At 49.5% G+C, this 70,341-nt stretch overlaps 1 protein-coding gene across 1 annotated transcript; it reads left to right on the top strand.

Moving 5' to 3' along the window:
• Positions 1-519: 519 nt before the first annotated feature.
• MN1 (MN1 proto-oncogene, transcriptional regulator) lies at positions 520-31,588 on the top strand. The gene is made up of 2 exons (XM_054288933.1): positions 520-4,014; positions 29,648-31,588. Exons 1-2 carry the CDS (start codon positions 582-584, stop codon positions 29,827-29,829), a joined length of 3,615 nt encoding a protein of 1,204 aa, XP_054144908.1. The 5' UTR covers positions 520-581; the 3' UTR covers positions 29,830-31,588.
• Positions 31,589-70,341: the final 38,753 nt, after the last annotated feature.

The following is a 70,341-nucleotide window of genomic DNA, read 5'->3' on the forward strand; positions in this document are numbered from 1 at the left end:
CGGTACCGTGCACCTCCCGGTCCGCCCGCGCTCCGTGCGCCGCGGGAGCAGCAGCGGCGCCGCCGGGCACGGGGGGCGGTGCGGGGCGCGGTGCGGGCGGGGCACGGGGCCGGCGGCGGAGCCACCTTAACGGCAGCCCCGCCCCGGACCGCGGCGCTCATTGGCGCAGCCCCGATGGCTGAAATTCATCGCTGAAATGCAAAACTTGTTGCTGCTCCGCCAGCGCTGGGTGAGAGCGCGGCAGCGCGCGGGGAGCGCGGCGCAGCCCTCGCCCGGCCCCGCGCCCCGGCCCCGCCGCCGCCGGAGCGCTGCGAGCCGCGGGAGCTCACGGCCGGCCGGCGATGCGGCGCGCAGCTCCCGGGCGCCGGAGCCTGTGAGCGGCGGCGCGCCGCCCCGTCGGCTCTCGGGCAGCAGCGAGCGGCGAGCGGCGGGGTGAGCGCGGGCGAGCGGCCGGTGCCGGCGGCGCGGCAGGATGTGAGCGGGGGCGACCGAGTGGCGCGGAGCGGAGCAGCGGGGAGCGGCGGGCAGCGGGACGGCGGAGCGGCGCGGAGCAGCCATGCCCTGCTGAGGAGCCGCGCAGGATGTTCGGGCTGGAGCAGTTCGAGCCGCAGAACAGCGGCCGGAGCGGCGGGCAGGCGGAGCGGGGCTTCGGCCAGCCCGGACTGAGCATGAGCGCGCACTTCAAGGCGCCGGCCTTCCCCGGCGGCGGCCCGGCACCGGCGGACCCGGCCCTGGGAGCGCTGGGCGAGCCGCCCCTCCTGGGCATGAACATGAGCCTGGCCGCGGACGGCTACGGCTTCCCGGGCCGCGGCCCCGGCGAGCTGCACGGCGGCGGCATGCAGCCGCCCGTGCACGGTTTCTTCGGCGGACAGCAGCCGCACGGCGGCCCCGGCGGCGCCCCCCACCCGCACCAGCACCCCCCGCACTTCGGCGGCGGCTTCGGGCCCGACCCCGGCGCCTCCTGCGTGCACGGCGGGCGCCTTCTGGGCTACAGCGGTGCGCTGGGCGGGCAGACGGCGTTCGCCGACGGCTACGAGCACATGGCCGAGGGCCAGAGCGGCGAGGGCTTCGGGCAGCAGCGCCCCGGGACCTTGCCCGATTTCCAGCACCACGGCGCCGGCGCCGCCAGCCACGCCGTGCCGGCGCCCTGCCTGCCCCTCGACCAGTCCCCCAACCGCGCTGCCTCCTTCCACGGACTGCCGGCGGCCGGCTCCTCCGAGCCCCACGGCCTGGAGCCGCGGCGGCTGCCGGCGCAGGGCGGCGTGGACTCGCTGGAATACAATTACCCTGGCGACGGCCCTGCCAGCCACTTCGAGCTGCCCGTCTTCTCCCCGTCGGAGCCGGAGGGGCAGCTGCCGCACTACGGCGGCGGGCGGCAGGTGCCGGGGGGCAGCAGCTTCGCGGGGGCGCCCGCCCTGCCCCGGGCGCCGGGCATGGCCGTGGCCAAGGCGCACCCGCCGCAGCAGCACGGCGTCTTCTTCGAGCGCTTCGGGGGGGCGCGGAAGATGTCGGCCAGTCTGGAGCCGGGGGCCAATGCCAGGCACCCGCTGATGCAGCAGCAGCAGCAGCCGCCACCACCACCGCAAGCACCGCAGCAGCCGCCGGGCTTGCTGGCCAGACAGAACTCCTGCCCGCCAGCCATCCCTAGGCAACAGCAAACAGAAGCCAACGCTCCCAACTCCAACCTGCAGGACAATGGGCCCATAATGCAGAACCAGCATGCACAGTTTGAATACCCTATTCACAGACTGGAGAACAGGAATATGCATCCCTACACCGACCCCGTGTTTAATATGCAGCACCCTCCTCCGCAACAGCCACCAAATCAAAGACTGCAGCACTTCGATGCCCCCTACGTGAGCGTCGCCAAGAGGCCGCGGTTTGACTTCCCCAACACTCCTGGCGTCGAGCGCTGTGCCTCCTGGGGCGGCGGCATGCACGGCCCGGCCATGGAGAGTCACCTTTCCCCGACGGCCTACCCTGGCCTGCCGGGCGAGTTCACCCCGCCGGCACCTGAGGCCTTTGGGGGCCCGTTGCCACACGGCGGCCCTGAGCACCCGGCACTGGCGCAGCGCCAGAACGCGGCCCTGGTGATGAAGCAGATGGCCTCGCGAAGCCAGCAGCGCCTGCGGCCGCCCAGTCTGCAGCAGCTGGGGCACCATGGTGAGGTGGGCGCACCCGGCAGCCTGCCCCCGCCAGCCTTCGAGCGGGAGGCTGGTGGCGGCCGCAGCTTCGATGCGCCGGCGCCGCACCTGGCCCCCGACAGCGCCTGGTTCGCAGGGCCGCCGCCGCCCGGGGAGCTGCTGCCGAGGCGCTTGGCAGCGCCCGGGCTACCGGCCGAGGCAGCCCCCCACGAGCTGGGCCTGCAGCCGGGTGGCCCTGCCGTGCTCTTCCGGCCGGGTGCCAGTGGGCTGGGGCTGCAGGAGCCCTTGCGGATGGCAGGCGAGGGGCCAGCGCAGGCCCTGCCGTCGCCCGGCGTCCACCCGCCCTTCACACCCACGATGGGTGGCCTCTCGCAGCTGCAGTCACCAGGCAGCGGTGTGGCACTGCCCAGTGCGCCTGCCGAGCGCCGTGGCCCCGCCGACTTCGCCGCTCAGCCTGGCTTCCCCTTTGGAGCGGCAGCGCGGCAGCCGGCGGCCCACGGGGCTGCACCTGCCCTCAGCGCCTCGCCAGGTGCCTACCCACCGCCCCCGCCCGAGTTTCCCCCGCCACCCCCACCGCGGCCCGCTGCCAGCAAGCTGGGTGCCCTCTCGCTGGGCTCCTTCAGCAAGGCGGCCAGCAAGGACAATGTCTTCGGGCAGAGCTGCCTGGCTGCCCTCTCCACTGCCTGCCAAAACATGATCGCGAGTCTGGGCGCTCCCAACCTCAACGTCACCTTCAACAAGAAGAGCCCGGCCGAGGCCAAGCGCAAGCTCAGCCAGGCCGAGCCTGACCCGCCACCTGCTGCCCCGGACTACTTCCCAGCGGGGCCGCCAGTAGGTGGGGGAGGCACGGGCAAAGCAGCGGGCGCTGCCCCGCTGCTGCCTGCGGAGAGCAGCCTCTCGCCCGGCTACGCGCTGGAGCCGGTGCCCGGTGGCGAGGGGAAGGCGGGTGGCGGGCGGGGTCGGGGTCGCCGGAAACGGGACAGCGGGCACGTCAGCCCCGGCACGTTTTTTGAGAAGTTCTCAGCTGCCGAGGGCGGGGGAGCCGGTGTCAGCCCAGGGCAGCCGGCAGTGCCGGTGGCGGCGGGGCCCCCGCCGGGGGCTGCGGGCGCTGAGCGCGGCGGAGGCACCCCTCATGACAAGCCCCTGACCTCCCCATCCTGGGGCAAGGGCAGCGAACTGTTGCTGGCGGAGCAGCCCGACCTGATGTCCTCCCTGGACAGCGGCATCCAGAGCGTGACCAAGTCAGACGGCAGCTCCCCGCACGTGGACTTTCCCGACGAGGTCAGCACCAGCTACGGCAACGAGGACGAGGTGTCCTCCAGCTCCGACAACGCCACCTCCAAGCCCACCCGTAGCCCGCTGCTGGGTGGCTCACCCAAGCTGCCCCGTGGGGAGCACGCACTTCTCAACGGACAGAAGCCCCTGGCCCTTGGCCTTCTCAGTACATCTACCTCGACCCCCGACAGCTATGGGCTCAGCACCACGGCGGGCGCTCACCCTGGCACGCCAAGCATGGAGCAGGTGCGGACCCCCACGAGCACCTCGGCCCAGGATGAGATCCACCCCCTGGAGATCCTGCAGGCACAGATCCAGCTCCAGCGGCAGCAGTTCAGCATCTCGGAAGACCAGCCCTTGGGGTTGAAGAGCAAGAAGGGGGAGTGTGCGGGGCAGAATGGGGACAGTGACCTGGGCAGCTGCTGCTCGGAGGGTGTCAAGGGCACCATGAGCACCATCGACCTGGACTCCCTGATGGCAGAGCACAACTCCACCTGGTACCTGCCTGGAGAGAAGGCCCTGATGGAGGGGCAGGAGGAGGACAAGCCCATGGCGCCCTGGGAGAAGCCCAAGCCCCCGAACCCCAGCAAAGAAGGTATCAGATGTCCCACAGGGGTGCTGGCACAGGGGTAGGGGTGGTTGTGGGCTGCTCAGGGAAGGGGACATGGTGAGGCTGCAGCTCTGTTACTCTGGGCATACACATCCTGGGCTGGAGCTGCAGGATGCTAGGATGCTTGGTGGATCTAATGGGGGGGGCAGTGTCAGGGACAAAGTGCCTGGTGCCTGACTGGCCCAGGTGACAACTGCCCCATGGCATCGCTGCTGCCAGCCCTGTCCCCATCATGCCTCCTAGAACACAGGCAGGTGGGAGTGCTGAGCAGAGGGGCTTCCAGTGAGCCTCACCTGAGCTCCTGGGCCTGGGATGCTGCAGAAGGGAACTGCAGCCTGAGGTTCTGAGGAGGGGGCTCCTGCAGGGTCCCACCAGGCATGGGGTGCTGAGGAGGGCGCTCCCACAGAACCTGGTGCCAGCTTAACCTTCCAGCCACTTTCCCAAAACTGTGACTGAGGTTTTCCCTAACCACAAAAACATGAATTTGGTGGTAGTTCTGCCCCTTCAGGTCCAGGTGCCCCCTGCTTGCATTTGGAGCCCACAGCAGTGTGATACTGAACTGAACGGCTTGTAACAAATTATTTTTGATTTAACTGAAAGGCAGTTTAAAATAAGGCTCTGGGTCTGTTAGTGTAAAACTTGCTTAGTTGACAGATGTTTAATTTTGGCATTAGTTGTCATTTTTGATCCTTCCTTGTGTCCAGAGGGCATCATAATTCCCCAGGCTTAGGAAAAAATATTTTAATGGAAAACCCTCTATTATAAAAGCTGTTTAAGATAAGGATGATTATAGATTCAATTGCTTTCTATTTTATCTTATCAAATCCCTGTTTTGCAACCTGCCTAGCTGTGTGTGTGATTGTTACAATGGGTGCACATGCTGTACCTGCTATCTGAGGGCAGGCGGGTGGGTTTTGGTGTGCTAGAAATACATGTGTGCAGTTTACACAATATAAACTCATTATTTGTGTCTAGGAAAGGTGATATTTTGGTACTGCAGCATAGTTTGAAATTGTTTTCATTATCTCTGCTAGTAGAAACTGACTTTTTGCAGCCCTCCACGTTTAGTAATTTTGCTAAGAAAGTTGTTGGTGAAATTAGAAGGGAGCTGGTTAGGAAACTGGGCTGTTTCCTAACCTGGTTCTGGTTGGCTTTGCAGCTTTGGCTTTCTGAAGCGTGAATCCTAGCCCCCACGGTTTGTCTCTTTGTTCATGTTTAATGCCCAGCGCAGGAGACTCTCATTTCGAGCAGAGTGTTTAGCATGCACAGCAGACCCGAGGAAGCCCATCAGCATTCTCCATGCTTCACCCAGGCAAGGACATAAATTGGTTTGTTTGGGGCCCTTCTTTTCCATTTTTAAATGGAGTTGCACACAGCATCCTTCCTGGCCCCTTCTCTTTTATTGTTTCTTGTACACAACATCTAGATCTGACTGGATCAATAGCTAGTTAGCACAAATCACAGTTCCTGTTACTTCTGCCTTGGCAGGCTCAAGCACATCCATACGTTCTCTCATACCACATGCACCCTGTTACGTGTGCACTTTCACACACACACAGATACACACATCTCACACCGTGCTGTGTTTAGAAATAGATTTTGAAATAATAACTTCTATAGATCTTCACTTCCTGGGTGGAAAAAAAGAAATCCTGAGCAGTGATTTAAAAGAAATCCTGAGCAGATATTTAATTCTGAACAGCACATTTATTAAAAGTGTAATTTGCTTAGAAATGATCTATATTTTGTGTGTGTGTGTGTCATATGGAGCGATTCTTCTGCAGCGTCTTTTAACAGCACTCCTCCAGTCACTTTGATCACAGCTATTCTTAGTAACAGCTAGTGAAAGAAGTAATTGCTTTCTGGTCGCGATAACCACAATGTTGGTGTTAAAACAGTTCATCACTTGGAAGGAAAACCATTTAATCAGTGTTCCTATATAAGGATATGTTTTAGTATTTCAGAGGCTTAACATAAAATAGCAAACCAGTTCCACAACAATGCAGAGGCGCTCGGGTTGGTTCATGCTTTAGTCACTTGAGGGATTTGAATGGGCTGGTTCCTCGGATGAGGAAATTTATACAGACTCACAGAGAATTTACTTTAACTGTTGTTAGAGATGATAAAGATACAATGGGTGAGACAAAACAGGCTGTTCACCTCGGTCAGTAGAAATAATTAAACTTAACATTGCCATACCCCTGAGTGTGTGAAACTGTGTTAAGAAAAGGCTTCGTTTAGTCATGGGCTGAGATTTAAAACCTTCTCTGTGGGCTGGGATTTGCACTGTGGTGTTTGTTCCAGCAGAAACCCAGTGTCCGGGTGGATGCGCAGGCTCCAGACAGCGCTCCTCCGAATTCAGGCAGCTCCTCTGCATTCCGTGCCGGAAGGTGGGCACCGTTTTGGGGCTGGGCAGTGTTAGTGAGAGCAGCATTAGACCCAGGGTTCTCCCCAGTGCAGGCTTGTTGGGGCTTCTGATTTACACCTGCTGTGAGAGCGGCTGGGGATTTATTCCCACTGTGGCACTGCTGGGGTTGGCACCGGCGGCTCCCCAGGTGCGGGGAGGTGGAGGAAGGGGAGGTGGGTGTTGGGGGGCAGCTTCCCCTCCGTGCAGTGCTGGGCACTTTGTCCACTGCCTGCCACTCTCCAGGACCAGAGGGTCGGAATTCAGTGCTGGCCATGAAGGAGAGATCAGGCTCCCCAAAATACAGCAGGATGAGGAACTTCTCAAATACTCTGTTAATGCGCAGGTTATGGGGGAAACAAACTTGAGTTGTTTTAATGGCTGCTCAGATTCCTCAGAGCTCACCTTTTTTCCAATAATGGCATTGAAATGATTTGCTGGTCTCTGGCAGCTGTGTGAGCTGTGGGTCTGGGGGTTGCTGGGAGCAGACCCCGGTGCTGTGAGGTGTGACACCTCCGGCGCTGGCCTGCCGCGAGCTCTGTGCGTGCGTTCGCGTTCCATTCCGGCATGTAGTGTTAGTAATGCTGCCTGGACGTGGCTCTGCCCTCAAATGTGTTTTCTGTAAGTTTTCTCTGATGCATCGTTTCTTGTACCAACATGTTTTATGTGAGGTAGCTGGTAGGTTTGGGGTTTTTTCCCCTGAAAATGCTTTCTAGAATTTCGTGTTTTCCTCTGCCTAGCAGCTTGAGCTGGGAGTGAGAGATAAATAACACTGAGTCTAGAGGGGTTGTCTTGACTTCCAACACCACAGCTTTAGCTGACAAAGAATAACCAGTTCAAATTCACTTAAAAATTTGGGGTCAGTTTAATGGGGTTTTGCTTTTCCTGCTTTGACTGAACCAGAACAATTTTCCCCTCAGTGAAATGTGTATTACTATTCTTTAGAAACCCACTAAATAATTGCTGGTGGGGTTTTGCTTTTTAGTTTTAATTGAAATTTTGAAAGTCCTGTACTGCAAGTGTCAGGTGAAGACATCAGTATGTACCTAGAACTGTGCAGGTGGGAAGGATGGGAGTGTGTTTTGCTGCTCTGTGGCTGTTGGGCTCGTCAGTCCGGGCTGACGGGCACGTGCCACGCGGCACCGTTAGCCTTCACCTCTGAGTTTTTGTTCATATTTCATTGTTACACCGAACCTGTCACTGGAATGAGCCCACAGGCCAGCCCTCTTGCTGGAGCAGTGTGTAACATCTGTGAATTACTCGAAATACATTAACAAAGGTCAAATTTGGTCCAGATGCGGCCGGGAGCCTTTGTTTTCTTTCCCTTTCCAGTGCATTCTGCTGCCTGCTTTATTTTAAATACTGCTTAGTTCTTTGAGAGGCTTTACCAAGGGACTGTGTTTGTTTACTGGGACTGAGTTTGTCAGACCTCTGGTGAGGTTTTTCAGGCACTGAACCCTCACTGCAAGCACTGTGCTGTGAGCGGCTGTGTTGGAGTGAGCGCTGTGGAAGCGAGTTCAGCAGCAAAGCTCAGCGCCTTTTCCAGCGAGGGGGCTGCGATTCCCGATGCTGCTTTGTCTCACTGGGCTGCTGAAACTTACACAATTTTAGCAATTTAGTGAAAAAAGAAGCTATTGCCTTTGTCTTGAAGTTACACAATAAACTCCACATATATCAAATCTACATCTTTATTAAATCATCTGGATCAGCAATCAGAGTGATGAGGGAAGAACGCTCCCGCTGCTTATCCTGGGAGAGAGTTTGGTGTGCATTAGATTTGGATTTAATATGATGCTTTAAACTTTTCTAACCTGTTAAAAAAAATAATTGGAAGGATTGCCCCTGCTTGGCTTCATGTGAATGATAGAAATTCTCCATTGTTTACCTTGACTGACTATAATTTTTAATACTTTTTACTAGAAAATGGTTCTGTTTAGAAATATTTTCCTTTGTTTTATAAACATTATGTAGCAGTGTGCTTGTTGACCTTTATGGCATATATTAGAAAAAGCAAGGGACAGAATTTTCAGTAGTATTTCCTCTTGCTGTAACATACTAAAATATTTAGTGCAGGAAATGTGTAAATTTATTGGCATTTCAGTAACAACTGTGGCCACTGTTTGCCTTTGCATCCACCGTCTGTCTGGCTGTTAATTTCTAGTCTCTAGATTTACCTGTTCTCATTTCAGTGGATAATGTAGCTGTGTTTGAATGAATGCAGATTCCCTGTCTGGTTTGCATCCTGGTGCTTCCTTGCCCCAAAGTGTGTTATTTTCTGATGCCCACTCAGTTGCAAGGCGAATTTTAATGGGGTTGTTTTGCACACACTTGGTGTGAGGATCTGCATGAGACCGACTTTGAGGGAAATGTTTCTTGAAATTGGTGTGTGAATGTGCTTCAGATCTTTATGTATGATGTAAAAGGAAATGAATTAGACTTAGTATTTATATATGAGCTTGGATGACAGCATAGATTTATTTTGATCCGTGATGTATTACACACAGTCTCCTCTTACTTTTTATGCTACAATACCTGTTTTTTTACCAATCACCTAGTGGAATGCTCGACCATAGAACTGCAAATAATATTTTGATAAAAAGTGTAATTAATTAGCAATGTCTATAGATACAATTTGTTGTTACTTATGTAGAACAAAGAATAAGGCATCAAACAAAAGTCTAACCTGAAACTAAATAGGCTGCTTTTATTTGAACCAGCTGACTCCCAGCCTCGGTAGTATTCTATACCAGGGAAAGGTTTTGGTACAGTAAAATGTCTTTATGTGGCCATATAAAATTTTAGTACTAGACAAATTACTGTACATTTTCAGTCAATGGTTTCTCATGTATTTCTGTAAAATCTGAGTGTGAGGGGAGTCTCCTCAGAAAGTGCACAGCCAGTTCTAAAATGAATCTTCAGGTGGCCTAACGCGTATGCTTTGTTAACGCTAAATTTACCGAAATACCAGAAACCGTTTCGTGCCGTAATTTCTCAAGCGCATTGAGAGTACTGAGAGAGACCTGTCAAACTGGAGGCAGAGGCTCATTCCCTGTTTTATCCCTGGTACAGAATAGGTTGTCCCTGTGTGTGTTTCGGGCTGGAGCGTGTTGGATGCAGGCAGCGCGGGCGGTGGGCGTCAGGCGCCTGTAGAGCCACCTCGCGCCGCGGCTCCGGCCGGCATCGCCTCCCTGCCCAGCTGGTCCAGCTTTTCCACTGAAAAATCTACACCCCTGAAAAGAACCATCTTTGCACCTGTAAACTCATGATTAAGGTTTGCTGGACAAGGTGTGTTGTTTATTTTTAAATATGAAGTAGTTTTGTTTTTTAAAAGGCATTTTTAAATGAGAGCTTCTGTTAGTGAGGGCTGTTCAGAACATGGCTGGCTGTGCACCAGATCTTGGGTAAGGGACGTGGGGAACCTTATGGAAATCAAATAGGTGAAGCTGTGGAATCACCCAGGAAATTCAAGGTCTGCCCTCACCTTCCTGGTCTTGGTTAGATTTCTCAGTTTTTAAAATGTGATTCCGAATTTCTGCTGTTCTGTAGATAGACCCAGTTTACACACAGTGATTAGATGACTGGCTTATATAAAAATACTGTGATTCTTTGTAGTTTGCTGCTTTTCCTTTGCCAGATGCTTTTGTGTCAGTGCAGTTAAACATTCTGAGTTATTAGTGGCCTTTTAATACAAAGGATTTTGAGTTTTTTTGTAAATTTTTTACAAATTTAAATATATTTTATGGATTATGTGCCAATGTTCCAAAGTCAAATACCTTCTAAATTTAAAGCTGAGAATTGAACAGCTGGAGGTCTAATCCATTAATTTTTACAAGCTGACTTTCTTAATACTTCAAAGAGAACATCTTAGATGATACTGCTTTACTGTTCCCCTCTTCAGCACCCCTTCTTCTCCTCTCCCTGCCAGTGCCCTCTCCTCTAAGGCTTCATGTTCTGCTCATCTCCTGGCAAATGACAAAAGCATCTGGATGGGGTGAATGCATTTTCCTTAGTTGATGTAAGAAGTTTTAAGACTCATTGGTCTAGAAATGTGCCTTAGTGTTGCATTGGCTATCCACACTAGTGCAAAAATACGTGGTCACCACTGTTCTGTGTTTCTTTCCTGTACTTGGGTTATTTTTTGTAGCAGCGCAGGCATTGCCATAGGAGTATTTTTGCTCTGTGCTTGTGCCCTTTTGGGATGCTTGACTCACACATAGGGCTCATCCCTCTCTGTAGGACTGGGTCTGATCCATTTGGAAATAACATTTTCCCAAGTTTTGCCTTGCCCACCGCCGGTGCCGCTCCCTGCGATGCACACGTGCACATCCATCAGGGGCAGCTCCCGAGCAGGAGCTGAGTCCTGGCTGCAGGCTGAGGTGCTGCCCAGACCCTGCAGAGGGGCACTTTGTGTCTGTTTGTTTTCAATTCCAGCAAATCTGTTTGTGCCTGTTCAGTGTTTTAACGTAACACCACCGAGCATGACGCTGGGCGGTCTACATTTTTTTATTAGCTTTTAACATTTGTCAAAAAAAAGCTTTTTTTGGTTTGGTAAGCAGAAATCTGGTTATGTTTAAGTGCTGCTTTGATAGATTTTTTTACATCGAAATAACTATAGTTTATTTGAGTTTAAACACGGACAACACGTGTGGGAGCTCGAAGGGCTCTGCTAGCTGTGACTGTGAGGGATGGGAGAGACGTGCCACAGTCCTGCTCCTGTGGCCACTTTGTGTGAACTTTGGGATATTTATCTTTTTTTTATCCCCCTCTGTGTTTGGAGCATTTAAAATACAAAAGGAAGAACTTTGGTTTTTTTTCCTTTTAACCCTCCTACCTTCAGTTCTGACTGCTGGGCCTTTAGGACTTGATCCCTTTGATCCCAGCAAAGCCTGTGATCGGTCAGTAGTTGGAAGACAGCAGGGTTTTTTGGTGGTAAAATATATGTTTTCAGAGTTAAGTCTGCATTTAATTAATTTTGTGAATTAGTATTCACAAAATACTCGAAAGCATTCTGTTGCTAATAGAAAGATCATCCTGAGGCTGGGGAAGCACAGTTAATTGAAAAAGCAGCCATTTGTAAAGTGAAGAAAATTTTAAAACATTTCATACCCTAATTAAGAATGTACTCCTGAGTTAAAATTGAGAATATTAATTTGCTGTGCGAAGCAAATACATTACAAAGCCCTGGAAAGAGTCATATCCTTCCTTCCTCCTTAATCCTCTCCCAAAATGCAGTTTCAGAAGAAAGGCATGACTTTTTTTTAGGATCTCTTTCCTAGAAAAATCTTCCACTTTTTTTTTTTTTTTTTTTTTTTTTTTTTTTTGGAGGGAGGGATGGGTGGGTATAATATTCCTCCATAATGGCATTTAAAAGTCTTTTGGTCTCAGGTGAGAGCAGTCAGAAGAGGCAGAGGATGCTGTGGCACAGCTGTGCATCATTGCAAGCAGTGCTGCTCCCTGGGGAATGGGGCTGAGCCTTCCCTCCCTGCCCTGTTGGAGGTGAGGCTGCGAGTGGGAACGGGCAGGGATGGAATGTCTGCCGAGCTTTCCTGCTCCTCCTGGATGGCTCAGGCAGGGAGGGAATGCCTGCACAGTGTTCCTGCTCCTCCTGGATGGCTCAGGCAGGGAGGGAATGTCTGCTGAGCTTTCCTGCTCCTCCTGGATGGCTCAGGCAGGGAGGGAATGCCTGCACAGCGTTCCTGCTCCTGGCTGGATGGTTTGGGCAGTCCAGGCATCGCCGTCGTACTGACCGACATTGGGGTCTCCGTGTGATTTAGAGTGCAGCAGAGTCCATATTCAGGTCCCACTTTAGGATTATTTTTTATTTAAGATCATATTTATTGCACCATAAATTGCCACGGTGCTTTAGAAACCTGAGAGATGTTCCCACTGCTAAAGATTTACTGTCCAAATGAGATGAAAGAGGCGTTGTTGGGCTGGGCAGCTGCCGGTTCAGTGCTGGAACACGGGGTGGTGCCACCAGGGCTTGGGCAGAGGGTGCACAGTGGAACTGGAGGGCGCAAGGGTACCCAGCAAAGGCTGGCACACTGGTGCTGAATGCTGCTGGAGCGTGTGTGAGCAGCGAATGAAGGGCTGAGAGCATCTCATCCCACCTGGTGATCTCATTTCTGAGTGGATTCCTTGTTTGTTGAGGATGGCACGGCTGTACTGCCCTCTCCGGGGCAGCATTTCTCCTCTCGTGAAAAAAATAAACCCAAATTCCAGTTATGGCACTTCTGATCTGTGTGTGAGTGAATTTCTAAATAGGTTTGTCAGTCTTAGCAACAGGAAAAGAGACTTAAACGTTGGAGAAGTAGTTTGGTGCAAGGTTTTCACCTCTTCCAGGTGCCTGGGGTTGGAAGCATCACCAAAGGAGGGCTTCTCCTCCCTGCTCCCCTGGGTGATGGGAGAGGAGCACCCAGACCTCAGGTCTGAGCTGCCCAGTAGATCACAGCCACCTGGTGTGACTCATTCCTGGAGTGGTACTGAGCTGATAATTAGAAAAAAGATGTCTCTTAGACCTGCCAGGCAGCCTGGTAACTGTTTGCATCTAATAATACTGATATTTTTTATCTGACTCATTTGTTTTAATTTTTGTTGGTGCTAAATATTAGGCTGAAAAATGTTTTTTGCCTAGTCTGAAAAGTAACCCAAAATTTCAGACCAAATACAGTTTTAAAAGAAGATGATAATAAATGGGCCTATTGATTGTATTCTACAAAAGAAAAAAAGGAGTTCCCCAGTAATTGTAATAAAAGCTACCACAATCTATGAGACAATAATTCTGAAACCCTTTAAAAATAGTATTATTATTCAAAGTGCAAAGCAGCTGGTATTTTATGATAGAACAGATTTTATTGTTGCTGGATATAGGGTCAAACACTTGCAGCACATTTTTGATTTAACCAAACGAAAAACACAAATGCTTTTTTGAAGATAAAATCGGTAAGATTTATTTCTTTTTTTCCTGGATGCTATAGCTCCCTTCTCTACCTCTAAATATAGGCACATACTTTTCTTTTTGTGTTGGGAGGAACCACACACAGCCCAGCTCCCTGTGCTCTCCCTGCCATGCCATAGTTCTGGAGGCAGAGGGAAAAAAGGGCTGTCCCAAGTAAAATTCAAATCTCACATGAGCTGCTTTGAAAGAGGCAGATCACAAAAAAGGGAGAATAGCAAAACATTTCTTCATTCTGGATTATTATTGAAGTTTCATCCCATCATTTGCCAGTTCTTTGTGCTGTTGGCAGGGTGGGTGTGAGGGTGATGGCTGGAAAATGTGCAGGGGAACAGGGGAAAGCTCAAGGGCAGCCCTGGTGATTTAGGTGAGCTTTGCTATTAAACTCCTTGCATCAAAGTTGTGTTGCATGTTACATGACAAAGTGGCGTGTCCTGTAGATAAATCCAGTTCATGTTCTGTGTCCTGATGTTCCTTATTTTAGCTGAGGTGAGAATGGGAAAGGCAGAAGGGAATTTGCTGCTCCCAGTGCCCCAGGGCAGGTGACCACGGTCCTGACTCTGCCAGGGCTCCTGTTGGTCCTGTGGACCAACAAACACCACTTAGGAAATGTGAGGTTTTAACAACACAGTGAAGTCTTACTCCAGACAATTTTCCAGATCCTCTAGTGTTTTGTGTAGTTTTCCTTGAGTGGCTGATGCCAATTGTGCTGCAGTGTTTCTCTTAAGGAAAAAGAACAGATAAAATCTCTCTTTTTTTGAGCCAGACACGTGTGAGCCTCAGAGCTGGGAACGTGCTTTGGGAGATTGTGATGCAATTACGTTTTATGTCTACCTATTAAGCATAATGAAGGGTTGGTTGCTGGCCTTAAATTTGGAAAGAGCTTACTGTAGAGCTTAAACCAGAAGTAGATTCCTGTAATTACTGCTTTGCCGTGCGGAGTGTGGCGAGGTAGAGGGAATAAAAACTGTTCATTGTCCAATTGTATTTCCATAACTGCTGCACTTTTAAATGTCTGTTTTGAAAGATAAAATTTTTGTTATACTAATTTTCTGAAGTAAGCTAATAAAAGGCAATGCAGGAAAAAAAAAATAATAGAGGTGAAGAATGTCAAATGAACAATGCTTAGAAAGCACGGAGCTTCAGCTTCTTCAGTGAGCCCTGCTGCGGTGCTTGAAAAGTCAGTGGCTTTGTTTGTTAAATACAGGGCCACTGTGCTGTTGTGGTTTAGATTCACTTGAATACAAGATCCTTGATGATGAAATGAAGAATTTTTAAAACTTTCAATTTTATGGTTGCTTTTCTTTGTGCTAGATTAGGCAAATGGGGTAAAACTCGAAGCAGTCAGTTCCAAATCTGCTTTTGCTTTTACTTGACGTTGTTCTTGCTGTGTGATGGCAGTATGTCAGGGAAACTTGGATCCCAGCATCAGCTGTTTGGAATTATTGTTTGGATTATATTCAGTTTCAAATGGTATAAAACTGTAGTGAGAAATGAGCATTTGTTTATGCTGATAAAATGAGTCTTTCATAGCATACACTTGTTTTGGTTGTACATACTAGTGCATGTTATAGCTCAGAATGTCCATTTTTTCAGAATGATAACATGGCCCCATTCTGCTCTTTGTGTGCATTTGGGACTGGGAACTGCATCAAAGTGGAGGTGTTTCTGCTTCAAGTGAGGAAGAAGAGAGGGAAGACCGAAACTCTTCTTGGCCCTTAGGAAAAAAAAAAAAACAAAACCCAAAACCACATCCTTTTTCCTCTCCCCCTCAAAAATTTGGCTTACATCCTTAAGAGAGAGGTTTTTTCCTTTTATTTTCCAGCTATCCTTTAAGGTGTGCTCTTCTGGCCTCTCTCCAGTTTGTGGAGCTTCTCTTGGCATAAGTTTTAAGGGGTTGTATTTGACACGTTACTGAAGGCTGCCTTCCACAGTGGTCTGGCTCAAATAGAAATGTGAAAAGTTCCCACTACTGAGCTGTAAATTTAGATAAAAATGCAATTTTCCCTTCCACATACACTGCTAAGAGTTAATAGCACATTCTTCTTAAATGGGTAGTTCTGTATTATATTTTCACCTTAATTAAATTCTTTCCAAAACAGGAGAGTTTCATTTAAAAATGTAGGGCAAAAATGATCTGTCTTTATCTGCAGTGCTTTAAAATATGGGATTGAGTTCCATGGGCTGGGCACTCCATGGAAAGCAGATGTTGGGTTCCAAGGTGGGTGTCCCATCTCAGGGTGTGCTGCTTACCCTGCTGTCACAGCTGGGTTTGGGCTGTCACTGTGCTGGTGTGTGCTGTGCATGCCAGCTGTGCTTTCACAGCTCCACTGCTTGGCCAGCAGCCACCACACAGTGGGGACATGAACGTGGCACTTACCAGGGCATTTCTGCCAGAAATAGCCCAAAAGGGAGAAGGGCCAAGCCCACTGTGGCCTTAACCTGTTCATTGTTGCACACCTGGGGCACAGGTGGTGAGCACAAGTGTGCCATGGCCTGGAACAGCATCAGCAGAAACACACAGACAGTGTTTGAATCACTTCCAATATGTTCCTTTTCTGCAGAAGATACATAAATGTCTAATGAAAGAAAGAAGGGGGAATCCTCTGTGGTAGCTGTGAAACTGAAGTGGAGATGCCCCCAGGAAGATTTGCCAGTTCCAGCTAAGAGAAAACCAAAACATATATTCGTGCTTTTTAATGGTTCCATTTTTGGTGGAAGGTTTTTAATGTAATGGTGAGAACAGAAGTGTGTGGAAGAAGCGGGGCTGATAAATTCTGCTTTAAACAGCTTTTCACTGCTGAGTTACAGTGGAGAAAATGCTTTTATTAAATAAATTTAGTGTTATCATGGTTTTAATAAAATGGTTCCCACATATAAGCAATGCTCATAATGATGGAGAAATGGACAGGATTGATATAACTCAAAGTTTCCATGTTAAAAATATGAGTTTTGGTGGTAGTGATGCTGCACAGCTTTTGAATAATTTTTGTGACAAATTACCCTTCAGGGGGACTGTGCTTGGGCTTTCTCCTAAAAGGTGAGATGCAGGAGAGGTGTGAGGCAGTCTGACTGAGTCTTGCACCCAGCTAACACTGAGCTTAATCCAGATTCTGTTTTTGAAATGGGTATTTATAGTCATCTTCCGATAGTCTCCTAATCAAACAACAGCAAATCTGATACTGCTCATTAGGTGCATTACAGAACAGCTGTTTTTTTAGTCGCCAAACTTGCCTTTTGTGATTCATTTTCTGTGAATCACCGTAGTTCAGCAAAGAGTGCAGATCACGACTTTTACAGCCAAATATGCAACTTCCTGGAAGCAAATGTCAAAAATTTAAATATTTTAGTGCAGTGCCTTGTAACTTGCAAACATTTGTATTAATGGGACACTGGCTCTTCTGTAAAACTTCACTCCCTGGGACAAGCATGGCCATCAGTAGGAGTGTGTGCTCCCTGGTGTGAGTGTTGCCTGGTTCCACTTTAGGTGAGACTTTCTTAGTTGTCACTATTTAATTTTTCTTGGTTTTTTATGTTGGTGCTTGGTGTATCTGCAGGCACTCAGCATGCTGAGTGATGCATTTAAACATTGGCTGCTACAGTAAAAATCTTGATGGCCATTGTTTCAATCAAAAAATTTCTTCTCATCTTCAAAGTCACTGTTGTTACAATAATTTTCTCTTTGAACATGTCAGGATTCTGTCTTTGATTATAGACTGGATTGTCTCTTGTCATTGCATAATGTTTTTTTTTTTTTGGTAGGCAGAGACCTTTTTCAGTTCCTCACAGTTCATCCCCCATCCCAATACTACTTTAAAAAAGAGATTATGTTGAAACCAGGTATTTAAGAATATAGATCCTCAAGAAAATAACTGGTTTTGACTTTGTATTTTCCTGGGAATTTTATAAAACTGATATGAATTACAGATTTATTTTACAATTTGAACTTAGACTTTTAAATTTTCCCTTTCCCCCCACCCCTTCTTTTGCTTCCTATTGGACCAGAAGTCGTTATTACAGAGATTTTCTGCTACTTTTTAATTTTTCTCTTTCTCCAGGAACACAAAAAGAATTGATCTCTGTAATCCTGCCATCACTTGGATGGTTGCATGGATGGATGGATGGATGGATGGATGGGTGAATGGTGGTTAAGGTGGCTGACCTGGGGGCCTGAGCAGTGCTGCCAGACCCTCCCTGCCCTGCTCCCTGTCCAGGACTGATGTTGAGCTTTGGGAAGTGCTTGCTGAGGCCTTTTCTGTTGGAAGCTGTTTTAGGGTTTGGTGGTCTCTCCACTCTATAGGATCCAGAGTTTCCATTGCTGTTACAACCCTGAGAAACCTTACAGCTCTCTGAGCATTGTGGTGGGGTGAAGGCTCCCTGAAAGCAGAGCTCCTCTCTTATTGCTGCTGAGGTGTGGAGTGACTTTCCAGCTTTGTGTACAAAAATGGGTGACACTAGAACTGCATCAGGCACTGAGGAGACTTAGCCCTTGGGAAAGGGTACTGGGAAATGCATATTATGTAAAAATGGCAGAAGAGTCCAGGTGAGATCTGCAGATCCATGCCTGGTTGTGATCACGTGTGTGCAGGCTTCCAGCTGGTCACTCTAAAGCTGTCACATGATGGTTGTATTGCCTCAGAGGTATGACTGAATCCAAGATGATCCCTCAGTGGGGTTTGCCTGCATGTGTCCATGCAATGGAAGCCTTTGCCACAGAATTACTAAATCCTGACTGTGGTTTTGCCCTTGCGTTTTCCAAGGAAAGAGCTAAAAAGGATTCACTGTGTCTTTAAATGTGCAGATCCTCAAAACCTCCCTGGGAAGTAGAAGGGGGAAGGGACCCTTTCAGGATTAATTAAACAGAGATGTCTTGCTGTAGACTTCAGGGTTTACTGATAAATGCCAGCCCCTCACCCATGTCTGATGGTGCTGCTGTTATTTAATCAGGGCCTTGACGAGGAATCTGAGCAATCTTCCCTTTCTCCTCCTCTGTTCCATTTATCTGTCCTCCCAACCTGTTTGTTTGTGTATGGTTAAGTTTTCCATGCCAGGGAGAAGCAGAGTGGAAATGTCAGGGGTCAGGCTGCAGGCAGGGCAGGCAGGAGCAGGCAGGGAGCAGAAAGCCCAGCTCTGCAGCCTTGGAGTTTCTGAGAAACCGGAGATAGGTTGTTCCAGGCACGATTAACTCCTTCAGCACAGCTGCCTTCTGCTTAAGAAGGAAGGGAGGCAGGGAAGGGAGGTACATTAAGACACTGAGCTCAGACTCCATCCCTCTATCCCTGCAGTCCTGTGGGTAATGGGTGCTCCTGCTGCCATTTTGCTCACCCTCTTGTTGAAGCCTTGCTGGCCCATCTGCCTTGGCAGCTCTGCTGCTGGGGGATGAGGCTGTGTGGATTCAGACCTGAGCAGGATGGCAGATAGCAGAATTTACTGCAGTACTGTTATGGATACCTGAGTTATTTGGCACATTTCCCAGTGGACAAAATGTTCATCCCTGGAGGGCATGATGCTGCTGCTCAGAGACATGGTTTGAGTAGACACATGACTTGGGTTTGTCACTCAGAAATTAGCTAAAGACCAGTCTGGACACCCTTGGCTTCGGAAAAACTAATTTTGATGTTGTATCAGTAGACTTGGTATGTCACAGGCTCTGTGATGGTTCACAGGTGCATCAGCCCCAGCTGGTGCTGCCATGGTGGCTGGGGTTGGGTGAAGTTTTGGCTGTATGAGTCAAGCTGTTGAACTTGCACTTCACCCCACCTGTGTGAGGGAAAAGCCTCATTCAGGGTGGGGTGGAGGATTTTGTTTGTTAGTTGGGTGATGCCGTTGCATTTGTGTTGTGGCAGTGATCAGGTGCTGCAGAGCTGAATCCTGCCTGGTTTGGCAGTGTTTGCCTTGCAGGCAGTGCCCTGCCTGGCACAGCTGCAGGTCTTTACACCCTGCTAGTGGGATGGTCTGTGCTTCTGCACTGACCGGATCTAGACCGGGATAACAGCCGTAGTTACAGATGGGATAGGAATGAATCACAGAGGAGAATCAAGAATTGGGTTGGAAGGGTCATCTCATTGCAGCAGTGGGCCGGGACACCTCTCACTAGACCAGGTTGCTCCAAGCTCCATCCGGCCTTGCCTTGAACACTTGCAGGGGTAGGGCAGGCACAACTTCTCTGTGGAACCTGTGCCAGTGCTTCAGTACTCACTGAGTAAATAATTTCTTCTCAATATCCAATCTAATCCTGCCCTCTCTCAGATTGGGGGATATTCCCCCTTGTCTTGTCACTCCAGGCCATGGTTAGAAGTCCTTCTGCATCTCTCCTGGAGTTCCTGTGGGCTGCTCCATGCGGTGCAATCTTGGGGATGTGCTGTGCTCCCTGTGCCAGTGCTCGGGTGCTGCTCAGCCCTGTGTCCCTCCCCTGCCCTTGACAGGAGCAACTGGGGCTGCTGGCCCTCACTCCCTGGGGAGGTGCCGCAGGGCAGAGCCCACACAATCCCCAGCAGAGTGGGATGAACTAATTGTCTGCTGTTCTTTCATTTTCCAGGAGTATTGAAGTTGCTGTGGGTCATAAATCACGTGAGCATATGGCCGGAAGGAGAACACAGGCCCATATTTCAGCTTTGGGCTGGAAGATGAGACTGTTTGTCCTGTGTTGTACAGGCCCATTTTGTTGATTTACTGGCCTGTGAAACTTTGGAGTTAATTTTTTGTTGAAGCAAGGAAAGTCTGTCTACCTGTGACTTTCCTGCTTGAACAGCTGTTTGCTCCTGATTCGTTGCTATTCTGAGAATTTCATGAAAATTCTCCACAGCGATGTGACAATTGGAAGTAAAAGATGAGCTTATATTTCTCTTATCCTAATAGTGGCACTTACAGCTGTACAAGAATGCCAGGTCTCTTTGTGTGGTTTTTTTTTTTTAATGCTGAATTTCCCTCACTGCCATTGCTCCTCATTTGGTCGTTCATTTCTTCTAATAATTTTTTTTTTCTTTTTCTTTCCCTTCAGATAGATTTAATTTTTAAATATGCTGTTCAGTCAAACTCTATTCCTCCATTCAGACTTCTGGGCCCCAGCTCAATCACCACACCTTATTGCTGCTTTAGGGGATCTTTCTGAATATGCCAAATCCATTATATGACAACATTTCTATATCTTTCTGTAGTCAAAATTTAGGATATACCAGAATTTGGGACTTTTTTTAGAAGAGATCTAGCAAGAATTTGCCCAGGAAGTGCTGGGTTGATAGTATCAGCTCTCAGTCTGATTTGCCAGCACTTAAATGTTTTCCAGCAGAGATTTTGACCCTTCTTTAATAAGCTGAGTCCTCCTGACAATTCTGCTTTTTATAGTTATTTCGTGCAGATTCTTTAGAATTTGCCTGTGAATTATTTGCAAGAGACTTGCAAGCAGTGATTTGGAACCCCCTGCTTTTGAGGTGTCAAGTGTCAAGCTGCTGGTGCTGCTGAGCACAGATCAGGGAGTGCCCCATAGCATCACAAAATGGTTTGGGCAGGAAGAGACCTTAAAACTCATCTTGTTCCACACCCCTGCCATGGGCAGGGCCACCTTCCACTAGGCCAGGTGCTTAGAGCCCTGTTCAGCCTGTTCTGTCCATCTCTGAGCTGTCTCTGCAGGTGCCAGCTTTGACCTGAGGTCTCTGGTCTTCCTTTTCTCTTGAAAGTATAAGTGGTAAAATTCTTGATTCTTCTTTCCTGATGTGTGAGTGGTAAAATTGCTTGCACACCTTTTGTTTTCATGAACACTGTTTCCCAAAGTCTCCTCATTCACCCCTGAGACACCAAACTTCAGCTGGAGGTGTCCTAAAGAGAAATGGGATGTTTCAAGGTAGGTTATAAATAAATGGCATAAAAGAGCTAATGATCCTTGGTGCTGGTTCTTCTCACTAATGTTAGCCTTTGGTAAACTCCCACTGTGTTTTCAGGGATATCCTTGAACTTGTGTGGTTTAACCCCAAGCATTACTGCACATGATCACCGTTTCTTGGTGTGCAGGAGCCTCAGATGTGTGAGGCCCCTGGGAGAGATTGACTTTGCCTGTGGCAGTTTTGTGTTATGGGCTCTCGTAATTGTGAGTTATAGATGGGGCAGAGCCAGGGAGGAGACAGAGGGACCAAGCAGATCCCTGGCCCAGCCCTGGCAGCCAGGCTGGGTGCAGATCTGGCTTTGGGATGTGAGAACATAGGGGAGCTCTTGGGGAACAATGTGACAAAACACCTAAAAGTCTTTGGCTGAGAGACTGAAAATATTTCAGAGCTAATTCCCTTCTTTTGCTTGGCTAACAAGCGCTCATTTAATTTGCATCCTGAAACTAAATGACTACAAACAAAGTTCTTTAAAGGGAATCTTCATCTTTAATTCCCTTTTTACTCAAGGAAAATAGTTTTCCGTGTATGTTCTGCAAAGCTTAAATATCCTACCTATTACTGTAATGTCTATTTTCCCCCCCACAGTTGTATCAAAGCACAAATCTGATAGAGCACTGGAATTTACGTGTTTCTCTTTCTGTTTGCTCTGTGCATCATGAACTATTCACTGCCTTTAGAAATCCATTGGTACACCCCTTCCCTTGCTAGTGGAAGTTGGCATTTCACCTTATTTTTGGAATGTCCAGGTGGTGATTTAATGCAGAACATTTAAGTAGCTCTTTTTTCTATTTTGGCCTGTGCTGAAATAATACTAGACAGTGTCCAGAACTGATTTTATTTAAGTGAGAACTTACTGAATGGTTTCATGTGACTTCTGTGCAATCAGAAAATTCCACTTTGGATTTTATTGAAAATCTTTTGTTTGCTTGTGTGTTCTGGCAGTCAAGAGATGGCTTTTGAATGGGCTGGAGCTGTGTGTAAAACTGTCATGTGACAGTTTGCGTACATATGAAATAAATTTGAAAGCAAAACCCAGCATTTCCTTACTCATCACGGATGTGTCATTTGTCATTCTTGGTGAAAATAGGCTCAGAGCATTTAGTTAGTGCAAGCAGGTGATGTATGCCAGCAGCATGGAAACACACATCTGTCAGCCAATATTCTTTCCTGCCATGGAGGTGCTCTTCTCACGCTGGGGGCTGGATTCAGAGGCAGGGCCATGTCTGAGACAGGAACAACCGTTCAGAAGGAGGGGTTATGCGAGAGGAGCTGATTGTTGTAGCCTCTTCCAGTGCCAGGTTTGAGTGTCAGGGTGATGGAGCTGGTGGCTGGGGCTTAGACAGTTCACTCCTTTCAGAGATGAGCAGAAGTGTTCAGGTTTTTTGAGGGGGAACAACATCAGACCCTGGAAAATAACTTGGATCTCCCTGAGGCTTCACTGGTGTTGGATGGCAGCACATGGATGTTGTGAGTGTTGGGTCAGCTGTGCTGGAAGGGGCTGCAGTTGCTGGACTCACGTTTATTTTCTGTTGGAAGTGTCCGGACATTATCTGACTGTTTTGGCAGTTGGTTTGATTTTTAATGCCAGTTTTCCTCGTCACAGTTCTCACACTGTGCAGAGCTGAGGAGAGCACAGTGTGGGTGATGGCATCAGAGCTGACTAGCAGTTTGGAGCTGTGTGGTTGGGTTAGGCCCTGGTTGGAGACTCAGCTTTCCATGGCTGTCACAATGGTTCACCTGCATGGGGTAGGCAGAACCAGCTCGGCAAACAGCAGCTGGGGTGGGACCTGGTTTGCCAGAGTGGTTTTTTGTTCTGTGAGAACCAAACCCCAACATCAGCCACTTCACCAGGGGGGTAGGCAGGACCCCCCTCTGTGGTTTGTGTTTTGCAGGGAAGCCAGCCTGAGAGCCAGTGTGTTAAAGTGAAAAGAGGAACTGAAGGTAGCCAAAAGAGAGGAAGGATATGAGTTAGAAACAGTCCGTTGTCCCTGTGGCCACCTAGCAAGGTACAGGAGCTGGTGCTGTCCCAAGGCCCGGAGCTTCTGGCTTCTCCAGGGATGCAGAGCTTGCCTTTCTTCTTGGAGAGTCACAGAGCTGGAAAGCAGTGATTTAACAGTAGCCTCCAGAGAAATAAATAGGTGTAGGCAGTTTCACACTTGCCTGTGGAGCCATGGTGGTGTGTTGCTCTCCTGCAGGGCAGTGGCAGCAAGGTGGGGAGCAATGAGTTCCCCATCTCTTGCCTCTGCCTGGCACAGTGGATTTTACAACAGCAATGTCATTGTCCTCATCCACACATCCTTCATTCTGTGTCTTCAAGGTCATGCTACATGTAAGATGAGTGCTGCCTTTTCCATTGATAGGGTTAGCATTTTTCCTACTTCACGGGATTTTTTTTCACCAGTTTCTTCTGTTTCTTTGTGTGAGCATGTGGCTCGCAGTCTGACTGTAATCCTACAGCCTGACAGCAAACTCTTAACGCTGCCGTGGGTTTGGGCAGCCTCCCTGTCGTGGCGTGCACATCCTTCCATTGCTCCTGGTGAAAACAGGAGCAGGAAAAGAGGTCAAGGGAGAAAAAAGAAAAATATGTATTTGCAGCAAGCACTATGTGTCTCCTGTTATCTGAATTCTGTGCAAGCAGCGAGCTCTGATGGAGCCCCATGCCAGCTTGGAGACCACTGAAAACAAAATAAACATCTCTGTAGCACGGGCTGATACACGCTCCCTTTAGAGCCTCAGGCACCTCCAATTAATCAAGCTGTCTGTGGAGGAAGGGCCTGTGAGGACCAGAGGATGCTGCCAGAGCTGATGGGCTGATGAAGGGGTGGGCAGCAAGCAGCATTAAGGGTGAACAGACTGTGTGTTAGCCTGGGTGTGCCATGCCTTTGGGTGAGTCTTGTCTGTGTTGCAGCAAAGTCAGAGCTTTAATCCTGGTTTGCAGGATATACGAGTGCTGTGGGAGGGTGCTCAGCTCTGTGCACGCATGTTTGATGGAGAGCCCTTCCTCCTTCCGTGAGAAAGGCTCTCAGAGAGCGCTCAGCTGGCTGGGCCTTGACAATAAATTGAGGGGCTGACCAAGCCAAATGGCTTCTTGAAATGTCATGGAGTGAAATGTGGCCCATACCCTGGAGCTGGGGTGTCTCTGCTGAGTGCTTCTGGTCAGCAGTGTGAGGAGTCACCTGTCCCCATTTCCGCTGAGTGAGTCCTTGGCATCAGCTGCTCACCTTAACCACCAGCATGAATTCTGTGCATGCAGAGCAGGGAGCAGCAGGGGAGAGCAGCACCTTTAAGTGTCTTACAGGCAGGGATTACACAGAATAAATGAAGAAGTAAAATCAAATTAAGAGGAATGTTCTAGTAATGGGTAGCTGGGGCTTTTCCTTGAGTGGCAGCAGAGCTGGGTGCTGCCAGTCCGGGCTCAGAGGGAGTCTGTGCCCTGCAAGCATTGGGAACAGCAGAGACGTCCAGCCCACAGCAGGCACAGATTGTCAGGGGTGAAGACACCTGAAAGCCATGCAGGTTTATGGTGTAAGCAGGTGCCATGTTTGTGTCTAGTAGCAAATGCAAGCTCTTGCCTCCTTGTATTCCAGGGTCAAGAAAATGCCTTTTTCAAGGACTTCGTCAGTGCTGCAGAGGTGAGGAAGGAGATTGCTCATTTGTTTATCAACACAAATGAACTAGTTGTGTTTAAAAATAAAATTTTAAAAATACAATTTCAGGAATAAATTAATCTGTGGAGACTAGGTCCAGTGTCCAGGGAAACATGAAATGTTTTCAGACCTTATTTTTCTCAAAAACTGAAAAGAGATGCTTCTGTGCTGTGTACAAATGCAGAGCTATGTGCCTGAACCAATATGTCAAACTGTCATGTGGGAGATTTGGTGAAAAACATCTTGTCCTAAGGGAATAATTTTAAACACTATATGTAGGTTTGCTGCCTCATAAGGGATCATTACTCAAATCTATTCCCTCTTAGGGTAGCTCGGCCTCTGCTTAACGGGCAGGGAGTGAAGGGAAGCCCATTAACGCGTCCTTTAAGAGTGGTTATCAGATGGTAGAGGGGAAACAGATCTCTGATCAGGGAATATCGTGTTATTGGCCAAATCCTGCGATTCGGCCTTAACAAGATGAGTAGCAGTGCGGGGCCTTCACGCTCGGCTGGCCATCGAGGGCGGCGGCGGGGCCGTGCCGAGCCGGGCAGCCGGACCCTGGGCAGCGCAGCCGTGTCACAGCGGTGAGCCAGTGTAAGGGATGAGCCCTGCGGCAAGGAGCCGTGCGAGGGATCTTCACCTCCTGTTTGTCACTTCAATCTCCAAGGAGCGCTGAAATGTGGAGTGGAACCCACTCCCAACCAGACCCCTACCAGACTGTGTGTGTGCTCTCGCTGCTGTGTCTCGCTGCTTTCCGTCCTTTTGTTGGTGGTGGTTTTGGTAAAAATGAGAAGGATGGCAGAAGCAGCACCTGAAGAGCAGCATCAGATCCTGGTGTCTCAGCATAGCATCTGCAGTTGCCTTGGCTACACCAGCCCTCCCTCAATTAGTCTCCTCTCTGACAAGAAGATGCACTCAATGTGTGGTAGCTGTGCAGGTGAACTCTTTTTTAATGGGATTACTTTACTTAAAAACTGGGACACCTCTGGGTTTGCACAGTGCTTGGTGGGGTTGTCACAGTAAAGAGAACAAGTTTGTGTTTTCATAATGCATAAGAAGATGCTACATGACAAAAGAGGCTTTATATTGAGCAGCTTAACTGCTCAGGGTCTCACGAAAAAGGGAGAAGGAAGCTGCAGGGGACTGAAGGTGTGTACACATGCTGTCTGCAGGGTAGGGTGAATGCCAGGGTCTAACCTCACTAAAGAAATGTGTTTTTTCTGAGCTGATAGGGAAAAGCAGTCTGCAGTGTGTGTATTGAATTTTATTGTGGTGCAGAACTCCTGGTTCTCTTCCTGTGTCCCAGCTGCAGGCTCCAACGCTGCTGGCCAGGCTCCTGGGTTAGTCACCACGCTGCCATTAATGCTGTGTAAACAAACAAACAAACAAACAGCAACCTTTTCTTTTTGAAGGCTGTGTGCCTTTGCAAAGTAGAGCAGAACGAAAGAGCAGCTTCCCAAATGTGCAAGGTCAGAGCAGAGGGTCGGGCCTGCAGGGAGGCTGGGGAGCCTGGCTGGGCACTCTCTTCTCACTGTTTGTCTGGGGCTGAATGGCTGGAATGTGTTTGGCTGGGTAAAGCTTGGTCAGAAGCTCTTGCCTAAAAGCAGACTGGCTCTTGAGACCACCACAGCATCACCAACAGCACTGGAGAATGACACCACCATGGGGGAGCATTTTCCAGATTTCTCTTGGTCTTTGGTCACTTCACTGCTTTGAGTTTCATGCCTTTTACATGAACATGACATGAGCTTATAGATGATGTTTGATTTCTTACTTCTGCTTCAGCATTTGCTGTTTCCAAGTGGCACACGCTGTCCTTTGTGCAGGGTGGTTGTGCTTTTGTCAGTCCCGGGTTCTGTGTCATGTCCTTTGGCTTGGAGGGGAAGTCTCCACCCAGACCATCTCGAGATCTGGGGTGTGGAGGATGGCCCTTATTAGAAGTGTACTGCTTTTTTTTAATAACACAAATTTCTTGCAGGAGTTTCTAATACAGGCAGTTGTGCAGTTTAAAGATAATTGGTTTGAAAATTCCCTGCTTTCAGTGAGGTACTTTGTGACTGACAATGATTTATCTGGAACTTGGCAGCTGTGAGGCAACCATGTGGTGACACCATCTTGCATTACCTGACTAATTTAAACGTGCCGAGTCACGTCCATCTCGGCTACCAGAACTGCTCTGGACCGTGGACACTGTGCCTGGGGAGTGCCAGGACACTGTGGCTGTGAGGGAGGAGGCAGACAGGATGGCTGGTGAAACAGATCTGCTGGGAGAGTTACTGTTCTGGACAAGCATCAGGCAGTACCTCATGCTTAAGAACATAATTCTCACCAGGTGGATCAGCACAACTTTAATTTTTTGCTACAAAGGTTTTTTTCCTCAAGACAGAAATACTGGAAAATAGTAAATTGCGCTGAAAATTTCCATCCAGATTGGCTTTGAGAATTCTTGTGCCAGTGCAAGCTTTGCTGCGAGCTCTCTTTGTTTTGGATTTGAATACGTCACTTTCTGTGCTCATTAATGACAGACAGGAGAGCTGGAGCTCCCACAGTGGTGTCCCATGGTGAGCAAGGCTTGTGTGGACAGTGTCAGTCACTATGGGCTTTGCAAACTGAGGTGAATTCCTGCTCACCTCTTTTACTTGGGTTTTCCTCTCAAGCCAAGGAATCTTGTTCATCCATGTGGGACAGATTTTGTTTTGATTTCTTTATCAATAGTTTGCTTATGGATTTTATCCACAGCAAATGGCTTAGAAAGAATTTGCTGATTTACGAACAAATAAGCCTAATTTTTTATTCTCTAATTCCTTGTGGCACATGAACTTGTTTATGTAGTTGTTGCTGAGGAGCAGCTCTGTTCTCAGTGTTGGGGTGCACGGCTGGTGCAGGGGAGCTCTGGCTCCGATCCCAACCTGGGAACGTGCCACCTCTGCCTTGGCTGTTGGGGTCTCCTGCAGCCCTTGTAGAAGCACTGCTGGGACCCCTGGGCCCCTTGTGGCAGCAGTTCAGCTGTGGGACTCTTTCCTCTTTCTGTGCAGGAGAGGAAGAGAGCTGCTGTCACAAGGACTAATCTCGAGGCGCTGGCTCTTCCTGTGCCGAGCCCAGCATGTCCTGTGCAGTCAGGGAGACCTAAGAATAAAACCAGTGGGTACTGCGTGTCTTGTGAACAAATACAAGTAAGGAAAACATTTCCTGTTCACAATTTTCTGCACAATCGCATCTGAGCTTTGAATATTTTATAAATAAAAAATGTCTTAGGTATACTTGCATTCTGGACAGTAAGTTTAATTGAACACCTGATCAAATAGTGGTTATTCAGGGAGTCTGGAGTTTTTGCCCTGTGATTTTCCCAAAGCTGTAGGACTCAGGGGTGACAGGAAAGAAGAGCAGAAGCTCCATGTGCTGGGAAGGGATCTATGCCAGCACCTCTTTGCCTGCTGGAACTTCAGGTATCGTGCAGCAGCCTCTGCTCCATGCTTCTGCTGAGCCCCTCAGTGCTGCCTGTTTATCAAAACTGACTAAAACCACCCAACACCAGCTGCAGGGAGCTGGAATCCATTTGGTTATAGATATTGTGAGCACCTTTGCCCTGCTGCTGCTGCTGGATCCTTGACTGGAGCAGCACAGGAGGGTGCCTGGAGTAAAGCAAGCACAGGGCTGGGCTGAGGTGTGCAGTGGAGCTCTGTGTGGATTTTGCACATTGCAGCACTAACCTAGAGCAGGGCTGAGCAGGCAGCAGTGCTGCTCTGGAGCCTGATTCCTTCTCCCCGGCATTGATGGCATCACATCCTCAGATTCTTGGTAGTTCCTGTGTGGTGGTGTTATGCTGTTTTAGATATGAGCATCTCTGACATCCTGTGATAATCAAGCATTGAAAGCCTTTCCCAGTTTAAACCAGGGACTTCCAGTTTGGCATTATTTTTTAATATTATTGTGATTGTGTAACAAGCTGTTCAGTTCTAGTATTGTGTCTGGTATAGCAGGAGGTTCAGTGAAAGTAATATGAATTGCCCCATGAAATGTGGTATCCCTACACTGCTTGGCTTTGTGGAACAGGAGAAAGGTGATGGGAGTAAAAGTCCTGAGATGTTAAACATTTACAGCTGATTTTTGGCATCTTTGTCATGTTCTACTCATTTTAGCTACTCTTCACATGAACTCTAAAAGCTGGAGGAAAAAGGCTTAGGGACATTGTTTAGGATGTTTCACTTAAAGTCTTAAATTTCTGTGGTTAACAGAAACTAATGATAGCTAAAGATCATACAAAGTCCTAAAATGAACGAATTTTAAGAAAAATGTTATCACAGTGCTCCTTTAAGAGGGGAAGAGGGAGACTGATGCTGGAAGTGACCACGAGGGCACGGAGGGTTCGGGGCTGGCTTCCTGCTTGGTGGCGTTTCATCATCCATTTCCAGCGGGGAAGGAAAGTTCCCAATTGTGCTGCGGTCTAGGACACACTCATCAGTCCCGGGTCCATTCAGACACATCGCTGGTTTCTCTCAGGTGCTGGGTGTTCTCCTGGCCTGGTGAACAAGATCTCACTTCAGGGTGGGCAGGCAGAGCCATACCTTTGGTGGTGACTCGGAGGAGTCCGCGCAGGAGAGGGGTGCAGCCGGTGGGGAGAGGGTGTAGCAACACCACCAGCAGGCTGTGAGTCGCTGGGGTCGCAGGCTGTGAGTTGATGGGGTTGCACATCACAGGTCTCTCCTAACCTCTCTCTGTGAACCCTTTGCAGCCCACGACCTTCCCCCGAGCAAGACGGCGGCGGCGCAGACGGGCGCGCACCTGCAGTGCCTCTCGGTGCACTGCACGGACGACGTGGGCGAGGCCAAGGGCCGGACTGCGGTGCCGACGTGGAGGTCCCTGCACTCGGACATCTCCAACAGATTCGGGACTTTTGTGGCTGCCCTGACTTGAACAAAAGGAATTATTATTTTTTTTTTCTTTTTTTTTTTTTTTTTTTTTAAATTTCAAAGGGCCGCTACTGCTAGGTGGACTATTTTTCTAGGTTGGTACCTGCTTAGTGGCATATGGACTGGAAAGGGTTAATTTAAAGTAAACCTCAACTTTTTTTTAATCTTCTGCCACAGTATGTTACCAGTGTTAACCCTTCTGCAGTTAGCACACTTTTGCTTAAGATTTTCCTGCTAGACCACTTTTTCCCATTATTCTGTAACCTTGGCATACATTTATAGATGAGGCCTTTTCCTTTTTCATCTCAGTGTGTGTCCAAGTCACGTATGTCATAATAAGACAAAGATTCTCCTCTTCCTTCTTCTCCTCCTCCTTTTCTTCCTCATTTGCTTTGTTTTTCTTTTTTTTTTTTTGTTTGTTTGTTTGTTTGTTTTGTTTTGCTTTGTTCAGTGCTTACTAGGATGGTGATCCTGAGGAGCAGCAGTTCAGGAATAAACACCAGTGAAAGCGAAATGGTCAGCATTAAATCATATGTTACAGTGACACCCAGCCTTTGCCAGTCTCATACCAACCAAGCAGTTGATGCTCTGTTGAATGTTCAGGCATGGACCTGCCCTTTCCTGAGAGAATGAGGCTCTGATTTCAGCCTTGTTTTGCTCTGTGCCTCCTGGTGAGGCCAGGATGTTCCTTCCTGTGTGTACCCTGGGATGGAGCTCTGTCACGAATGGGCTGGTTCAGGCACAGCAGGGAAGGTATGGAGAGGTTTTTCTAAATAAGTTTTATAGTCATTATCTCTTCCTCCAAAGGCCCAGGCTCCTTCTTGCTTGCCTGGGCCTGATGGTGCTCCTGCATTTCCCACTTTATTGATAGTGGAGAAGAAAATCCCCTGCACCCTGCTCACTTTTTGCCCATTTTAAAGTGCAGAAAGATGCTGTTGATTGGCAGCAGGTCCAGTGTCCCCTGCACTTGCCTGGGGTGCCCCAGCCCCTGCCACAACAGGTCCCAGTGCCGTGGCAGGGGTTAGGGATGGCCCAGGTTGGAAGGTGCACAGGGCTGTGTGCCCAAGGGTGGCATTTCCTAATCTGCCAGGGCAGGGAGACCTGGTGTCAGAATCCCCCAAACTCATTCAAGGCCCCACTTCTGCCACACACTGACAAACAGCGTTGCTGGATGCACACAATAAAAGGAAAGCCATACTTTCCTGCTTGGGCTAGATAATGCTCATTCAAAATGAAAGTTGGAAGCAAACCAGATAAAGCCACAGCTGACATGATGGGCTGATTCTCCAGTGGTTTTATGTCACACTGTCCATGATTTGTGTGTCCCTGTGCCCAGGAGTGGCCCTGTCCTGCCCCGTGCCTGCAGCTCGCCTCCCACAGCTCCTGGAGCTCAGGAACAGCACTAGAGGGTTTGTTTTGGTTGTGAAATAAAGGTTGGCCTCTCTAGGGTTATTTATTCATGATTTCACAAATGTGTCCCTGCTGAAGGGACAGAGTTGAAGACTGCTTTATATGTTACCTTTGATGATTGTGCTGGGTCTTTAATTATTTTGAGGTAATATTCTTGGTAGACACCAACGGAGAAGAAATTCTGCCTAAAAAGCCATGGGTGGTCTGGAATCCTCACTCTCAGTCATATGTGGCTTCAGAGAGACTCACAGTGTTTGGAAATGTGATTTGAATGTGCTCTTATTAACCATGCATGGATTGATTTATGGGTCTGGTCAATGAATTAACTTTGGATAAATTTGGATGGTTTTTAATCTTGATTTTCAATATTATTTTACTTTGTATTAAAGCTGGAGCTTCCACAAGGATGAGGATTTTTGCCCATCCTGGAGCAACTGGCTGTGGAGCTGCCTCACACCCACTTGGTTTGGATCAAAACCTGGGATGGTTTGTACCTCTGTCAGGATGTGCAACCAGGAGTGCAGAGCTCCTCCTGCACCTGCAATAAAATGTCACCATCGCCACTAAAGTATCTCCTAGCAATCACTGTCAGCCCCCTTCCAGAAGGTGCCTCTTTGCCTGTGATTCCTCAAGTCCTGGCTTACCTAAGTATATGTTTGATTTTAAATCCTGTCAGCAGAGCACGTGTGCTGCTGTGGGGGGCTCAGTCTGCAGCAGGGGGCCCTGGGGTGACACCAGCTGAAAATTTCGGCCAAGTTCATGGTCTGGTGGCATTCCTGCTTGGAGTGCAGTCCCTTGCCTTGTGCTTTGTTTTTAGTTTTTCCTGCTGCACTGAAGAGAACAGGTTTTTCAGGCTTCCTGAGGTCAGGGATGCACACCCTGTGCCACGGGAAGGAACCTGTCAGGGAACACCGAGTTCAGATGCTTTTAAAGAGAAATCCCCGTTTGAGTGGAGCTGTGGTGGCTTGGTCTCAGCACCCAGTTCTGCTGGCTCATTCTCAGCAGCTTGCACTTCTCTCCTGGAGTGTTGTTCTCATCCACTTGGAACTTGCTTACTCACTTGCTTATGGAAATGCAGAGTGTAAGCAATTCCCTTAAAATCAGCGGGATCCTGTGAGGTGAGGAGGTGTGCTGAGGCCAGGGGCTGTGTCTCCAGTGCTGAGCTGTGCAGGGTGGAGCCCTGGGTGCTGTGGCACTTGGCCACCCCTGGCTCTGCTCTGGGCAGTGGGTGCAGGGCAGGGTTGGGACTGTCAGAGAGGGAGGAGGTGAGGCAGTGGCTGGCTGTGTGCTGGAGTTTAACTGAACCGTACAGTCACACACAGTCCTCCTGCTGACCTCCTGTCTGATCTTGATTGAAGGAGCTCTGCTTGAGGCAGCTGTTAGCCAGGACCAACCAAACCTGAGCTTTTAGGGTTTTGTTGCTTTTTTGCCAAAGATCAGAACAGAAATTCTGTGTTCTGACCAGGACAAGCATCATGTCCTGCTCATCACCTGGGGATGTGGTACTGACAGCATATACAAGGTTCAAGCATATACCAGGTTCAAACTTTGTCACAGTGCTGGTGGCACCTGCAGTAATTTCATTGTACCCATTTTCTCAATTGATTTTACACTGAATGCACTGATCAGTTTTTTAACACATGTAAAGTGTCAGCACAGCCTGACACAGTAAGAATGGAAATTATCTCATTTTCTGAATAATAATATTCCAGCTGAAACTTTTAGGAGTTGCAGGTGAAAGCCAGTTGTGGAAGAGGTAAGTTGCACTCTTGTGGAGAGGGAAACTGAGGCACAGACAGCAGCAAGAGACTGAGGGAACAGTGGCAGGGCTGAGCTGCTCTGAGGTCTGACCTCTGCTTGCTGCAGAGCCCCATGCCCGAGGCTCACCTCCAGGGGCCGAGTTGGGTCAACGGGGAGAATTTTATCAGATGCATGTTCCCCAAATGCCTGGGAGAAACCTCCCCTGTGTGTCCTACAGGGCTTCCAGATGGGGACAGTTGGACAAGAAGGCAAAGAGGGGTGGCAGGATGCACAATCTGCCTTGGATTGGGAACAGCAGCTACAGCGTGGCTTTGCCTTTTGCCCTGGGGATTCTCCCTGGCTAGCTGGGCTGGGGGAGCCAGGACATCCCAAATCTCCTGGCCCTGTGCCCTGGCTCCCTCTGTGTTCCCTAAAAAACCCTGTGCTTGGTCTGCAGTTTACAGTGTCGTAGCAAACCAAACAAAATTTCCTTTGCATTTCAGTTGGGAGGAGCAATCAAATACCTCTTTGCCAAAAAAGGACAGAATAGGCCTCATTTATTAAATACTCCTGCAGATTTTCTCCAGATCACATTCTCTTGGGGTTACTTGCTCTCTGCTGTTTGAGCATCAGTAAGGGACTTTAGGCTTGTTGCTTAGTTAAGGTTTTCACAGTGTCTGAGGGTGGAAGGGGATGAGCACCAGAATTCTGTCACGTGGATCACCTGGGGAGGTGTGCAGGTCCTGTGGTCTCCATGGGCACTCTGGGGCTGGACTTCCAGGCACCACCAACAAGGCAAAAAGTTCCAGTTTTGGGAGGTGGAAGGGATGAGGTGAGCAGCAGTGGGATGGGCACTGGGTGGGTGGGTTCACAACAGAAATCAAACTGGTACATTTAACTTATTTTTGTTAAGCTGCAGTGTAAGGTTTTGTCAGCTACTGGATTCACAGCTGTTCAAGGGATGGTGTGTAAGAGCATAACCCATTTTTGTAGAATTGTTTCTTCTTTAATGCTTAAGGCTAATGGAGGAAATAGTCTAATTTTGTCTTAGAAATTCTCTATTAAAATTGTTGCTTTGAGTCCATCCGCTCATAGGTTCTGACTGATGAAACTGCAGGTTCTGATTTCCGGCAGTTACAACTTTATCACTATTCACTACCCAAGAATATTACAGCTTTAAAACAGCCTTAAGCAAAAGGATATTATTTCTTTGTACTAAATTTGGTTCACGGAAAAGAAAAAAAAAGAAACCTCAAAACACTGGTAATCCGTACTGCATTAGCAAACTCTTCTGAAAAATGTTATTGCACATGTAAAATATGAAAACTTGACTCTGCTGTGTGTTAGGCAATCCTGTAATCTTTTTTTTCTTTTTTTGTTTTTTTAATTCTTGTTAAATTCATTTCCTAAATGCTTGGTTGGAAGACTGTGACGATAGCTCATGAAATTGAGTGTTATTTTTCTTTTTTTTTTTAAATATGTAAAGTGCAGTCTTCTGTATTCCTGCATATTGTACATATCTGTATATGTTTTACTGAGCAACTAAATAACAATAAATATGATGTTAATGGTGGCTACTCTATATTTCATACCAGGTTTGTTGATTTATTTTAGCAACTCCTTTTTCCCAGAGGTGTGAAGAAGTGAATGGATACTGCTCATATTCGGGTAAGTTCTGGACCTTGTGATGGGTACAAATTTGCCCATGATCTCAGGAAATGTGAGGTGGTGGCCCTGTCTGTACACTGAGGTTGTTGGTACCCTCTTTGCTGCTGGGGGGTGGAGATGTCTGTGCAGCTCTGCCCAGATGCTGCCATGGGATCTTGGGGCTGTGCTGTTCTCTGTGGCAGTGTCTCTTTCTCCTCTGGTCACTGGAGCTTGTCCAGAGGGGCCAGAGCGTGCCTGGAGCTGCTGGGCAGTGGGAGCAGCCCCTGGGGTAGCTCCCCAAGCCCCCAGCCCTGCACAGCCCTGCTCCTCCTTTGTCCTAGTTGTTCAGTAAAACTGCCCACGAGCTCTGTTAATGGTTGGATTCACACAGCTCCTCCAGCACACGAGGCCATTTCTTGGCTCCCAGATCTCCCACTGTGCAAAGGCTCCTTTGCTTCTGCCAGCAGCTGGAGCAGCCCCTCCTGCTCCAGCTACGCTCCACCCCAAGCTCCTGCTTCCAGAAAGGCAGCAGGAGCTCCCTGCTCACTGCACATCACATTAACAGTTGAAAATCAACTGAGAGGGCTTTGATTTCTGCTCTTGACACTGGCTTTGCTTGTCACCTGGTAATGTCACCTCTGCTGATGCTGGCACGGTGCCTGCCTATCCCAAACACTCGCCTTCATCCCAGGGCACTGTGCTCAGAGACTCACCTGGCCTGTGTCAGAATTAAGCATGGATTATAGTTTATTAAGTAAAGAAAAGCAAGTGGTTGGTCCTGGAGCTTTTACACTTCTTGCTCTTCTAATCATTTCCTGTGGCTTGTGACAGCGCTGAGAGCTGAAATCTGTCTGTAGCTGCATCTCTCTGCCCAAGCCATTTAACTGATTTAATTATGTCCTTTGAGTTACTTTCTGCATGAGGCTTTGGAATTCCTGTCACAGAGGAGACTGTAAATCTGTGCTGTATGTTCAGCAGTCAGGAATCCATTGGCAGTGCAGCTGGATCCCATGTGCTGGGATCTGCTCGGCCCCTCTGTGGCCACCACGTGTGGCTGCTGGGCAGCTCTGCCCCTGCAGTGCCAGCCAACATTCCTGCAGTGCTGTCTGGGGGTTCTGTGTGTGATCCAGAGTCGTTCAAACCCCCTCATCCCCTGCAGTTTGGGTGAGCTGCTTGCAGCTGGCTGCTGGTGCTATGGGAGTACAGCAGAAGGCATCTCTCTCCATAAAAACCAAGGTAAATAAACACAGGAACGAAAGTTTGAGTCTATGGCATCCTTTTGGCTGAGAAAGTTGTTAGAAAATAGAATCCCATTACAATGGATTTCCTTTAATATGAAGTATTTCCAAAATCCCTATGTCATAATCCTGAAGTTGTTATTCTCCTGTCTGGGAGACAATTTGGAGCTCCCCCAGCAGGTTAGCATTACCACCAATAACAGCACATATATTTTGCTTGTAAAATGTTTATATTTTGCTTGTGAAATGTTTAAAAACTCTCTGCTCAGGTGAGCTCTGTGAGGCTGTGCCTACAGGGCAGAGGAGTGCATGGGGGTGAGGTCTCTTCTAAGCTCTCCTTTCTGAGACATTGCCAGAGCTCAGTAATGACAGTGCAGGAAGTGGAGGTGACAAGACCTGAAGAAAGCCATGTAGGTCATCTTTGGTTCATTAGTGCAGGGCTGTGCCCTGTTTTCTAATGCCCAGAGCGCTGACCAGCACAACCAAAATGGACGGAGTAGTGGGGGTCCTTAACCTTTTATTGAAAAAGAATGAAAACAATCAACCAACCCAACATCCCTTCATTCCAGCTGTGGAGTGGGGATGATGTTCGGGGTGATGGAAGGGGATCCATGGCTGCCTATTTCCAGCACTGGCAGGTAGCAGAGGGTTTGGGAGTTGCCAGGGGTGCTCTGACAGGACCTGGGGGTCCCTGGTCTTGGGACAGCATGTGATGGGAGGTGGGATCTGTGGCTCCATTGCATTCTCACTCGGCCATGGACACGTGTCACCATGTCACCATCGCTGAGCCTATTTCCTTTTAGATCATGCTTGTGTCACACCTGTGAAACAAGGAACAGAGGAGGAGCCCTGGTCAATGGTTGCTGTGTCCTCTTAGGGGTTTCTGTTAGCAGTGCACAGACAAAGGAGCTGTTGAAGTGTCACCCTAAATGTGATATTGAAACACTCATTTCAGCCTCCACCTCGAAGAAGGCTGAGTAGTTTGATGCTATGAGGGATGCTATGTTCTGCCAAAACATCCTCCTGCTTTGGGGTTAACTGATGGAGAATATTCAGTGCTGAGCTTCAGGAGGTGGGAACTTTTCTCAATTTCCTTTTATCCTCTGCAAAATGCCCCTGTCTCCCTTCCCCCTTTCTTCCCCCCACCTCCTTTTCTCTTTATAAAGCTGGAATTCTTCCAGACTCTGCTCTGGGCTTGCAAGAAAACTTTACTGTGTAAATTTGCTCTTTGTGTTGGGAGTTCTTTGTTTAAACAGCATTGTGAGCTTGCTGGGGAGGGATGGAAAGAGGGGGAGCTGGGAGGAAGAATTTGAAAAGCCCTGACCCCTGATGAATAAAATCCAGCACATTAACACATTCTTCAATAAATTCATGATTGCAGATAAGGTGGGAGTCCCCAGGGCCGGGCTTTTCATTAACCCCCTGCTGACTAACCCAAACAGACGGAGTGTTTTGTCAGCGCCAGGACAAGCAGAGCCCTTTTGTGGTGGAGGGGCCGGGTGAGCATGGGGAGCGCTCCTCCAGGAAGCCAGGTTACAAAATGGGACTCTATTTCAGAACAAACTCCTTTTGGTTAGTTTGATGAGATTACAGAAAGGAAAAGGCTTTAACAAGGGGCTTATTGAAGCTAAGTAACTGTTCTGAATACAGTGAGGACCACGGCAGAAAACATATGATTCCCAAGTAAACAGGCGCTTCAACAGCGTGGCTGGAGCAGCAGAGCTGGACATGGTCCGTGGGGTTCTTGGAGACAGGAACCTGTGTGGGAGCCCTGCAATAACCTGTGCACAGCACCCAGCACTGCTGGCACTGCTGGCCAGGGCTGCCCTGCACCCTGCACTGCAGGGCTGGGCTGGAGAGTGCCCTTGGAGGGACACGAGCACCATGCCCACTGTGTGAGGTGTGCCTTCCCCAAGCTTTCAGCCTCTGAAACCTTATTTGTTCCTCTGGTGGGAAGTCTGCTGCAGGAAATATTTTGCTTTTGTGGAAACCTATCCCCAGAATGCTTCCCTCCCACATTAGGGAGGTCTTCTGGGTTGTTTATTAGAATACCTACATTTTTGAATTATCTGAATTCTGTGCCTTGTGTTCTTGGTCAGCCAAGTAACTCAGAGTATCACTCAGCCCAAAGAAAAGTGTTTTGGGGTGAAATGCAGGAAAATCCGGAGTTTGTCTCAGGTTGCTGCTGCCTGCTGGTGATGAGGCTGTGCTTTTCCTATTCTGCCCACCCTCTCAGGAGGCAACAACCTGTGGTGGACCCCAAGCTTTTCACAGAGCAGAATCCTGTCCTTTGGGAGTAAACTCCTGCACAGGACAGCGCATCCAGAACCAGGTGGGCCATGCACACCCCTCCTGCAGACATGCACATGCCATGGAAATCAGATGAGGGCTGCAGGGCTGGGGCTGGGGGCTGCAGGCAGCATCAGCCCTGCCAACTCCCCCCTGAGCTCTGCAGGCTCAGCCTTCTTCCTCTACGGTGTTTTTGGTGTGCACTTTAATTTACCTGCAAAATACAATTTTAAATTATTTCCCATTGCTGCTAACAGAAGCTTTTTGCTAATTTCCATGGAAAATAAATTCCTCTCTTTTAGGGGAGCTGAAGTGTTCCAGCTGACTGCTCCTGGCCCCATCAGCATTGTGTCTCCTCTCCTAAATGCAAGGGTAGGTGCTGGGTTTGATGCCTCAGGATGTGACTGGTGCAGCCTCCACTCTGTGCTGAGCTCCTGGCCTGGCCTGGCCAGCAGCTCTGTGGTGATAATGGGGAAGTGGTTGACAATTGAAGCCTGCAATCCCTTGTAAACAAACACTGTGTCTGCTGTGTCCTTCTGTCCCAGCAGCAAACATGGCAGGAGCTCCTTTGCAGTCTGTGTGAAACTATTTACATTTCTGATGCTAATGAAGACAGAGAAAGAAATATTTGTATTAAAATCAAATTATCTCAATTCATGGACCCTCAATGTCCCTTATTCTTGATGCAGTGAGATTAAACATTGTCAGTTTCCATAATTAATGGCCCACACCCTCATCTCTGAGAAATCTCTGTGTCTGGCTCAATGCTGTGCATGGGTTTTGGCCTGAAATAACCCAGTGTAATAACCTCTAACCCCAGAACCATGTGCAAGCAACCTCCAAAACAGGCTGGCCTTATAAGCCTGATCCTCCTTATCAAGGCTCTTGCTTAGGAGCCCAGGTGAAGGCAGCCCCATGTGTGAGAGATTATTGCTTCATTATTGCAATTTCATATTTTACTGTTGCTTCATCTCATTGACAAAAAGTATCTGAAAGAGAAAAACCTTTTAATTTGGGTACATACAAATGATGGGTTCAGGCTCTGGCTGTGGGTTTCTGTGGCCTGTCTGCCTTGTGCCAGGCTGAGGAGCATTTCCCTCTGAATATCCCTCCTCAAAGCCCCCTCTCCCCTCGCTGCTGGCAGAGCAAAGGCAGCAGTTTAATGGTTTGAACACATGGCTCTGCTGGGCTGACATGTTCCACTGGAAGGAGCAGTCACAGCTCCTTCCCATGGAAAATCCATCTGTTCCCCTGCATTCCCTGGTGTGTGGGGTCTCACTGCTGGGGCAGGGGGACAGGGGATGTGGGTATTATTTGCATTATTTGCTGTGCACCCTGCTCAGCTGAGTGATGCTGGAGCTGCTGAAGAGGGGTTGCTCAGGCACGTTCCCTCCCCTTCCTCTCCCTTCATTTACTATCTGAGACTTTGCTTTGTAAGAAAAGGCTGGCTTTTTACGTTGGGGCTGTTATTTATTCCCCTCAGCTGTGCTCATGCTTGCAGAGGGCTCTGGAGCCCCTTGGAAGAGCTCCATGGGCAGCCTGTGCTGGAGAGCCGGGGCTGGGCTTGGCAATGGGGGCTGCACAAGGGGTTTGTTCAGGGTGGAGGTCCGGGAATTAATCTGAAGACAAGGTTTTGTGTTTCTTTTCCCCGGGAATAATTTAAGTTTGGCTCTTTCCAGGCACTGGAAACCCTCCAGCAAAACTTGAAGGGATGGTTGTGGGGCAGAGGGAGTGGCCCAGACCCAGGACTCCCAGTCCCACAGACACCCAGGAGTGGGGTTTTGTGAGCAGTGGCCATGCTTGGCTGGGGTCTGACCATCCTGGCAGGATTTCTGTTTCGGGTTGGCCTCCCTTGAGCACTGGTACTGTGGGCTGGGATATTTTCTCTCCATCCTGGGCAGGCTGTTGTCATTAGCTGATCACACCTGGCCCATTTCTGGTCTGGTTGGATGGGGGGACAGCCTGGATGCTGCATCCTGTGCTGCTCTGTCCATTGTGGCTGCTGTTCGTGTGGCTGGGGCATCTCCGCAGTCACACACAGCCAAGGGAATGGCACAGGTAGCTCCCAGCCTGCAAACAAAGGCATTTCATCTTAATTTGAGCTGTTCAGAAGTATCTCTTTTCCTGTGATTTATGGAGCAGGGAGGCCCAGGTGGGTCCTGCAGAGCCCACGGGCGTGACCCTGGTCGGAGCCCGGTGGGGCCAGCCCAGGCTGTGATGGGGCTGCCTCAGCCTCCCAGCACTTTGAAGGCTGTTTGCGTTTGATGGGCTGATGCGTGTCAAATGCAATCCAGCTTCCCACTGTCTGCTCTGGCAGCCCCCTGAGGTTGGCCTTTGACAGATAAAGCACCCCCTCCCCGAATTTCTGATTTCACACTGATGCACAAACATTCTTTGGCAATTTGAGCCCATTGTATTAAAGTAGTTAAATTCCTTAAGCATGTGCCTCTGGGATGACAGTGGTGATATTCATTACAGAAATTCTGGGGTGGTGGCAGTGCTGGCTCTCTGGCTGTGCCAGAGCTGTGGCAGTGATGGACTCTGAGCCAGTGGGAACCCTCCAGAGGCTGTGGATGAACCACGGATCCACAGAGCTGTGGGCACTGTGACACTGACACACAGGACATCTCTGCTCTCCCTCATCCTTCCTGAGCTGCAGCAGCCACACTGGCCATGAGAGCAGGAGCTCTGTGTGTGTATAAATGTCTTCCTTGCATAGTGCCTTTGTGCTGGATCTCAGAGAAATCTGCCCTAATGTCAGTGTATTGTGGGACTTGGCTATTGGACCTGCTGTGGAAGCCCCCTTTTCCAGCCAGGAGTGCCCAGTGAGTCCAGGAATAGCCTGGAAATCAGGAAAAAAGGTCTCAGAAAGGGAAGTAGCTTTGGCAAAAGCAGGAGTTGAATTGTTCTTTGCTAAGTGGAAGAGCTGGAGGGGGCACCATTGCTGGGATGTGTTACAGTCCTGCCTCTCCTCTGTGAGCCCCTGCCTCAGAAACTGCCCCATGTGATGGAGTCACTTGTGAGTCAAGATTTTGTTTCAAATGTCTTAAGTTATTATTGATGCTTGAAAAGGTTACATCTGCAACCTATTTTCTATGTCATTGACGTTCTTTTCTGACAAATAATTTCAGAAATATGCAGCAAAATGTTTTGGCCCACAACCACTGCAGCTCACCAAGTGTGCAGCCCAAATCTTTACACATTTTGTACAAAAAAAGCTTTAACTCCTCATGTTCTCTCTCTGCTCTGCCTGCACAGGCAGGCACAAGGAGCACACAAAGGGCTTGCTGCTGACCAGACCTTGCTGCTTATGCAGTGCCCAGGTGGGTGATGAGGGGCACGGTGGGCACAGGGTATGGGCACAGGAGCTCTGCTCCCTTCCTGCTCTCTGCCATGGGTTGGGCTGTGAAGGGCTGACCATGTCACTCTATAAGTGCTCAGTGCAGGATGGAGACACAAGGGAAGGAAACTGGCAGGTGACTGGTTGTAGTCACAGCCACATCTTCAGTATCAGAGAAACACAGATGGAGAAGGGAATATTTGGTGGTGGTGCCAATCCTTTATAATTTTGTTGATGCCCAGGAGTTGATGTGCAGGTGTTATGTGGTTGCAAGACCTCGAAGAGCTTCAGACAACAAACCTGAAAGGGAGAATTCAATCATTTTCCTGGGGCAGTCAGACACTGTTTGCCACTGCTCCCCACCAGTGTCAGTGACTGCAGCCAGGCATGCTATTCCTGGGCTCACAGGAGCATCCCAGACTGACTGCTCCGTGCACAGGGACAGGCTTCCCAGCTTCCCAGCTTCCCAACTTCTGTCAGAGCATGGGGACAATTTCAGACATGATCCAGACCTTTTGAATGAGAAAGCAGTAAGTGTCCTGGACTTTGTGGTTAATGCCCAGGTGTGTGAAGGTGAAATGTGAGCCTTGCCTCCTAGGAATCATCATCAAAGCCAAGCATCCTCCATGTGGTTTGCTTTGGAAGGTGGAATTGTCTCTTTACCAAGCACTGCCACTGTCCAGCATAGCTTTTGTAACAGATGGGAGCTTTTACAGTGCTGCTCAGACAGAGCTGTGACCTCCTTCTGGTCTCATTAAATGTTAGGCAATTGACACATTCTCTTGTGTTATCTGAATTTCCAGCCTGGCTGAGAAAGGTGCTGCTGCAGCGAGCTGGGTGAGGTTAGATGTCATCTGAGTGTCTCTGCTTGATGTGCCTTTGCAGGCAGAGCTCAGCAGGGACTGAGCTATTGGGATGAAAGCCACAGCTTAACCTATGGGCGGTTTGAAATAACTTCATTGTGGAGTGGTATCCAGAGTGAAGATGGGACTCCACAGGAACGCTTCCCTTTCCCCAGCTTGCCTTTGTTGTCGCTGCTTTGGTGAATATTAAGAGGGGTTGCTGACCCTTGCAAGCCCTCGACCTTTGTATCTAAAGGCTGGTGGAGAGGAGCCTTCTTCTCAAACTCGCCCAGCCAGTCTTTCCCCAGCGCTCTCCTTTCTTTGCCAGTGTGACCCCATGGAAACGTGAGCTATGGAAATGCACCTTCAGAGCTGCCACCCTGGGAGCAGCTCCTGCACTTCCACCGTGTGTGGCTGACTGCTCTGCTTTGCATCCCTCAGGCAGGGTCTTGTGTTCCCTGGGATGGGAATCTGCAGGTGGTCTGGCTCACATACTGCAAGACAGACCCCGTTGGTCAGGGTGATAAGAATGATGGAGAAGTGCAGAGGGGACTTATCTGGGAGAACGTGGGAGGCACACGGTTAAAAGGTGCACCTAGGCCTAAGGGAACAGCACAGGAATGGCTGTGGTGGCTCTGGTGGGTGGCTGGTTTGTGCACAGCATTGCTGCTTTCCATTTGGAATGCAGGGACTGTCTCTGAGCTGAACAGTGCCTTCAGGAAGGGGGGGATCAGAGCTGGATGTTTCCCAGAGCGGGACACGTGTTTCCTGCAAAGCCAGACTGTCCTGCAAATGGCATGGGAAAGGCAAAGAGCAGTGGAGCAAATCTTTTGCCCCTTTGCCCCCCTGTTCCTGCCACTGATGAAGCAGTGAGGTGTGAGTGTGATGTACCTTGTCATCAGTGGCAGATATCAAAATCTCAGATATTTACTGAGAGCCTTTGCAGTGCACTGGGAGCTGGGAGCTCTGCCTTCAAACCCCATGCTTTAGCAGCTTGGTTGTTTCTTTTTGTGTTTTATGAGAAGGTGCCTAGTGAAGCAAGACAATAACTTTAAAAACTGGATTCCTTTGGTTAACACAGCTGTTTTGAGCCCTCCAATTTTTTTTTTTCATGGCTCTGAGGAAGCACAATGTAAAGGCAGATTGTGACATAACAATACCAGTAACATAACGATAGCAGGCTGTCCTTTTTGTCTGTATTTTGAATGCTTCTCCTAATGACAGTTAATATTTGTCCTTCAGCTAATAGGAGTTGATTTTCTTAAAAATTTCTAGCTTACTGTAACTGAGTTCACATATTTGTATTTTACACTTGTATTTTTTCTCTTACTTTTCTTCTTGTTCTGCAGTGCTGAGAGTTTCACATCGTACCATCCTCTTTTCATGTGGAATCATGTCTGCAAGTGGAAATGTAGCTCCTGTTCTTGCAGCTCAAGCTGTGAGAGCTCTTTGCAGAGGAAGGCATGTCATGCACAGCCTTTCACAAGGTCCCTGCCCCGTCAGGTCTTGAGATTCTTTGAACTCCTCTCCCTTTGGGGATCTGTGCTTTGCTGCCTAAGAACTGTCAGAGGATGTTACTGTTTTCCTCTGGTTGGTGAGCATGTTCCCTAAGATGTGTTCCTATTAATCCAGCTGCATTAGGAAGCACAGTGCAAGGCTCACACTGCTGAAGTGAATCTGGTCCTGGTACTGGAGCCCCTGTGATGGACAGTAATGAAATGCCAAGTGGATTTGCAATAAAAACCCAACTGGCTGTGCATGCAGGGCAACAGGACAGCGGCTGCTGTCATCTCTCGTTTTGCAAACACTAGCAGCTATGAGGATTTTTTAATGTTTCATGATATTTAAGGAGGTTTTGTTTCTAAAAATCTGGTAAAACATCTCCTAGACTCCCTCCTGTGCAGTGTCTGTCAGCCTTTTGGGACCAGTCAATATTAATTTGAGGCCCTTGGGAATTTGTTTGGATGTTGTGGTGCTGAACACAGTTTGTGTGTCCAGACAGACAGACAGATTCACTGCCTATGTTCTCCTGCGTGGAATCACGGGTGTTTCTGTCTGTCTGCTTGGAGTGTCATTCAGTGGGTGCCCATGGGACAGATGTGCTAATGAAGGGTAGGACTTTTTGAGGAGGAAGTGGTGGAGATGAATTCCTCTTCCAGGCTGTCAGAAGAAGGGACAAAAATTACATTCTGTCTGGAACATTCTCATTCTCATTGCTGGAAGCTTCCTGCTGATGTGTAGCCCAGGTCTATTCCTGCCCTGCTTCTTCCTCTGTGTTCCCATGACAGTTTCCCATCCCTTCAGTTTCCATAAGGCTTTTCTTTCCCAGTGGTTTTCTTTCTCTGTACTGTCAGTGAAGCATCCAAACACACTTATTTTGGAGCCTGAGCAATGCTAGCATCTCTCGTGGGGTTGCCTCTGCAGAGCTTTGTGGGTCCTGGTTGCTTTGCCCCTGTTCTGCTTGGCCTCATTTTCCCCAAGCCTGGGTGAGTGGCATCTGGAGGTTTGCAGGTTTGGTTTGCAGCTATAGGAGATGAGAAAATATTAAAAACAATAAAAATAGTGGAAAACAGTGGAGTGAAATGTCTGTGCAGTCTAGTAAAGGTAGAAGGGATCCTCCATAGGTGTTCTTAGGATGCTCTGCCCCTGGTGTTGAGCACACAGCACTTCCCTGCAGGAGTTTGTCCCCTCTCCAGTCAGCACTCATGTGTTTTAGGGGAGGGGAATTAATTAAAATGACTTGACAGATTTCTTGCTTGGGTGTAATATGAACTGTATCCTCTGAGTAAGAGGATTTGTGATCTGCTGGTGGGCAGAATTGCCATCTATTTCCCCTTGTTGTTGGAGGTCTAATTGAGCTTTCTGACTGTAAGGAGATCGATGCACACAGGCTTTGATGGAGCTCATCTCACAGGACGCCTCTTCCTGCCAGAGAACACGACATGGAAATGAGTGTCAGGTTCAGGGCTGAGCTCAGCTCCTGGCAGGAGCAGGTGAGAGCCAGGTTTGCAGCCCTGGTGCTGCTGGGGAGCAGAGCAAGGGCAGTGCTGACTCCATCTACCTGTCCCAGAGGTGCTGCTGCATCCCCAGGGGTCACAGGGGCATTAAAGTGGGGACTTGCCCACTTGAGGAATGAGGAAACTTCTCAGTTTTAAATGAGACTTTTATAATTTTCTCAAGAACTAACTATAGTTCCCCTGGTATTCCCAGGCTATCTTCCTGAACCATGTACTTACAACCATATTTTCTGTGGTATTTTTCTCAATGAGATAATGTAAAATGCTGCTGCTACCTCGGGTTAGCTTTCTGCTTGTGGGAAGATCATTAAGTTCAAGCTATAACCACAGCTAAAAAATATATTGCTCCTTAGACCTTTGGTTCATTGCCCTCCACAAAAAAAAAAAAAAGACAACATGAAGATCATCTTCCAGGAAGACTTAGATCAGGGGGGTGCAGTGCTGAGGTGCTGCTCTTCTCTCTGTTGGGGGAAGCTCCCATTCAGATGTTGCATTTTTAATTCTGGTCATTTCTTTGTAATTTGCAGAGTAGGGGCAAGATCAATAGAGTCGCTTTGTAAATTGGTGATAGGAAACATAATTAACAGTGTTAAAGATTTAGCTAACAGTGTTGGTTAGGAATCCTAAATGACCTAATTTGTGACATGGCTTTTGGCTGGGGATTTGGCTGACATAACCAGGTGTCAAGCAAGACACCTGTCACTCGTTCATGGGTGGGACTATGGATTCATCTGAAAAAAAGCAAACACCTGTGAAGGGTGTGTGAGCTGCTGGTGGTATGAGGGGCTCTGAGGCATGAGGCACTTTCAGAGCCTTAAGGTTAAAAACCTGCATGGCAGAATGTGGGAGTATTTTGTGTGAGCCGTTGATGTGATGACAATCCTTGGCAAGAAGTTGCATGTTGAGGTCTGAGATCTGCCAGGAAGGTGGGTTAGGAAGGTCTCAGGTGGCACTGGGGCTGAGGTGATGTGCTGGGAGGGCATTTTGTTTTCCCTGTTGCAGATTGCTGGGCTCCAGCAGGGAGCCACTGTCTGATGTTCGTTTGGGGATGGCAGCACGCGTATGGCTCTCCTGACACTTGTGTCACACAGCTGTGGGCAAGCCCTGAGCTTCTGGAAGGCCTTCAGGAGACAACCTGCACAGAGCACTGCACAGCCCCCAGCTGAGGAGAGCCAGCATGGCTGCACCTGGAGAATGTCTGCATTTGGGTGTCCCCATTGCATGACAAACCACTCAATCTGCATTTTCACATGTGTGGAAGCAGAGCAAGGGAGGCTCCTGCTGCATTTCCAGGCTGGGAGTGTTTGAGCTCCCTATACCTGCCATGTGGCTGATGTTCTGGAGGATCTCCTTGGCCCCTACAGCACTGCCTGGGTGCTGTGCTCAGAGCAGGGCTGCTGTTGGGTTTTTGTGGTCAGATTTTCCCTGGGTGTGCTGCTGAGAGCAGGGAAGGCCAGAGCTGGTTGGCTCTGTGAGCTTGGGGAAGGCCTTTCCTTGTGTGGGGCTGATGGCTGGGCCAGGAAGGCCCTGCTTTGGGGGCCAGGAAGATGCTGTTTTGGGCCAGAAGGTGCTGTTTTGGGACAGAAGGCCCTGCTTTGGACCAGAAGGTGCTGTTTTGGCATAGAAGGTGCTGTTTTGGGCCAGAAGGTGCTGCCTTGGGCCTGCTGGTTACACAGGCCGGGGCTGGCTGTGCCAGACCTCCCTTGCCCACCCTGCCTGCTCGGGCAGGGGCTCAGTGCCCGGCCCTGTGGCTGTCTGCTGTCATGGCCACAGTTTTATTGGTGCTGCAGCTCGGCTGTGGCCCCTCTGTGGAGGGGCTGTGCCCATCCTGCCCATTCTTTGCAGGCACGGTGGGGGATGGCACTGGTCGCTTCCATGCTGCTGCCTGCTGGGCCTGGATGTGACATTTGGCTGGTGCTGCCAGGCCACCAGGACTGCGGAGCTCTTTCTGTGCAGCTTGTTCTCCTGGGGCACAAATTGCATCTCTTAAAGCCCTTAATAAACTAACAATGGCTTGAAAGGAGGCAGTGAGCAGAGTGACATCCCTGGGAGGCAGTGAGGGGCTGGAGGAGGAGAACCTGTGAGGAGGGTGGGCACAGAGCTGCTCCCAGGAAGGTGCTGGCTGCTCCTCTGGTTCCCTGTGTCCTCACACACTCTGAACTGGTGCTGTGTGGTGCCAGTGCTGTTCATGACCCCACTGTGCATCAGGAATCAGAGCCTGAGCTTTAATTCTGTGCTGCAGAAGGAGGGAATGTACTGAAGCTCTTCCTTGGGCTGATGTGGGATGGGGACTTTGGGCAATAAATAATGTGATGACACCAGGACTTAGGTGCTTGTTGAGCTGCATTGATTTCATTCCAAGGGCCTGGCTGTTGTATTGATCTGGGGCTTTCTGTACCTGCAGAGCCTGGGGAGTGGGCAGGCTGGTCCCAGGCACGTGTGGCTGAATGTATGATGTTTTACCAAAGCCTTTTGGTGCTTTGCATGCAGTTGCTCAGCTGCTCTGGGGTGTTTGCTCAGGTGCCTGTGTAGGGGAAGCATCTCCCCAAAGGGTCATGCAGTAAATCATTGCTAGCTGCCCATAATGGGTGGGTGAATAAGAACCACTGTACCTTCTTATAGACTTTAATTGCTCCCCTGTAATTGAGCCAATGCACAGGCTAACCTAACAGAAGTAAAACACCATTACTGCCCCATCCCCACCTCAGCCCAGGCTGTTTTTTCCAGACATTTGTCCCAAGCCAGAACCACTTGCCACTGTAATAAGGGAAGCAGCAGTCTTCAGGGTCACTTACCCTCCCTGGCTGTGCCAGGCCTTGTTCCCCCCTGACCCTCTTGGCTAACCTCCTCATTCTTAATGGGGGGCTCTCCTCTTGTCTCTCAAGGGCTAAACTTGTTAAAATGAATCACATTTGGCATATCTCCCTGTGGTGCCTCTCCAGATAAAAGTGGTCCCAGCTCGCATGCTCTATTTTTGTTTTGTTTCTGTATGTGGCAATTTTCTCTATACAAAACCCTCTTTTGTCAGTTTGTAGAAGAGATTATGGGGAGACAAGAGCCCGCCTTTTTTATATCCATCTTGCACTTTCTCATGGCTCCACGGATGGTATTGTTCATGGCCAAGGAACAATGACATTTTTCTGTTCCCATATCTGATGTGATTAAAGGAGCTGCAGAGCAGAAGTTACACTGAAGATTATAATGAACAGAGGAGACCTTGCTGCTGGACAGGAGGTGCAGGGAAGATTTTAGCCCTGAATTTGCTTCCTGTGAAAATAAACCAACCAAACCCCTTTTTCTAATCTGCAGAAAATGTCTGAAATAATGCCCTGGGTGAGGCTGTAAGTGGACAAAGTGCATCCCTAATGTGGTGTGCCTTCCCCTTGGGCTCAGTGTGTGAGTGGCCACCCTCCCTCCCCAGGGAGCTGCCTCACCACGTCTGGGAGAGTGCATTTGGACCAAAAAACACAAGGGAAGAGGCTTGGCAGCAAGCTCTTAGGCTGGGGGGTGTAGAAAGACCAGAGAAGATGCAGTGCTTAAAAATTTTTATCTGAAAGGACCAGAGATGTGTGTGAAAGAGCAGAAGCTGGGAAAGCTGGTTCTGCATGGCTGGGCTCCTTCCCATGAAGTCCTTAACAGCCAGGAGGGACCTCCTGGGGGGCTTTGGAAGGGGCTTGAAAACTGCTGAGGGTTTTTAACCTTGTTTTTTTTGGAAATATCCATGCTGGGTATGCTGGCTGTTCTCTGCTGAGAGTAGGAGCCCTGTTGCAGGCTGCAGGGGCTGCTGAGTTAATGGCAAGAGCAGTGACAGCCCTGTTCTTGTGCAGAGGGGGTATCTAGCAGGCACCAGCTTTGCTAGATAGACAGTGCCACACTTTTATTTCAGTTTCCAGAGTTGTGCAAGAAGGGCATCTGAGGTCTTTCAGTGTCTGACATCCTTGCATAGAATTAGTCACCCCAGAGCTGGCATCAGGAGGGAAGGACATGCTTTGTATTGCAGTTGCTATGTGCTCTAGACCGAAAGGTAGCAGAAAAATTCTACTTAACAAAAAATAAATAAACCCCATTGCATGATGCTGCATATCATGGAAAAGATTGCAGAGAAGTCAAATTTTCATTTCCTGCTACCTTCTAGAGGAGGGCTAAGTGGGCATAAGACACGGCTTTGACCCTCCTCCATTCATTTAGTTAATCAATATGCCTTTACAAGAGATTTTGGGAAACAGTCAGTCCTATACTTTTATTTCAATTTCCAGAGTTGTGCAAGAAGGGCATCTGAGGTCTTTTGGTGACTGGCATCCTTGCACAGAATTAGTCACCCCAAAGCTGGCATCAGGAGGGAAGGACATGCTTTGTATTGCAGCTGTGCTCTCCACACACTGTTTGCTGTACACATTTGCTTTTCCTCTTGATAACTTCTCTGTGGACTCTTGCAGCAGGAGCAGTGTTTACCAATGCATATTGGATCTGCTGTGGGGTGCTGGGATGCACAGCTGGAATACTAAGCTGTCTCCTTCATGGATGGACAGAGAGCACAGCAGGCTCTTGCAGGAGGCCCAGTTTCACAGCAGCACGAGCACTGCAGCTGCAGAGCCTGTGAAATCTGTTCCCAAATGTTTTTAGGTATGCCCACCCATGCCATGGCTGTGGGAGGCCTTGGGGTCTCCTGTTGGGGGCTGAGGCTCCCTCTGGTCTCCATCCTCTCATCAGGAGATGGAGTTGGTGGGTGCACAGGAGCGGTGTCTGGCACTGATGCCCTGCCCAGCATTGCCAGCAGGCTTGGGAACCCTCTGCAAAGGGATTTAGGTGCTCACATCAGCTGGGTTTGGTTCTTTGGGATTTGCTTTTGCTTAGTGTTTTCCTCTGAGGTCGTGTAGGCAACTCAAATGACTGCTCTGTGTAAAGAGGAGAAGGTGTATTACAAAAAATTGAGTTTCTGGTGACAGCTGCTGTTGCCATGCTCAGTGTTGGACGGCCAGAACAAAGGGGATCTCTGTCTTGAGGTCCATCTGCTCCTACTGGGCAAAAAGTGAGGGGCTGGGCAGGTAGGGCTGGGACAGGGGACACACTGTGGTACTGGGGCACCCTCCAGCTCTGCTCACCTCTGCATATCCTCAGGCATGCAACTGATTGTGGGAAATGTGTTTGTGCTCTTCCCTGAAAGGAAAGAACCCTCATATTTATGTCTAAAAAATAAATCCTTGGCAGGTTTCCAGATTACCTGTGGTCCTGTGCTACAGGGGAGGGTTAATCCTGGCTTGAGGGGCAGGGGCTGGTCTCAGCCAAGCAGCACAGCACACAACATGTTAAACTTCTAAAAGGAGGGAGAAAAGCTTCTCTACCTACAAGGTTAGGCAGGGATCAATGAATCAAAGACATAGGTATTTCATAAAGCAGGTGGCAGGAGGCAGCCCTTGGATTACTAGAAATAATGTGATATATTAGCCCTTGATTTGGCAGAGTCTGCCTTATACTAAAGAGGAGGAGAGTGTAAATTGTGATGATTTGTGTAGAGTTTCTGACATTATCTTGGCATAAAAAGGGCAATCTATATAGATAAATGCACTTGATTGAAACTGTGCATGAGAATTTTTATATGCACTTTTTTTCATGATTAGAGAGGTCTGGGATGGACATGTGGAGGGAGATCTGTATGAAATTAGGGCTTGAAACTTTCTTTGAGGAAATTATTTTCCCAATACCCAAAACCTCAGGATTATTATAAAGCATCCCAGGCTTTCTTTTTTGTTGATGGGCCTTTTTTCTGCATTAGTTGATTAATGCTTGTTCCACATACAAATGCACTTTACTCTTTGTGCATTAGAAATCCTGCCTGCACATAAGCTGTTAAAGCCATCACTCCAAAATCAGCCTGCTTGAGACTTAGGCTTTCCAGTCAAAGGGCTTTTTGTTTCCAGTTTGTGGCATTGCAGGGCTCCAGGTTTTGTCTTTTCTGTGTCAGAGCAGGCTGCTGGGATCTGAAGTCTTGGACCAAGTGTGTCTAGGCTGGCAGCAATCCAAGTTCATTGCTCTGGCTTTGTAGGGTGTTCTTCACAAGTATCTCCGTGTGAAAGTCAGGCCTGTGCTGGGTTCAGATCATCATGCTGGGGTTTGAGGGCTCTGGTGCTGTGCTGAGTGTCCCTGAGCTCCTGTCTGTGACTCTACAGACCAGCAAATTCTGTATGGACACAAAACTCCTACCACAGTGAGTGCCCTGGGGACTGCTGGATCCAGAAATGGGAGGATTCCTTCATGTCAATGCCTTAACTCTGCTGAGGACAGATTCTCCTTCAGATCCTCTGACAGCAGAGCTCTGCATGGCCAAGATCCTGGCCATGGGAAGGGGGAAGGACCAGCTCCATCCCCAGCTCTGATGGTCCTGGGAGCCCAGCACTGCTGGGACAGGCAGCCCTCAGCTGGGGATGGGCAGGTGGGCTCTGTGCAGCGTGCTTTGGACAGCTAATGTAACTTCCCTGGCCATAATTCTTTCCCCTCCATTATTTCATTGGCTCTAAGTGTTCCTGCTTCACACAACCCTGCAAAATCAACAGTTGAATTTAATATGACTGAGTAATTCATATGGCACAGGTACCGACAGTGGTAATTCAGCCTCTAAATTATCATCATAAATTTCCGTGGCATGGCACTGCTGAGGGGGGTGATGATTTTATTGGGCAGAGCAGAGTCACTCAACTAATTAAACAGGGAAGGAGCCTTTGGCTGCTGGAGGAGCAGCACAGCCTGCACAGGGAGCGTGGGGCTGGCTTGCAGCAGGGCAGGGTGTGCCATGACTGTGCCAGCCTGCTCAGCCCTCCAGTCCTGCACTCTCTGTGCTCCTCTGCAGAGGTGACAGGGGTGGCTCTGTGCCTAGGCAGAGAGAGCAGCTGGCCAGCCTCAGGGGAGGGCAGGAGAATTGAGGGCAGGTGTGCCTCCTGCTCTATCTGCTGTGATGCCCATCCCTGCTGACCATTGGCTCTGGAGCCAGGATCCAGTGCTGCTGTTTACTGGGCTGACTGGGAGAGAGGAGATCTGAGTTTCTGTCTCAGATGAGTCAGGTCTCTTAGTGCTCCTAAGGAGTGTAATAAAAAGGTCTTTTAGTCTCAATTTCAAATTATAAGTTGTTTAAACATACCAATTGCCTCCTGTTTCTGTATTAGGAAAGATCATCTTCAGCCACTGTATTGTCTGCTGAGCTCAGCTGTGCCCTTGTGTAGATAAAGGAACAGTGCAAGCAGTGGGCATCCCAAGCTGCCAGCATGGGTCTGGGTCATGTGTCTGAGTGGCTGGCATGGGAAATTAAATGGCAGGGAGTGCAGAAGCAGTGCAGGCTGCATGCATGGGAGACAGATCTCTGGCTTCTTGGAGGTGCTGATGGCACTCACACTCTCATGGAGACCTTGGTGCTCCTCATCCAGAGCTGCCACTGCTGTGATACAGCTGGCTAACCCTGCCATGGGCACTGCCAGGGGTTTGATCTGAGGGGTCTGTGTGTGACCCAAGCAGTGGGAAATGCTGAGCACAGGTTTGTGGGGTCCCCAGCACCCACCTGGCAAACAGGAGCTCCAGGGCACAGTGTGGGCTGTGCTGTCCCCTGCTCAGCCCCACCTGTGTGACAGAGTTTGGCCAGCTCCTGCTGGTGTGCAGAGGCCCCTGCTTGCTGACTGTGGCACCAGTGCTGGTGCAGCTGCTCTCCACCAGCCACCACACCAGGGCCCCCTCCTCGCCTGAAAAGTACAGGTAGGCTCTAAGTCACTGAACCGTGGGAGGGGTTTATGAGCCAGACATGCAAGAATGGTCCAAAGTTAGAGAAAATGTATTTATTACAACACTTTTCATGGGCAAGTTATCATTTTGTCAAACTTTATTAGAGAAAGTAATTAATGGGCTGTAAAAGGTGCTAGTGCGTGGCCAGTAAAAGAGCTAGTCCTGTGCAAATTGGCAGTTCATAGATTGATGGTTCCTTCTTCCCCCATTTATTAATATGGAGAATGCACATGAAGTGTGTTAGATGTGTGGGCTGGTGAGCTCTGTATTTGTGCTCCTGGGGCCTGGCCATGGCTGCTGGGGTGCAACAGCTCCCAAATCCCTGCTCCCCTCCAGGTTCAGGTGGCTCTGCACGGTGAGCAGCTCCAGGGATAAGTGAGATGAAGCACAGATTAAGATTAGGCACATTGTGCCTGCTGTGGGGGGCTGCCCTGCACTGAGGGCCAGTGTGGCATGGCCAGACCCTTGGGCACAGCCTCTGTGCTCTCTCTTGGGCAGGGTCTGGCCTGGGGGATGCAGTCAGGCTGGTCTCAGTGCCAGCCCTTCCCGAGGCTGCACTGCCTGTGGCACAGGGCTGGGTGGGTGATTTTTATTCTCTGCTCCTGGCTGAACTGGAGCCTGGCACCTCTGTCCCCCACTGGCTGAGTGCTGTCCCAAAGGTCCCTTTCTCCTTGGCCTGATCTGCTCTGATCCCAGCTCTGTGTGTGGTGTCTTGTTTTCTCCTGGGGATTACGTTAATGCCATCGATTGGTTTGTTTTAAATAGCGTTGCCTGCTGGGTCATTATTACTAGATGCTGATGCATAATTTATTGATAGAAATATTGGCTGCCTGGTAGAGGGGCATTGGCTTCCACCTGTTAACCCTTCACCTGCCCACATGGTCTCTCATCACTTCTGTGGGCTCATGCAGCTTTTTCCAGGCTGTGGAGAGTGATTTTATTATCCATAATCTTCCTTCTCCCCTTTGGAAAGGGAAACAAGCAGGTCTGCTGTTGGCTGCCTTACAGCCAGGGAGAAAACAGTGTGGATAAGTGGCTGGGCTGACAGCAGAGCATGTGTTGGTGGCAGCTGGCACTGGTTTGTACTGGTCTTGCACCATGCCATTGCAGGCTGCTCCCTGTGCCTCTGCTGGGGCACTCGTGGGTTTGCCTGCAGACATAGGCTGGGAAAAATGCCTTGGAGCTGTGAGCCTTGGCTGCAGGCGAGTGGGATGGGGCTGCTCCCCTCCAGGGAGGGGGCTCAGCTGCTCCTGCTGCTGGGGGCTGCTGCCAGCCCATATGCAGTGGGGCTGAGCTCTGTCTCCAGCCTGGAGCTGGCAGTTTGCAGGAAACCCATTGGCACAGGTCAGGCTGCTGGCAGAGCAGAGTGCTGCTTTAGGGAGCTGTTGGCCAGGCCTGGGGAGTGCCTGATGTTTAAAAGATCAGAAACATGAAACCAGAACTAGCCAGTGAAAACAAGGGATTTTTGCTCAGGCTCCACAATTGCTGCCTGCTGCTCTGCTTCTGCTATTATAGCACTTCCTACAGTGCCAGGAGCTAATCCAGGCTTCCCTCTGTGCTGGGCTCTCAGCTGCATGGAGCTGCTGAGCCTGCAGCCAGCGTGTCACTTGCTGGCTGGGCCCTTGCCCTGAGGGCCCTGGACAGACTGCTGGACACCTTGGACAGACAGACAGACACCAGGCAGTGCCTCCATCACCATCCTGCACTGGTGGGGAGAGCTCTGCCCTGAGCATGGCACAGCTCAAGCCAGGCTTCTCCCTGTGCCATCACAGCCCTGTGCCAGTGGCTCTGCAGTCAGGGGCCTCTCCAGATGTGGCATGTGACAGCCAGGGTGCTGGGGGTCTGCCTGGGCTCCTCAGCAGGTTACTATGGGGCAGGCATGTGCCTGAAACCTCTTGGGGACTTGGTGTCTCCTGCCAACATCTCACAGCCCCCCAGCCTCTCTCTGAGTTTTGCCTTGGCTTTCAAATCAGACAAGCTGAGCTATGGAGTTGCTTTATATGAATTATTATTATAGGATCAAGATTTTTTTATTTCCTAAAAGCCTTTTTTCCAGAGGCACAGCAGTGTGTGCATTCTTGCCTATCCCAAGGAACACTTACCAAACACCCCTGAGAGAGGGGACACAGAGAATCAATCCAGCTGGAAAAGACCTGAGATCATTGAGTTCAACCTTTGACCACCTTGTCAACTAGACCATGGCTCCCAGTGCCACATTCAGCCATTTCTTGAACATACCTGGAACTTGAACCCCTTAAAGCAGGGAGTGAGTGCCCTGGCTGCTGCTGTGTTCCTGGGTGAAGATGGGTGTCCTCACCTCTCTTGGGTAATGGGAGTCCCACAGGGTGAGTGTCCCTCAGAAACAGAACTGTGTGGAAGAGATTTCCTGAACCCTTCTAAGCACACGTTGTGGGGTGCTGGGCTGCTGACTCCCGTTTCTCGGTGCTGCATTGCCACAGAAACTGGCCATGAGCCTGAGCACCTTCCTGCCTGTGATGTGGTTAAAGCCCTGGAGCAGATGCCCCTGTCCTGGCAGGAGCCAGGAAATGTTGTACAGCATGGTGATTCCCGCTCTGGTCTGTGCAGATGAGGACATGAGTGGCCACTTTCTCTGCAGGCCACGGTCAAGTCTTTCATCCTGGCTTTGTTTGCAGCGCTGACATTCCCACAGACTCCGATTTCTGCTGCCAGCGTGGCAAAAGTCTTGCAGGCTCCTCTCCAAGCACGTCCTTGGTCTTGCCTCATCTTGTGTGGATCAATAGGCTGCTGGGGTGTGCTGCTCACTGGAGCCTTGCTGCTGTCACTGGGGACCCACCCGTGCCCACCCTCTGCACTGGAAGGAAGGCAACCAGATGTTCCTCATGGGCTCAGGAGACAGGAACATGGAAACAAAGCTTGGCCATTGTTCACGTCTCGTACTGCTGGTGTGCTCTGCTGGGCCAAGGAATGCTGCTGAAGCACAGCATGATGAAGGGCCTTGCAGCACTATTGTGCTGGGACTCCACTAACCAGCCCCAGAGAAATCCTGCTGTGGGCTCAGCAGGGAATGGATGGACATCTTCCACACCAGACGTTAGCTTTTGACTGGGATGTGCATGTTAATGAATGCAAGGGTATCACAGCCCAGGCCTGAATGTTTTCTGAGTTTTTTCTGAAGACCCTTAGCACCCTGTGCCAAGAAAATGCTCCAAGGAAGGCTGTATTTGTGTCTGGTGCTCCCAGCCAGAGGAACGGAAGGAGGATATGAAAATGAGTAATTATCTTTAAAAGTTATCCAGATGCACTTGCTGACCTTTCTTTTGTGCACCCTGAACTGGTTTCCATCTTCCTTGCTGTAGTTTCTCAAAATCTCAGAGAAAATGAATTTCCAAAGGATGAGGGGAGGGGAAAGCAGAGAAGTCAGATGTTAATTTCACAACATGTGAAATATCTTGTTTAACTGACAGAGCAGCAGCCAGCCTGTTTCTCTTGGTGTTTTTGCCCATGGTGATGAGGCTTTGCAGGGCAGCAATGGGGAGCAGCTGCTGGGGCAGAGATGGGCATTACCCTGCTCCCAGCCACTGCTCCTGGCTGCAGCATGCTGAGATCCTGCCTCCACCGCCTGTTTATGAAAGAAAAAATGTTTGCTTTTTTTTTTTCCTTTTTTTCCCCCAAATTGTTCCTATTCCCCATGAAAGTGGATTTTAAGCCCTTCCCAAGGTTTTAGTGAGTAGGTTTGTTAGTGCTGGTTCAGACTGCTGTCCCTCCCCTGCAGAGGGGAGCAGTGCTGGCCTGGAGCTGTGCTCTGGGGTGGGAGCAGTGCTGCTGGAGGGGTCTCTGGTCCTGGAGGGATGAGCTCCATCCTCCCTGGAGCTGAGGGAAGGCACAGAAGCAGGGGCAGCTCTGCAGGTACCTGGCAGTGAGTCTGGGCTGAGGGGACTTGTCCAGAGAGAGCAGCAGGACTCTGTGCTCCTGCACAGGGCTGTTCTAGGCTGGGGCTGCTGCAAACGCTGCCCCACCCTCTGTGTCTGTGAGTGGCTTTCTTCAGAGATGGCACTTGAGGGAGTGAACTTTCTGTCTGTCCCCACTTCAACCCCCAGCCAGATTTCCAGCTCCGTGTCAGGCACGGGACTCCTTTAGCACACAGTGTTCATTTGCAGAGAAGCCTCTGGCAGCTGTTTTCCTTGGATGCATTCCCTAGATCAAGAGTCAGCACATGTTCACTACGAGACCTATTTGGTAAATGGGCTGAGAACAGAGATAATCTTAGACCAGTTTGGTTTGCTGAGGAGCACTGACACAGCTCAGTTTGTGCTTGAATGCTAATTTAGAGCTGAAGTCTGAGCTGGGTTCAGCCGTGCAGCTCCTGATCACATCATTGTCACATGAACATGTGCACATATCTGGGAGATTGCCTGTTGTCTGTGTGAGGATGTTGTACCATGGATAGGGAGGAGAAATGGAAGAAATTCAGTCATTCATAAAAATGAATAAGTGAATCTTTGTTTAATGTGTACTCCAAGATCATTTAACCTGCATCTTGCTTGTTTGTCCTAGAGAGACCTTTGTGCCCATCTCCCCTGGGGGATCTTGCCCTTTTCCCAAAGTCTGTTGTTATGAAGAGCTTTGGATCTTCTGAACGCATTCACTGTAAAAGGTACTGGGGAGTCAGTATATCCCCTCTCCTGTACAGGTGTCCCCTTTACCCATGGCCATTCCATATCTGGAATATTGCAGCTGAGCTGCTTTGGATGCTTTCACCAGCAGCTGTTTAAATCACTATCAACAGAATCCTGCTCTGCCTTACTCAAAAGATCACATTAGGTGATTTAACCTGATATTCTGGGTTTAGCAGGCAGATTAGTGGCTGTTAAAATGCAAAGTCATATGCCATTGATAATCTATCAGCAGCAGTGGATCCAGGGTAATTGTCACTTAGTTCAACAGAACAAGGCAGGTGCTGGAACACATGGACACAATCCTGCTCCTTTCCAGAGCTTTCAGGGGCACTGCTTGATGTGTTTCTCACTGTGATGGAGGCAGTGGTGGTCTCTCAAACTGAGCCCTGCCTGGCCCATTTGGGACCTTGGTGTGAAGCAGTGTAGTGATACTGTCCCAAAGGCCCTTCTTTTTCTTATGTTTCTCTGATATAAATTAATTTTTCAGAGCACTGCAGCTGCCAGTTAAATAAATTAAGGTAATTCCCCTCTATCTTAAGGAAGAGCTGAGTGTGAAGTGGAGGAGAAGGGAGATTCTGTGCAGGATCTTGACCCCCAAGCCCAGCTCTTGTGCTGGCTGGGGCAGTCAGGCTGGTGATGCCACAGAGCACCCCCAAGCCTTTGGGCTGTGGAAACAGCTGCACATGGCCAGGATAGTTCTAAAGCTCCATGCAGGAGTCACTCAGGGAAAATCCAGCTCAAGGAGGCTTACAAAAAGGGCAAGGATCTGTGCCTAAACACCCACACAGTGCTTTGGCCTTCACCAGCTCTAATAGTGGGGGATTGGGCATCCCATCTAGCCCAATTTGTGCTGCCTGGGATTTGTGGGTGCTAATAGCAGCAATCCAGTGCTCCTGTGCTAGCAGAGATACAGCATGAAGGCATGCTGTCCTTGCCATGTGCTACTCGTAGGGAAGAATAATCCATAAATCAAGATATTACAAGGCTATTTAGTGATTCTTCCACTGTTATACATGTGTCAACAACAAATAAAAGAAGCATTTGATGGCGTTACTCCATGTGCCAGGAAATCCTCCTGGTTCCTTTTCTTACCTAAGGAAGGGGGGACCTAAGGCTATTTGGCTGAGCAGGCTGTGCTGCGATGCTCCTGCACAGGCAGCGTGTTCTTCCTGAGCTCTGCCAAGAATTTGCTTGTCACAGAGATGTGTAATGTGATTGCAGTGGAAAATACATGCAAATGTTTACCCGCCTCTTTTTTTTTTCTTTTCTTTTTTTTTTTTTTTTTTTTTTTCTAGAGGGGAAGAGATCTTGATTAAACAGTAATTAAGAGTGTTTTGGACAACGTGAGGCAGTCTCTCTCCCAGGTGCTTAATAAGTGCCAAGACTGTTGAGTGAAGTGTTTATTTAGCATAGTAATAGGAGGCGGGATTTGCCAGGCTCAGCAGAGCCCAGGCTATTGTGTGGGCAACCTTGGGTCCCGTGGAAGGCAATGCAGGGCAGAAAATCCTCCTCTGCCACTGCCCATCCCCATGGCTGCTTTTCCATGGTGTGGGGGCAAAGCTCTCCCTCCCCACAGAGGTCTCAAGGTGAGCTCAGAGTTGCTCATCCCTGGGATAATGAGTCTGTCCTTTGTCGTCTTTGTGTGTGGGGGACATACAGGTGGCTGCCTGTAGTGGTTTACCCTAAATTCTGCCCAGCATTGCATGGAGCAGCCTCTTCCTTCCCCCTGCTCCTCCTCCAGACTTTTCCCACTGCCATGAGCTTCATGGGTCACCTCTGTCCCTGCCACACTGTTAGAACTGGTACCCAGGTTTCCTGCAGCATTGGGGTTAAAGTGTGGAAGAAGCATCCTGCCTTGTATTGCTGGTATTTTTTTCAAAGATGCTGTTTGCATTGATAGATTTTTGGATGATGCTCTAGAAAAAAAAAAAAAGGGAAAAAAAAAATCAATGTCCCAGTGATTGTACCAGGAAGGGCAGTCGATTGGTGAAAAAGCTGCAGCAGGCATATTGGGAAATGGATTTTTCTGCCCTCCAGACATTAACTTGGAATTCTTTGAAATGAGGAGAAAACAGTGTGTGTCAGAAATGAAAAATTAAGGAGGTTAATGTGATGCCTTTTCCACTTTTAATTTCTTTGAGCGAGTCCTTGCTGGAGCTGTGCTCTACCTTGCCTGTGGCATTACCACTGGGCACTCCCTGCCCTGCCAGTGCAGGCTGGCAGCGGGGCTGCTGCCCTGCTGGGTGTGCAAGGCCACTTCTGGGTGTGTAAGAGCAGACAGGGGACACGTCATGGCCCAGTGCACTCCGAGTGTTGCAATAACTGCATCTCTGTGGAGATCAGCTGAGGGAATGGAGCCATTTGCTCCACGGAGTTGGTGAGAAATAAACTGGGGTCTCTCTAAGGGGAAGGGCACTGAAGTGTTTCCTGTGCCTGAAATGCTCCCAGTTTTCCCTAAGGACACATGTGTGTGCACATGTGCTCCCTGGTACCTTCTCTGTGCTGGCAGCTCTGTTGCCCATGGCACAGCAGGTCCAGAGCTCCTCTCAGGGCTCTCGGAGGGGAAAGCTGAGCAGGAGATTTCATGCCGGGCTTTTTTTTTTCCCCTGCTTTGGGTAATTGTCTGTGCTTCAGCCTTTCTAAACAAAATGCCTCTTTCTTCCCTCTAGGGACCACTTTCCCAGTCCCTTGGGTGGTCTTTTTATGCGGGTTTTTATCCACTCTGTGGTAGGCTATAGGCAGCTCTCCAGAGAGCCGGAAAAGCCTCCGCTCGCCTTACTCTATTGCAGGGGAGAAAAATGAACTCCCAGGGACTTGGTTTTGGGGAAATTAAAAAGCAAGGCAAACATTAAAAAAGGACATAAATTACAGGAGGTTTTCTTTCCCCCTGTGCCCCCAGGGCTGGTTGGTGTGAGCCCCCCTCTGCCTGCACTGCAGCAGCGTGCCCTGGCTGGGGATGCAGACATGCTCTCACTGCAGAATGAGTGCCTGCAGCTCGCTCTGCCCCCATGCAGGGCACTTCCCACTTCCCAGGCCAGCATGCTGGAGTTTTCCTTGGGATTGTGGCTGGGCTCACAAAGCAATAGGATCTATTGGTTTTCTCCTCACGAGAGGTGTGAAGGGACAGCAGTGTTTGGTGGCTGTGCATGACCAAAGCACACAGAGGACCAGACAAAATTACACTGTGGAGAAGCTGCAGTGGTCTTTGCAAGCACATTTTGTATAGAGCAAGTGATGTGCTGGTCAAGGCCTGTCTTGCAAAAAAGGCAGAATAAACCTCTAAAGAGGCTGAAAGGGGGAGAAAGTGGCATGGAAGAACTTCTGTGTGATGCAGGCTGTCCCTGTGGGAAAGGAGTGTTGGGTTGGTCCCTGGGGGTGCTGGCCAGCCATGTGCAGTCATGTGTGGAAGGCAAAGGTTCATTAGAAAACAATTAATTGCTTTCTTCTAGGGCAAGAGCTGGGGGTATGTAATGAAGCTAGCCAGCAGTTTTGAAGCTGGATACCTTTTACATCATGGTGTTCAGATATATCCCTGAAGTTAATGATTATGGCTGTTGTAGAAGTCAAGACAAAAATGGATTCAAAAGGGACACAGGTGAATTCAGGAGACAAAAGCCTGTTTGGTCATTGGGAATGAAGGTTTCATACATAGCTTGGCTCAGTCAGTCCCTAAACAAGTAATCATGAGGATTACCTGAAAACACATCAGGAGGTTTTCCTGTCCTAGGGATGGAAGTAATCTTCAGTTTCTTGTATTTTTCCCTAAACATTGGGATGGTTGAGGCCAACCTTGCCTGAACAACCACTCCTTGCCCTCCAGCATGGGAGTGGAGCCATGCTGGGGACCATGGCTGCTCCTGCTGGGAACAGCTGGAGGTTGGCAAGGACACACTACAGGAGTGGATCTTTCCTCTCTTCACCCGAGCTGGCTGAGCCGTGTGGGTGTAGGCCAGGGCAGGATTTGGCACATTAAGTTTATATGATGGCTCTAATGAAGAGCAGGCGTGTGTTTCCTCACCTACACTGTCATTATTTATTGTGTAACTGGAAGGCAGAGACAGTGGCTACTGCACTTGTTTCCATCTGCATGAAAGTTTATAATTCGATTCATTTCTCTGTTTTGGCTTTGCGGAAGTGGAGGAGAAAATCACCCAAGTTCCCCGTGAGGTGGCGGGGAGCAGCCAAGGACATATGGGTATGTAAGGGAAGCAGATGGCCTATCTGACTAAACCACATCATATAAGTTTATGAGTCAGGCAGGTGCTCTTTCCTGCTGTTTTATAGTGATGTCTTAAGGATTTCCCTTTTGATATACGAGGGCAAATCGTCAGCCGAGCCCTTCTCTATCAGAGGCTAATCCAAAAGTAAATCACTCCAAAGCAGCAGGAGAGAGGTCTTGCAAGGCACCCACTATAGAGATATTCTTTTGTTATAAATCATCACTCGTGTTCTTAAGGGATTATGCTGGAAAAAGCAAACAATATAAAAAGGTCAAATACAAATAGTAAAAATGAAATAGTTTGTTGCCTTATTCTGTCTGCCCACAGAGGAGATACTACTTGGCCAGGAGAAGAGATGGCTCTTCAATCCCAGTGGAGTGTGGCTGGGGCTGGGTGGAAATAGATAGCAAGGGATGGTCTGGGTGTGCCCCTGTGGACCTTGGGGGATTTTTGTTCCCTGGCACCCATGGGAGCCCCCCAAGGTGTGCAGCCCATGCTGGCTGCCTGCACCCCAGGCACTGATGGTGAGGAGGGGGAGCAGCAATTCACAGCCATTGCCTTGCTTGGTTCTGCTGACAGGCCTGGGTTTCCTTCTGCAGGGAGTGTGCAGGTGTGAGGCACGTGGGGATACCTGTGGGTGCCCCTTGAGGCATGGCTGGAGCAAGGTGAGAGGTTTCACTCACACACCTGTGCCTGGACTGAGCTCAGCACGACCTGGCTAATGCTTGATGCCGTCTCATTGCTGCTTGGGAAAGCCCTCTCACCATGATCTGGCTGCCTGATCACCCTCGGTATTAAACTGCTTTGCTGCACCTCCTGGTGTAGCATCAAAACTTGAGGGAATTGTAAGTGAAAGAACATGCCCACTGCTGGCCAGCCATATGGATGTGCTGCAGCGAGCTGGTGCTGGTGTCAGCTCAGTGGCACATCCTGCTGTGCGCTGAGCAGAGCTTCCCTGGGCAGGAGGGATTTATTCCTTGTGCAGGAGAGCAGCCTGAGCCCCTGCCTCGCCAGGTAAGGGCACAGATCCAGGCCTTGGGCTCTGCTGCTGGGAAGGTGCTTGGCAGTGATGCCCTTGGGGACTTGGGGCTGTCTGACAGCTCTGTGTTGGCCATTCAGCATGCCCTGGTCAAACCTGCAGTGCAGGGCTGAGAAGTGGGACCATCACCCTGTTAATAACTGCCTGCAGTTCACAGTGCTTCCAGGAGATTGGGCTTCTCATTTGGAAAATAAGATAGCAAACAAAATAAGATAGCAAATCCTGCTTGTGGATTCTGGGAATCCCAGCAAGTATTTGCACAAAACTGGGCAACCTGGGGCACTGCTCTCTGCTCTCTTGCCTCTCCCTCCCATCGTGGCTGTCCCCAAGACGTGTTTGCCATGTGATGTCTGAGAGGGCTGTGTGCACAAGTGTGCAAAAAAACAAAAACAAAAAACCCACAGAGTGGGCCAAGGCTGAAGAAAACACAGTTGGTGCTTTAAAATGAAGTTGAATTCAAAGAAAATCAGTGCATCAGTTTAGAAATGTTGAACTCTGGAAGGGGATCATTTGTGCTCCCATAGACTCATAAAACTGCATTAAACATTAAGTACTATGTTAAAAGGACATTATTCCCAAGTCCCAAACCGAGCATTCAGAAGTTAGGAATGCCTCTGCAACCTGCATTTGACCTTGTTTCATTCAATTGTGACAGACTTGGGTTGCGCTGGTTTTCCTCCCAGAAGCTCAGGCAGGTGCTGGGTGCTGGAGCTGCTCTGTGAACAAACAAAATAAAAGTGGTGGACACTGATGCCATCAAAATCCAACTTTGCTGCTGGAGCTGGGAGGTGTGGGTACAGGAGACAAAAAGAGATGGAGAGCTTTGAGGGCTGTAGCTGCAGCCAGCTGTGGGCAGGTGTGGAGTGGAGGTGGCTGTAATGCTGCTGCTTCTATTGGAGCTGCTTTCACTGCTTGTTGTTCAGTACAGTAACTATGTGACAGCAATAAAAAAAAATCTGTAAATCAAACTCATGTTTTTTTCAGAACACGGAATGTGCCTTTGCCCTCTGAAGTGAAAAGAGTGGGAGAGATGGAGAGTTTACATGAGAAATATTTCTCAGAAATAACCAAGAAATTCTGAATTAAATCTTCAAATCAATATATCCAGTCCAGCTGATGGATTTGCCAAGGAAAATTGGGGCTGATCAGTTAATCCTTGGTAAATTTATAAGCAACTGAAAATGAGATTTGGTAGTTAGACCTTTCAGTCTTGTCAGTGGATGGGCCCATTGCCTCTGGGGCAGGCAGGTGCCGGTGAGGATGTGGCATCACCCTGGGCTTGGGATTGCTCCTGGGCTTCACCTGAGTGCTTGATGGAGGCAAAGGAGATCTTCTGACATGTTTCCTTTTCCTTTGAAGAGAAACAAACCCAACAAGCCTCCTAGGAAAGGAGATGCAGGAGGCCAAGTGAATGCAGTGAGATTGCACTGCCAAGCATTGAAAAATAAAAATATGCATAACTTTACCTCAGGTGCACAACTCTGACTCTGCCCCCTTGTGCATATTCATTAAAATACAGCCTTTAATTACCTGTCCTGAGTGGTGCAGGCTGTGTGTCCAGGCTGGTCTGGGGGTCCTGTTGGGCACACACTGCAGTGCCACGGGTGGGTCATGGTTTGAGGCGGCTGTGCCACGAGGGGCAGGGCTCAGGCTGGTGTGACTGCCCAGCATCTGGCTCTAAAATGGACTGGAATTAAGGAGATTTTGCTGAGGAGCCACCTTGGAGCACGGGATACAGAGCAGGAGGAGATCAGGTTAAATGTGCTTTTTCCTGCAAGGTGACAGTGCAAACACAGTGTTCCCAGGAAGGAGTTAATGTGGGTCTGTCTACAGATGTCCTGATGGAGTGAAGGCAAGCAATGATATTTTGTATCATTTTGATATCCGGTCTAAATTAGGCCCGAGGGAAAGACTGTGGCCTATTTAACCCAGCATCTGTCAGTTATCATTATTTTCAGCCAACTTTAGTAGGTCCAAGTATAAGATTTATATCTGGGGGGAGGAGAGGGAAAGAGGCTAGTGGAAGCTGGATTTGGCTACCTCAGCTTCTGTTGAAAGGATTTGCAGTGGCCTTTTAGGAGTTGTTACATGAGGGAAGAAATTATTTGGGGGAGCACTGTGGCTGAAAATTGGCTGGCTGGTCCCCAGCCAAGAGCTGTGTGAAGAGAAAGAGGGAGGATGTTAGTGGGGTTTCCAAGGATGAGTTTTAGAACTGGGTAGTGGTGTTTGCTTAGCTATGGTATGAAAAAAATGGAATTTGCCCATAATGTAACCTTGAAAAGTGTTCCCACAGATGTGGGTGGCCTTCCCATGGAGCAGACTGTGAGCTAACAGGTGGGTGGGGACGTCTGTGACCTTGCTGATGGGGACATCACTCAGAATGTGGGTGTAGGGCCCATGGAGAGCGGGGCTGGTGTCCCCAGGTGAGAGGAGGATGCAGCTGTGGAAGAGGCAAATCTCCTCCTGGTGGGACTTTCAGTGGAGATGAAAAGCTCCACACCAGCCACGAGCTGGCAGGACCTCAGGGGGATGCTCAGAGCCTCCAGGGATTGCATTTCCATCAGCCCCCTGCACAGGCAAGAGAGCTCAGGCTGAGACAGAGGCTCCTGCAGGGACCTGTGCTGGCTGGGGGAGACCTGGATGAGCTGAGCTTGGTGCTGGCAGCTCCTGATGAGCTGAGCTTGGTGCTGGCGGCTCCCAGAGCAGAGGTGTTGGTGCTGTGGCACTCACAGTGCGTTGGGAAGGGACGTGCCTGGCCTCCTGCAGGGCTGCCGCCTGCAGTCAGGCAGCTGAGCAATTTTTTTTTACCTGCTGCCATTGAAACCAAGCAGAAACCCTGAACTCCTGATGACTGACTAATGCAATTGCCCTTTTATTTCCTGATACTTCCTTGAGAAGCAGAGGGACTCTGAAGCTTAGGCTGTTGTAAATCCTTGCTCAGGCTGCAGGCATCTGGCTTGGGTGCAGAAAATGGAAACTTTAGTGGCTGGGGAGAGCCAGCCACTAAAGCCTCATCCTTCCTAGCAGCCTTCTGTGTGCTTTGTGGTGTGGGAGATGCTTTGTTTTTCACACACTGGGATGTACTGGATGGATTTTTTGAAACAGAGACCAGGAGTTCACACCTGCTGTATGGCAGCACCTGGCAGAATTGCTCCTTCTTGCAACAGCTTGGGGTAGAAGTTACAAACTGCTGGTGACCACAGTGCTGCCTTTGTCACCTGCAGATACGTGGAACTGCTCCTTGCCCCTTGTGCTGGGCTGGCCCTGGATGATCTCTAACAAAACTTACTTTAAATTCTCCAAAAGTTACAACAATTTCTTTGTGCAGCAAGAAAGAGCTCTCCAGGTCCTGTGATTTGGGGTCAAATCAGCATTTTCCCAAGATGTGGTGAAACAGCTCCTTCTCTTGCCTCCTGGTATCACGTTGTGATGCTTCTTGTCATTGTGCTGGGCTGCCTTCCCTCAGGAATGGCCTGGAAGGGAGGCAGCATGGTGGGAATGTGCTTTTGGGTGACCAGAGGTGGGTTTGCTGCCCCAGCACGTCGCTGTCTCTGGGTTTGGGGTGTGCCTGGCCTTATGCAAGCCAGGGAAGTGCCGTGTTGTGTAACGCTGTTGTGTAAGCAGGGCACGGGCGGGTGTTGGGGTTTCGGCACACAAACCATGCTCTGTCATGCTCCCTGCATTTCCCCACCTGCAGCCTGCAGGGATCTGTACCAAGAACTCCCCATCCACTTTCCTGGGGGTGTCACAGGGACAGATAGAGAGCCCTTTCTCAGACGGAGCTGTTGGTGGAGGGGTTGTCTTTAGGCTGTGAACAGTTGGCACTCGTGTCTGACTCCTGCTCCGGTGTGCAGCTGCACCTTTTACAGAGATGGGGCAGAGTGCAGGGCCATCTCTGCAGGATGTGAAGCTGCTGCTGTGTCTGGACACTTAATGAGAGTGCAGAAGACTCCTTGTTCAGGCAGCACTGCCTCTCCCTGTCCTCCTGTTCCAGCTGACATTACCATGGTACTGCACTACCTGTTACAAACCTGTCTTGTGGAGGCACTGCCAGGCCTTCCACGGCAGTGACACCTCAAAGGGGTGCTGGAAACAAGCTCAGGGGGGAAATGTATCCCCCTGCCCGTGGTCTCTGTGCAGTGACAGTGGCTGGGAACATGGTGAGCAGGCTCTGAATGTCAGCACATTGTTCCTGGTGAGATTCGTGTCATGTCGCATTAGCTCAGGCCGACAGCTACCGGTGGGAAAATATTTCTGGGAGTTCCTCGAAGTGCCCCCACCTCCTACAGGCAAGGACTTGTGCCTGGCAGCAGAGCTGTGCCCAGCCACACTGGGGGAGCAGGGAGATCATCCTGAGTACGTGGAAAGTCACCCGAGTGTCGTGTCCCAAGGGAAGCTGCCTGTGCTGGAGCATTCTCGTGGAGAGTGTCTGGCTGTTCAGAAGACAAAGCTCAGTTTTATTTCTTGGTAGCCTCAGCTCAGGGAAGAGGAGGTGGGGTTAGCATGACTTATTTGGTGAAATCCACCGTGCCCAGAATGAAGGGAGCAGCTGAGAGTGCTGGGAGCTGAGGAAACCCTCTCGTTCCTGCTGCAGAGGTCAGGAGCTGGAAGTGTGCTGTGTGGTTCAGGAGCATTTAGAGGACAAGGCAGCCTCTTGTGAGTGCAAGGAGCCACTCAGCACTGCACAGCCATGGAATGGTGCAAGGATGGAGCTGGAACAGGGCTGCTGTGGGGCAGGGATAAGAAAAGTGGGAGGATGTTTGCTCACAAACGGGGAGGGGCTGACTCCAGCCTGAGGGCAGAGCCCCAGGGCTTTGCTGGACTGAGAAGCTTTTTGGTGATGGTCCCTCTAATTTCTCATCTGCAGAAACCTCTCTTCACCCATCCCTGGAACTCCTGTGTGCCCCTTGCAGCTCCCTCAATGCTCTCAGCTCCCTCCTGCCTGGGCTGGCCCAGCCCTGCCCTGCCCTGCCTGCAGTGCTGGGGGCTCCAGCCTCGAGCTCTGCCTGCTCTCCTGACAGCATCACTTCAGCATCAGCTTTTCTGAGCCTTCCCTCTTTATTTTCTTCCAATGTCAGAAAGGTGAGGAGGTCAAACGCTAATGCAGTATTTCTTTCCTTTTGTAAAGTGTACCTAGCAGATGAGGAGTGTCAACACCGATTTGTTTTTCAAGTGTTTCTGCAGGATTATTTTCTTGTTAAAAGTGACAAGGAGGTGCAGAACTGTCGGCCTTTAGCCAGAGATGTCATCTCGTCTTTGTGTAGGTGAACAGGCACGAGATGACAGAGCACCTTTTTGTGGGAAAGATGAAAAGTTGAGCCCAGTTTAATAATTTCCTTAAAAACCAAAAGGAGAATATGCTCCTTCTCTTTTCCTGATCCTCAGTAATGAGAGGCTGGAGAGAGGAAGACCCTGTTAGACCCTAGTCAGTGCAGTGTGTTTGTGCAGAGCTGCTCTCAGCACCAAGGGGATGGTTTGAACAGCATTATTCATCTGTGGCCTTTCCAAGTTCCTCTGCATCTTTTGGCAGCAGAATCTGATGATGGTTTTGGCACAGATAAGGTGCTCCTGTGTAGCTGGCAGTGTGGACCATGGGGAAACAATTCTGGGCTTCAGCTGCGCTCTCAGGACCTGCCCAGGAGCTGCCCTGTGCTGGGTGCTGCCAGCTGGGCACAGCTGAGCCCCCTTGCAGCTCCATGGAGGGGATGGCTTTCGTCCCTGGTTGCAGGTTGGAAGCCCGGCATGTGGCTTGCTGTGGCCAGGGCTGAGGAGGAGGAGGAGGGACCAGGTCTGGGCTGGGGCTGTGATCCTGCTCTTTGGTCTCCCTGGCCATGCTGTCCTTCAGCTTGTGGCACACTTCTCTGCACCAGGGAGTGGAGGAGACACTCAACACTCACTTGGGTTCCTGGTGCTGATGTTTTCCGGCAGTTCAAGAGACCAATAACTGACTTGCCACTTGATGTAGTCATTAAGGGGCTGGCTGTGCTTTTGAAACCCTCTTGCACAGCCTCTGATGACCGCCCATTGCTGATCAACATTATTGAGTCTGGGTGCAGCTGAGAGGGCTGAACTCCTGTGGAAGGCATTGGCTCCAGCACACAGGCTGAAGCTTGGGTGGTGTGGCACAACACAGGACCACTCCTGGGGCTGCTGTGGGACCAGCTTTGGGGTTTGCCATCTGGTCAGCAGAGAGGCAGATTGCAGAGTCCAGGATGGCTGGGGATGTGTCTGGGCTCCAGCTCCCCAGCCACATGTCCTTTGCTGGATCCATCCTGGCTCACACTGGTCACCCTCCCCGTGGTGAGTTGTTCCAGGGAGGTGTCAGCCAGCTGTGTGCAGGGGGGTGAATCAGTGCATTCTTCTGTCATGCTTCCAAGCCCAGAAATTCAGCAGCTTTGGAGAAAGATGTATTTAGAGGAGCAATAAAAAGGCGACTGACTCACATGGAAACAACATCAGTGGAATAAAAGGGGAGAGGCTTGGATTGCTGCAGGGAGACTGGTGGGGGGAATATGTTTGGGTTTGTGGTGGTGGACATGGAAGTATTGAAGCACCCAAGATGAGTCTGGCCTTGTCCAGAAAGGAATTAGCAGAAGTAAGAAATGTATATCCACCTTCCCACGACTTCTGGCTTTGTTAACAGTGATATCATGCTTTGCTTTTAACAGCTTTTGTGATCTCGGGGCAAAGTGGTTTTTTTTTTTGTTTTTTTTTTTTTTTTTTTCAAATCGAGATAATTCTTTTGTTTGAAAAAAACACCCTAAAAGCCCTGAAGTGACCTTTCATTCTAAGTGAAGGAGCAGGCGGGCTGATGGCTTTTTCAGATAGGAAGAGTCAGGGCAGAGCAGCCCCGTGCTGGCCAGCACTCCAAGGAGGGAGCACTGCCGGCAGCGCACACTTGGCCCCATTGTCTCTGCTTGTATGGACTAGTCGGTGGGAAATGAGGTATTTCCTCCTTGCAGCCCGCTCTGCTGGAGCGCTGGAGGCTGATCCTGCCCTGCCCTGAGCCACGGTGCTGCTCTTGCAACGCAGAGCTTTGGGAGATGCTTTCTGTGGGAGCAGGATCAGCCTCTCCACCAGGTGTCTGCGAGGCTGTGACCCTCTGAGGCTGCTGGGGCATCGTTATTTAAACATTTTCTGATTAGACTGCACTGTAAATCCAGCATTTTAATTCTTTCCATATGTAAGATCCAGTCTAATAAGCCAAAGTTTAAGACCATGCAATCTATTTGGAATAACCATATGGATTAGGAGTCAGACTGTGCTTTTCTGCTTCTTGTATTTACACTAATAGAGAGACAGTTGCTAATGT

Source organism: Melozone crissalis, unplaced genomic scaffold (genome assembly GCF_028551555.1).
Source record: "Melozone crissalis strain CALT ecotype California unplaced genomic scaffold, PUWL_Pcris_2 ptg000063l_1, whole genome shotgun sequence".
NCBI classification, from domain to species: domain Eukaryota; kingdom Metazoa; phylum Chordata; class Aves; order Passeriformes; family Passerellidae; genus Melozone; species Melozone crissalis.

Bases quoted from the DNA above. Each gene is read 5' to 3' on its own strand.
- MN1 (XM_054288933.1), top strand. From the start codon at position 582: ATGTTCGGGCTGGAGCAGTTCGAGCCGCAGAACAGCGGCCGGAGCGGC. The intron at 4,015-29,647 runs GTATCAGATGTC...AACCCTTTGCAG, and splicing joins CCCGAACCCCAGCAAAGAAG to CCCACGACCTTCCCCCGAGC.